The 72,089-nt window shown below is 42.5% G+C and overlaps 1 protein-coding gene and 1 long non-coding RNA gene across 6 annotated transcripts; one reads left to right on the top strand and one right to left on the bottom strand.

Annotated features, from left to right (window-relative positions):
• Nucleotides 1–22,278: 22,278 nt before the first annotated feature.
• On the bottom strand, nt 22,279–22,797 carry LOC118990518 (cellular nucleic acid-binding protein-like). Its single transcript, XM_037051114.1, has one exon. The coding sequence runs from the start codon at nt 22,795–22,797 to the stop codon at nt 22,279–22,281; it is 519 nt and encodes a 172-aa protein (XP_036907009.1).
• Nucleotides 22,798–28,013: 5,216 nt separating this feature from the next.
• Nucleotides 28,014–60,859, top strand: LOC118990514 (uncharacterized). Of its 5 annotated transcripts, none has more exons than XR_005067246.1 (8): nt 28,014–28,196; nt 33,258–33,391; nt 34,439–34,522; nt 37,364–37,499; nt 37,814–37,954; nt 42,024–42,127; nt 46,885–46,979; nt 58,349–60,859. It is a non-coding gene; the product is annotated as an uncharacterized LOC118990514 (long non-coding RNA). The 5 variants fall into 5 exon arrangements; XR_005067247.1 differs by lacking the exon at nt 33,258–33,391 and adding an exon at nt 33,125–33,205; XR_005067248.1 differs by lacking the exon at nt 46,885–46,979.
• The last annotated feature ends 11,230 nt before the right edge of the window (nt 60,860–72,089 follow it).

Genomic DNA, 72,089 nt, shown 5'->3' with positions numbered 1-72,089 from the left:
AGGGACTATGGCATCCTGTCCGCCGCCTGCCGCCACGGCCCTCACCTGTGCCGCAGTTGCTGCCGTCACCTGGCCCACTCGTTTTGTCCCACTGCACGCGAGTGTGCCACCGCCATCAGCCCTTGCCCCTTGGGGCCTGCGTGGTCTGTCTTACTGTGCGCGAATATGCACCCGCGGTCTGCCCCACACCCCAACTGGTTCCCGTCTGCCTGCGTGCCTGGGTGGGGGGCCCTGTCCTGCCCGACCCTGCTTGCTGCTGGCTCCGCCCCTCTTACCCTCCCGTTGAACACTTAGATGTAGTCGGACTTCCGTATAATTCAATTTTCTGTCCTTTGGTTGTGTCTTTGTTTCTCCAAACCTTTGTTGTATTCAAACTTGGTTGTGGGAGAAGGCACAGTGTTTCCACCTATGCCTCCATCTTGGCAGAAGTCCTCCAGCATTGACAACTTTCCAACCACAGGAATCCCACCAAATGACTAAATAGACCTGGAGCAGGTAGCCAAACCATAGTATTTATATGGAAAAAACTGACTTGATCAATCATTAACACTGTCTGCCAACAGATTTTGATCAACAGGAGGAAATGTGAACCCTGGGGGAAAATACATCTGTCAAAATGAACTTCTTGTGAAGTTCGTTGGGACCAAATTCATAACCAGAGTCTAGGGGCAGTTGCTGACAGAGACCTCTCACATACTTTGCATGTCAGGAAAGCCATAGATTGAGCTTTCAACTTCCTGTATTATGCTTCTTCTACCTGAGTCAACCATTATAAGGGAGTTCTTAGATTCATCTTTCAGCCAATGGACTGAGACCTGCCCCATCCAATCAGAGCTACAAAATTATATCCTCATTTGCATCTATTCTGGACAATCAGAATGCATAATGGCAACCAATCAGAACTGCACAGTTTGGACCAATTGGAATTGTATGATTTTGAAACTTCATTTACATAAAATGGACCAAATTGGGAACCTGGGAGGGAACTTTCTGTATAAAAGATGCCACCCCACTTTGTCTCAGAGGAGTGCACTTTCAGTTTTCCACTGAAGGCTGTTTTCCCAGTTTGCAAACAGTTCACCTGAATAAGGTTGCTCATTTCTGTACCTCTTTGGGAATTTTTGTTGATGAAACTGAGTGTACTACTTTATATTCCTACCAGCAGTATATGAATAATCCAATTTTCTTCATTCTTGCCAACATTTGGTTTTATTGTTTCTTATTTTAGCAATTTTTATATCTGTTCTGATATTCTACTGGGTTTAAATTTCCTGATGGGTAATCATGTTCAACACCTTGTTTGTTTATTTAACACTCGTGTATCTTCTTCAGTGAAGGTCTCTTCATGTGTTTTGCCCATTTCCTAATTGGATTGTTTAAACTTTTAACTGCTGATTTTGGAGAAGTTTTAAATATTTTCTAGATACTACTCCTTTGTTGGGTATGTGGCTTTCACATTTTTCCCCTATTCTGAAGCTTATCTTTTCATTATATTTATTGGGTATTTCAGAGTAAAATTTTTGAAATTCAATAATATTTAATTTATCAAATTTTCCTTTTATAGGTTGTGTTTTTGTTGTCATATCTTAGAATTCATTATCCACCCATATATCCCAATATTTTTCTCATTTTTTTCCCTAAAAGTTATTGATTTTCAGTTAATTTTCATGTAAGACTGTGAAACTTGGGTTGAAATTCGTTTTTTGCTTATTGATGTCCAATTGGTCCAGTATCATTTGTTGAAAAGACCTTACCTCTATTAAATTGATTTCATACCTTTTTCACAATTCAGTTACACATATGCATATGGATTTGCTTCTGTGTTTTCTATTCTGTTACATTGATCTATATGTTCATTATCTGCCTATACCACTCAGTCTTGACTCCTATAGCTAATTAATGTCTTGAAAATGGATAAACCAATTCTTCCTACTTTATTCTTCTTTTTCATAATTGATTTAACTACTCTACTTTCTTAAAAGCTTTTTTTTAATTTTATTTATTTATTCTTGGAGGGAGGAGAAGGGAGGGAAAAAGAGGGAGAGAAACAACAATGTGTGATTGCCTCTCATGTGCCCCCTACCAGTCACCTGGGCCACAACCCAGGCATGTGCCCTGACTGGGAATCAAACCAGTGACCCTTTGCTTTGCAGTCTGGCACTTAATCCACTGGGCCATACCAGCCAGGGCTAGCTACTCTACTTTCTTTACCTTTGTCTATAAATGTCTGAATAATCTATATGTACAAAAAATTCTTGCTGAGATTTTGATAGGAATTACATGAAACCTGTATATCAGTTTAGGGATAATCCACATCACTTCTATGTTCACTATATGTAGTATATGAATATATACTATATATATAGTATATGAATACTATATCTATAAATGAATATATATAATCTGTTATTTATTTAGTCTTTGATTTCTTTTTTTTTAAGAAACTTTTTTTAAAATTTATTTATCTTTAGAGGGGAAGGGAAGGAGAAAGGGAGAGAAATATCAATGTATGGTTGCCTCTCATGCGTCCCCTGCTGGGAACTGGCCTGCAACCCAGGCATGTGTCCTGACTGGGAATCGAACTGCAATTGTTTGGTTCACATGCCCATGCTCAATCCACTGAGCTACACTAGCCAGGGATTTTTTAAATTTTCTAAAAGATTTTATTTATTTATCTTTAGAGGGGAAAGGAAGGAGAGAAACATCAATGTATGGTTGCTTCTCGTGAGTCCCCTGCTGGGAACTGGCCTGCAACCCAGGCATGTGCCCTGACTGGGAATCGAATCGCGATCATGTGGTTTACAGGCCCACGCTCAATCCACCGAGCCACATCAGCCGGGGCATAGATCTTTGATTTCTTTCATCAGCATTTTGCACCTTTCAGCATGCAATTATTGTACATGTTTTGTTAAACTTATGCCTATGTATTTTTGAGCAATTATAACTGGTATTGCATTTTTATTTTTCAGTATTCACGTATTCATTGTTAGTTTATGAAAATGTAACAGATTTTTATATGTTTCTCTTATATTCTGCAATCTTGTTGAGATCACTTATTTGTTCTCAGAACTTTATTATGATTATTTGGGATTTTCTATGTATACAATTATGTCACCTACAAATATTAACAGTTTTAGTTCGCCCTGGCTGGCATAGCTCAGTGGATTGAGCACGAGCCTGTGAGCCAGAGGATTGCGGTTTGATTACCAGTCAGGGCACATGCCTGGGTTGCAGGCTGGTTCCCTGCAGGCCAACTCCCAGCAGGGGGCGCATGAAAGGCAACCATACATTGATGTTTCTCTCCCTCTCTCCTTCCCCTCTAAAGATAAATAAATAAATAATCTAAAAAATTAAAAAAAAAAAACAGTTTTAGTTCTTTCTATCCCACCTGTATGCCTTCCAATTACCATTATTAGCATTGTCAGAATGGGTGGGGAAGGACAAAATGGTGGCTGGACTATAATCCAAAATGGCAGCTGACGTCAAACCTGAGAGCCGAAAGGGCGGGCTTTGCCAAAGCAGATATCCACATAGCAACCTGATCCCGAGGAAAACCACCAATGATGTATTGCCACTTTGTTCAAAGGGGACCAATCCCCAGCTTCCATGGGGAGCCAATGAAAATAAAACCACGCCATTTTCCCTGCTCAGATAGCGACTTCTCTGGCCCCACACTTTGCGGACTGTAGAATCTCACCAGGGTGCGCAAACCCCAATAAAGCTCTATATTGCCCGATTTTGTGACTGATTGGCATTTCTTCCTTCTCAGAGCCTGAGAACACCTTTCATTTGGTGCCGAAACCCGGGAGGAGTTGTTGTCTGCTGAAGACCGCACCTCGCCCCACTCCCCGAGGAGGCCTCGCGGCACCGCCACCAGTCTGGACAAAGAACCAGGGTAAGTGCCATTGCCCTTAAGTTTCTGGTCCCCAAACACTGATTCCAGGCCCCCATCTGCTGGGAGAGACTGCTCTCACACCAAAACCACAGCGCTGTATCAGGGTGACCCTTCTAGGAGAGGCTGCTCTCCCCCACTGAGAGGTTCTGGGCCCCAGAGGAGAAGTCCCTGGACCCAGACCCCCATTTTTACCAAACCAGATCAGCAGACTGGGTTGAGGGATGCCAATTCCCATTTGCTGCTCCTGGTGGGACCAGGAATGTGGGGCTGATACAGGGTGCAGCCAGGGGGGGCCCAGAAAAGATTTGGAATGGTGTCCAGAACTCAAAGTGTATAGGAATATTGGAGGAAATATTATTAAGATGTCCTTACCCCACCCAGGTGTCAGTTGGGGGAAGGGACGAATGGCGCAGGGCCATTGAGAGCTGTTTTGCATAGCAACAGTCTTGCAGCTAACCTCTGGAATGGTCATTTAACATATCTATAGCCTTTAACTGGTTTCATAGATATGTTAAATAGCTGTGGCCAAGTTTTGGGTGAGGGAGAAGTGAGTGGCTGCTACCCAGGATGTAACTGGGGGGTGGATGCTCAGAGAGAGTGCCTGTGGGAGAGGCATGTGGCTTTAGCAGAGTGAGGACCCCATCTTGGCCAGATGAGGGGGAGAGCCACGCTGTTTTGGAAAGATGTAGACCCCTGTAGCCATTAGGAGAGAGAGCCACGTGGCTTTAGCAGAGTGCAGACCCCCTCTTGGCCAGGTGAAAGGGAAGACCATGCAGCTTTGCCAGAATGGAGATCCCTGCAGCCAGGTGAAGAAGAAAGACGTGCTTTTGGTGGAGTGTGGCTTTGGTAGAAGAGGCCCACGTGGCTTTGGGGTGCTCCCTTTGGCCGAGTGGCCTGGAAAGCAGGAGAGACTTTGACTGGAACTTGGTACCAAGAACTCTTGGCCAGTGGAAGGTGCCGCATGACTTTGGATTACTTGGAGATCCTGCCTGGACAGGCAGGCGACACAGCTCATGTGCCAGCGACCTGAAAAACGGATGTGTGCTCTTTTCCTGATTTACGGTACCCGGAGTTGGGACAGTGGAAGAAGGGAGTGCTGTGTGTGTGTGTGTGTGTGTGTGTGTAGGTGTATACCCTTAAAGACTTTAATATTTTAATGAAGGCATTAGGCCTGAATAGCATTAAATATTTTGTTTCTTTTTCACAAATCTCTGGCATTGAGAGATGTCTTTCCAATTGGCGGCGGACAGAAGTGCTCAATAGATATTAGTATACTGTCCTTGGGAGGGGCCCCTGTCTTCTGAAGCAGTTTTTGGCATCCCTAGGTGGTCCAAGTATTGCCCCCCCTCCTCGGACCCTTGTTTGGTAACAGGGGCAGGAGTCCAAGATAGATCCTAAGTCACCTCTAGGGTGCCTTGGGAAAAATTTGCCAGCAATTGACCCTGGCCTCAAGCGAAAATGACTGATTTTTCTATCCACTACGGCCTGGCCATTATATCAGCTCAATAATCATGAAACCTGGCCTCCTGAAGGCACTTTCGATTTTGTTTCCCTTACTGACCTAGATAATTTTTGCAGACAGACTGGCAAATGGTCTGAGGTCCCCTACATTCAGGACTTTTGGGCCTTATGTTCTCACCCGGATCTGTGTGCCCAATATTCCACAGCCCAAGTTCTCCTCGCCCGAGGGAACCCTGAGCCCATCCGCCCTCCTAAGCCTGCTGCCCCAGGACCTCCCTCCTCCTTCTCTGGTTCCCCTGAAGATCTCGCTTTCCCTCCTTCTCCCCCTCCTTATCAGCTTCTGCCAAAGGCTACTCCAGCCCTGGCCCTTCCCTCTCAACCAGATTCTCCCCCTCCCTCTGAAGACCTTTCTTTCCCGGTCCGCTCACATACTCACTCCCACCTGAATCTAGAGCCCCCAGACTCCCGTATTTGCCCCCTCCATGGAGTGGCGGGAGCAGAAGTTGTCCTTCGGGTCCATGGCCCTTTTTCACTAGCTGACCTCTCATCAATTGAAAAACACCTAGGCTCATCCTCCCCTAACCCTACCAGTTTTATCAGGGCATTCCAGTACCTAGCCCAGGCTTATGACCTCACATGGCATGACCTGCACGTCATTTTAACTTCCACCATGACCCTGGATGAGCGCGACTGCATCCAGACTGCAGCTAGGGCTCATGCAGACCAAACCCATGACACCAATCCCCTCATGCCAGTAGGGGCAAAAGCCGTGCCAGAGGTGGAACCAGACTGATACTACCAGGTAGGACAGGCCGGTCGGAGGCACTGCAACCAAATGGCCGAGTGCCTGATAGCAGGTATACACCAATCTGCCCAGAGAGCAGTCAATTACGATAAGCTCAGAGAGGTCATCCAAGGCCCCAGAGAAAATCCAGCGCTGTTTCTCAACAGACTAACTGAGGCAATGGTGCTCCATACCCACCTTGACCCAGCTTCTAACACTGGTGCCACTGTCTGGGCTACTCACTTTATCTCCCAGTTGGCCCCAGATGTTAGAAGGAAACTGAAAAAAACCGAGGATGGCCCCCAAACCCCCATCTGAGATCTGGTAAATATGGCATTTAAGGTTTTCAATAACTGGGAAGCAGAGGCTGAGGCTGCCCACCAGGCTTGCCTACAGCAAAAGGTAGCCCTGCAAACCCAGGCCATGCTAGCGGCCCTGTGGCTGGCAAAAAACACCAGCATGGGGGCGAAGTCTAAGTCCAGGCCAAAGAACACCCCACCAGGGGCTTGTTTCAAGTGTGGCAAAGAAGGGCACTGGGCCCGCCAGTGTCCTCAACCTTGGCCACCAATGAAGCCTTGCCCAGATTGCCAACAGCTTGGCCACTGGAGGGATGCCTGTCCCCTTATAGGCTCATCCCCGGCGCCTCCATGCAGGGGACCAGCTGATCAAGGTGAGGACTCTTTTCTCATTGCGCCAGAACTTCTCGCACTCCTAGGTGATTGAAGGGGCCCAGACTCGAAGACCACCCATCACCCTCGCTGAGCCCAGAGTAACACTGCAGGTAGCAGGTAAGTCCATCTCTTTCCTAGTGGAGACGGTGGCTACCTACTCTGTTTTACCATCTTTTTCAGGATCTCTTACTCCTTCCCAGATCTTGGTCATGGGGGCTGACGGGACCCTGTCTTGCCCGTGGTGAACCCCCCTGCTTAGCTGCAGTCTGGGCGACTTTCCCTTTTCCCATTCATTCCTTGTCATACCCTTCTATGCTATTCTGCTTCTAGGGCAGGATGTTCTCCAATTACTAGGCACCACTCTTCAGATCATATAAAACCCGACCCCTTCCTCCCCCCTTATCCTCCTGCTGTTAGAACACCCAACTCCTCCTCCAGCTCCACCCATTTCCCCCTCCCTTGTCAACCCACAGGTGTGGGACACTTCTATCCCAACTGTGGCTTCTCGTCACACCACCGGTCACCATCCGCCTAAAACAGCCCAATGTTTTCCCATCCCAACCCCAATTTCCTATTTCCCCACACGAACTTAAAAGGATTACAGCCTATCATGACCCGCCTCCTAGACCAGAAATTTCTTGTCCCTGTTAATTCTCCCTGCAATACTCCCATTCTCCTGGTCAAAAAACCATCCAGAGCCTACCACCTGGTCCAGGACCTTAGACTCATCAACAAAGCGGCCATCCCTATCCACCCAGTAGTCCCTAACCCCTATACTGTTCTCTCTCACATTCTTCCTAATACAACCCACTTCTCAGTCTTAGACCTCAAAGACACCTTCAGTATCCTACTACACCCAGAGTCCCAGTTTCTTTTTGCCTTCACATGGACAGACCCTGACACTGCTCTGTCACAACAGCTCATGTGGACAGTCTTGCCACAAGGGTTTAGAGATAGCCCCCATTTATTTGGTCAGGCTTTAGCTCGAGACTTAGCTTCCTGTGACCTAGGTTCCAGCAAAGTCCTTCAATATGGCCCTGGCTGGTGTAGCCCAGTGGATTGGGCGCGGGCCTGTGAACCACACGATCGGGGTTCGGTTCCCAGTCGGGGCGCATGCCTGAGTTGCAGGCCAGTTCCCAGCGGGGGACTCACAAGAGGCAACCATACATTGATACTTCTCTCCTTCCCTTACACTCTAAAGGGTAAATAAATAAAATCTTTAAAAAAAAAGTCCTCCAAGATGTAAATGACCTCCTTCTCTGCAGCCCCACTTTGCAAGATTCCAGACAACATACTGCAAATCTCCTTAACTTCCTTGTCCAAAAAGGATACCACGTCTCTCCTGACAAGGCTCAGTTGTCAAACCAGCAAATCACCTAATTAGGTCTCTCTCTCTCTCTCTGTCTCTCTCTCTCTCTCTGTCTCTCTGTCTCTCTCTGTCTCTCTCTGTCTCTCTCTGTCTCTCTCTGTCTCTCTCTGTCTCTCTGTCTCTCTGTCTCTCGCCCGCCTACCTCACACAGCCTTACAGCGGACCACNTTAAATTTTCTAAAAGATTTTATTTATTTATCTTTAGAGGGGAAAGGAAGGAGAGAAACATCAATGTATGGTTGCTTCTCGTGAGTCCCCTGCTGGGAACTGGCCTGCAACCCAGGCATGTGCCCTGACTGGGAATCGAATCGCGATCATGTGGTTTACAGGCCCACGCTCAATCCACCGAGCCACATCAGCCGGGGCATAGATCTTTGATTTCTTTCATCAGCATTTTGCACCTTTCAGCATGCAATTATTGTACATGTTTTGTTAAACTTATGCCTATGTATTTTTGAGCAATTATAACTGGTATTGCATTTTTATTTTTCAGTATTCACGTATTCATTGTTAGTTTATGAAAATGTAACAGATTTTTATATGTTTCTCTTATATTCTGCAATCTTGTTGAGATCACTTATTTGTTCTCAGAACTTTATTATGATTATTTGGGATTTTCTATGTATACAATTATGTCACCTACAAATATTAACAGTTTTAGTTCGCCCTGGCTGGCATAGCTCAGTGGATTGAGCACGAGCCTGTGAGCCAGAGGATTGCGGTTTGATTACCAGTCAGGGCACATGCCTGGGTTGCAGGCTGGTTCCCTGCAGGCCAACTCCCAGCAGGGGGCGCATGAAAGGCAACCATACATTGATGTTTCTCTCCCTCTCTCCTTCCCCTCTAAAGATAAATAAATAAATAATCTAAAAAATTAAAAAAAAAAAACAGTTTTAGTTCTTTCTATCCCACCTGTATGCCTTCCAATTACCATTATTAGCATTGTCAGAATGGGTGGGGAAGGACAAAATGGTGGCTGGACTATAATCCAAAATGGCAGCTGACGTCAAACCTGAGAGCCGAAAGGGCGGGCTTTGCCAAAGCAGATATCCACATAGCAACCTGATCCCGAGGAAAACCACCAATGATGTATTGCCACTTTGTTCAAAGGGGACCAATCCCCAGCTTCCATGGGGAGCCAATGAAAATAAAACCACGCCATTTTCCCTGCTCAGATAGCGACTTCTCTGGCCCCACACTTTGCGGACTGTAGAATCTCACCAGGGTGCGCAAACCCCAATAAAGCTCTATATTGCCCGATTTTGTGACTGATTGGCATTTCTTCCTTCTCAGAGCCTGAGAACACCTTTCATTTGGTGCCGAAACCCGGGAGGAGTTGTTGTCTGCTGAAGACCGCACCTCGCCCCACTCCCCGAGGAGGCCTCGCGGCACCGCCACCAGTCTGGACAAAGAACCAGGGTAAGTGCCATTGCCCTTAAGTTTCTGGTCCCCAAACACTGATTCCAGGCCCCCATCTGCTGGGAGAGACTGCTCTCACACCAAAACCACAGCGCTGTATCAGGGTGACCCTTCTAGGAGAGGCTGCTCTCCCCCACTGAGAGGTTCTGGGCCCCAGAGGAGAAGTCCCTGGACCCAGACCCCCATTTTTACCAAACCAGATCAGCAGACTGGGTTGAGGGATGCCAATTCCCATTTGCTGCTCCTGGTGGGACCAGGAATGTGGGGCTGATACAGGGTGCAGCCAGGGGGGGCCCAGAAAAGATTTGGAATGGTGTCCAGAACTCAAAGTGTGTAGGAATATTGGAGGAAATATTATTAAGATGTCCTTACCCCACCCAGGTGTCAGTTGGGGGAAGGGACGAATGGCGCAGGGCCATTGAGAGCTGTTTTGCATAGCAACAGTCTTGCAGCTAACCTCTGGAATGGTCATTTAACATATCTATAGCCTTTAACTGGTTTCATAGATATGTTAAATAGCTGTGGCCAAGTTTTGGGTGAGGGAGAAGTGAGTGGCTGCTACCCAGGATGTAACTGGGGGGTGGATGCTCAGAGAGAGTGCCTGTGGGAGAGGCATGTGGCTTTAGCAGAGTGAGGACCCCATCTTGGCCAGATGAGGGGGAGAGCCACGCTGTTTTGGAAAGATGTAGACCCCTGTAGCCATTAGGAGAGAGAGCCACGTGGCTTTAGCAGAGTGCAGACCCCCTCTTGGCCAGGTGAAAGGGAAGACCATGCAGCTTTGCCAGAATGGAGATCCCTGCAGCCAGGTGAAGAAGAAAGACGTGCTTTTGGTGGAGTGTGGCTTTGGTAGAAGAGGCCCACGTGGCTTTGGGGTGCTCCCTTTGGCCGAGTGGCCTGGAAAGCAGGAGAGACTTTGACTGGAACTTGGTACCAAGAACTCTTGGCCAGTGGAAGGTGCCGCATGACTTTGGATTACTTGGAGATCCTGCCTGGACAGGCAGGCGACACAGCTCATGTGCCAGCGACCTGAAAAACGGATGTGTGCTCTTTTCCTGATTTACGGTACCCGGAGTTGGGACAGTGGAAGAAGGGAGTGCTGTGTGTGTGTGTGTGTGTGTGTGTGTAGGTGTATACCCTTAAAGACTTTAATATTTTAATGAAGGCATTAGGCCTGAATAGCATTAAATATTTTGTTTCCTTTTCACAAATCTCTGGCATTGAGAGATGTCTTTCCAATTGGCGGCGGACAGAAGTGCTCAATAGATATTAGTATACTGTCCTTGGGAGGGGCCCCTGTCTTCTGAAGCAGTTTTTGGCATCCCTAGGTGGTCCAAGTATTGCCCCCCCTCCTCGGACCCTTGTTTGGTAACAGGGGCAGGAGTCCAAGATAGATCCTAAGTCACCTCTAGGGTGCCTTGGGAAAAATTTGCCAGCAATTGACCCTGGCCTCAAGCGAAAATGACTGATTTTTCTATCCACTACGGCCTGGCCATTATATCAGCTCAATAATCATGAAACCTGGCCTCCTGAAGGCACTTTCGATTTTGTTTCCCTTACTGACCTAGATAATTTTTGCAGACAGACTGGCAAATGGTCTGAGGTCCCCTACATTCAGGACTTTTGGGCCTTATGTTCTCACCCGGATCTGTGTGCCCAATATTCCACAGCCCAAGTTCTCCTCGCCCGAGGGAACCCTGAGCCCATCCGCCCTCCTAAGCCTGCTGCCCCAGGACCTCCCTCCTCCTTCTCTGGTTCCCCTGAAGATCTCGCTTTCCCTCCTTCTCCCCCTCCTTATCAGCTTCTGCCAAAGGCTACTCCAGCCCTGGCCCTTCCCTCTCAACCAGATTCTCCCCCTCCCTCTGAAGACCTTTCTTTCCCGGTCCGCTCACATACTCACTCCCACCTGAATCTAGAGCCCCCAGACTCCCGTATTTGCCCCCTCCATGGAGTGGCGGGAGCAGAAGTTGTCCTTCGGGTCCATGGCCCTTTTTCACTAGCTGACCTCTCATCAATTGAAAAACACCTAGGCTCATCCTCCCCTAACCCTACCAGTTTTATCAGGGCATTCCAGTACCTAGCCCAGGCTTATGACCTCACATGGCATGACCTGCACGTCATTTTAACTTCCACCATGACCCTGGATGAGCGCGACTGCATCCAGACTGCAGCTAGGGCTCATGCAGACCAAACCCATGACACCAATCCCCTCATGCCAGTAGGGGCAAAAGCCGTGCCAGAGGTGGAACCAGACTGATACTACCAGGTAGGACAGGCCGGTCGGAGGCACTGCAACCAAATGGCCGAGTGCCTGATAGCAGGTATACACCAATCTGCCCAGAGAGCAGTCAATTACGATAAGCTCAGAGAGGTCATCCAAGGCCCCAGAGAAAATCCAGCGCTGTTTCTCAACAGACTAACTGAGGCAATGGTGCTCCATACCCACCTTGACCCAGCTTCTAACACTGGTGCCACTGTCTGGGCTACTCACTTTATCTCCCAGTTGGCCCCAGATGTTAGAAGGAAACTGAAAAAAACCGAGGATGGCCCCCAAACCCCCATCTGAGATCTGGTAAATATGGCATTTAAGGTTTTCAATAACTGGGAAGCAGAGGCTGAGGCTGCCCACCAGGCTTGCCTACAGCAAAAGGTAGCCCTGCAAACCCAGGCCATGCTAGCGGCCCTGTGGCTGGCAAAAAACACCAGCATGGGGGCGAAGTCTAAGTCCAGGCCAAAGAACACCCCACCAGGGGCTTGTTTCAAGTGTGGCAAAGAAGGGCACTGGGCCCGCCAGTGTCCTCAACCTTGGCCACCAATGAAGCCTTGCCCAGATTGCCAACAGCTTGGCCACTGGAGGGATGCCTGTCCCCTTATAGGCTCATCCCCGGCGCCTCCATGCAGGGGACCAGCTGATCAAGGTGAGGACTCTTTTCTCATTGCGCCAGAACTTCTCGCACTCCTAGGTGATTGAAGGGGCCCAGACTCGAAGACCACCCATCACCCTCGCTGAGCCCAGAGTAACACTGCAGGTAGCAGGTAAGTCCATCTCTTTCCTAGTGGAGACGGTGGCTACCTACTCTGTTTTACCATCTTTTTCAGGATCTCTTACTCCTTCCCAGATCTTGGTCATGGGGGCTGACGGGACCCTGTCTTGCCCGTGGTGAACCCCCCTGCTTAGCTGCAGTCTGGGCGACTTTCCCTTTTCCCATTCATTCCTTGTCATACCCTTCTATGCTATTCTGCTTCTAGGGCAGGATGTTCTCCAATTACTAGGCACCACTCTTCAGATCATATAAAACCCGACCCCTTCCTCCCCCCTTATCCTCCTGCTGTTAGAACACCCAACTCCTCCTCCAGCTCCACCCATTTCCCCCTCCCTTGTCAACCCACAGGTGTGGGACACTTCTATCCCAACTGTGGCTTCTCGTCACACCACCGGTCACCATCCGCCTAAAACAGCCCAATGTTTTCCCATCCCAACCCCAATTTCCTATTTCCCCACACGAACTTAAAAGGATTACAGCCTATCATGACCCGCCTCCTAGACCAGAAATTTCTTGTCCCTGTTAATTCTCCCTGCAATACTCCCATTCTCCTGGTCAAAAAACCATCCAGAGCCTACCACCTGGTCCAGGACCTTAGACTCATCAACAAAGCGGCCATCCCTATCCACCCAGTAGTCCCTAACCCCTATACTGTTCTCTCTCACATTCTTCCTAATACAACCCACTTCTCAGTCTTAGACCTCAAAGACACCTTCAGTATCCTACTACACCCAGAGTCCCAGTTTCTTTTTGCCTTCACATGGACAGACCCTGACACTGCTCTGTCACAACAGCTCATGTGGACAGTCTTGCCACAAGGGTTTAGAGATAGCCCCCATTTATTTGGTCAGGCTTTAGCTCGAGACTTAGCTTCCTGTGACCTAGGTTCCAGCAAAGTCCTTCAATATGGCCCTGGCTGGTGTAGCCCAGTGGATTGGGCGCGGGCCTGTGAACCACACGATCGGGGTTCGGTTCCCAGTCGGGGCGCATGCCTGAGTTGCAGGCCAGTTCCCAGCGGGGGACTCACAAGAGGCAACCATACATTGATACTTCTCTCCTTCCCTTACACTCTAAAGGGTAAATAAATAAAATCTTTAAAAAAAAAGTCCTCCAAGATGTAAATGACCTCCTTCTCTGCAGCCCCACTTTGCAAGATTCCAGACAACATACTGCAAATCTCCTTAACTTCCTTGTCCAAAAAGGATACCACGTCTCTCCTGACAAGGCTCAGTTGTCAAACCAGCAAATCACCTAATTAGGTCTCTCTCTCTCTCTCTGTCTCTCTCTCTCTCTCTGTCTCTCTGTCTCTCTCTGTCTCTCTCTGTCTCTCTCTGTCTCTCTCTGTCTCTCTCTGTCTCTCTGTCTCTCTGTCTCTCGCCCGCCTACCTCACACAGCCTTACAGCGGACCACACTCTACTCCTCCATAATCTCCAACCACCTATGACAGGAGATCAAATTCTATCTTTATGAAGTGGCCAAAGACACTCCTACAAGGCCCCCTAACATCCCCCAAGCTAGTGCAAAAAGCCTTTACTGTCCTGTGGGACACAATGTTACAGGTCCCCTCCCTGAGTCTTCCCAATCCCTCCCATCCTTTCCATCTGTTTACAGATGAGAGACAGAGACGGGGATTGCGGTTGGAATCTTAGCTCAACCAGGAGGCCCAACATACCCCCAGTTGCCTACTTACCCAAACATCTTGACCCCACCCTACGTGAATGGTAGCTGTGCCTCCAGGTGTTAGGGAGCGTGGCAGAATTCGGGAAGGAAGCCCTCAAACTCACTCTATGCCAACCTGTTACTGTATTTTCCTCTCATCGCCTTACAGACCTTCTGTCCCACCGAGCTCTCTTTCTCTTTTGAGCCCTTCCCATCTACAGGAATTTCACCTTCTGTTCGTCAAGGGGGACAGCCCTGTCTCTTCTGCTCTCACCACGCCTCAATCTGGCTACCCTCCTTCCGACCCCCACTACAGACATAGAGCCGGCCCACTCCTGCCCAGAAGTACTAGACTTTCTGGGTCAGCCTCTATACCATGTATCTGACAAGCCCCTCCCCGAGGTACATCTCACTCTGTAGATGGAAGTTCAGTGCTCAGAGCTGATGGCCAGAGACAAGCAGCCTATGCAGTAGTAACTTTGACTGAAACCCTTGAAGCCAATAAGCTCCCTTAAGGCACTACCTCTCAGAAAGCTGAATTCATAGCCCTTACCTGGGTGCTTACCCTAGCCCAGGGTAAGGTTACTATCTACACAGACTCCAAATATGCTTTCTTGATTGTTCATAGCCATTCGGCTTTGCGGAAGGAAAGGGATTTCATCACTACTAAAGGTTCGCCCATTAATGCCTCCCTCATTGCCAAACTCCTCCAGCCCACAGACCTGCCTACTGCCATAGTGGTGGTCCACTGTAAGGGTCATCAGGCCTCACAGGACCCTGTCTCCTGTGGCAATGCCTGAGTGGATGCTGCAGCTCGAGAACTCACCACACACGCCCTGCCACACCCCATCCTCTTTCTGACCACTGATATTTGCCCCATCTATACCCCCAAGAATACTCCACCCTCCTCCGGCAAGGCGGGCACCCAGGAAATGAGGGGTGGGTCTTCCTTAACAGAAAAATAGCCCTACCCCAAGAACAGGCCACTGCACTTCTCTCCAAAATTCACCAATCTTTACACATTGGTCTGAAAGCTCTGATGAGGTTTCTAGACCCCTTGTTTATTCACCCCACTCTCTTCCAAGCCATCAAGGAAGTCCACTCTAAATGTGCTATTTGCTCCAAGACATCCGCCCGGGGAGGAATGAAGCCTCAGGTCCCGGGCCATCAGCTATGTGGGCACCTCCCGGGACAGAATTGGCAGGTCAACTTTACGCATATGCCTCCCCATAAGAAATTCCACTACTTTTTAACTTTTGTTGACACGTTTTCAGGTTGGATTGAGGCCTATCCCACAACAAGAGAAACAGCAGATACGGTAGCCAACTCCCTCCTCAACCACATCATCCCACAATTTTGGCTGCCCTCCTCATTCCGGTCGGACAACGATCCAGGCTTCATCTTCCAAATCGTCCAACAGGTCTCCACCTCCCTTGGCATCACCTGGAAGCTGCACATTCCTTATCATCCCCTGTCTTCTGGTAAAGTAGAACGGGCTAAGGCATCCTGAAAACTCACCTAACCAAACATACCAAAGAAACCAGAAATTCCTGGCCCTCTCTGTTCCCTCTGGCCCTTGCTCAAATATGGGCAGCCCCACAGGAACCAACAGGACTTACCCCTTTCGAACTACTGTATGGCCACCCTTTATTTATTAACCATAACCTGCCAGTATATATTCCCTCTCTGGCCTCCTATCTGCCCTATCTCTCTCTCCTCCAGCATCTTCTCTGTGAACATGCAGACAGAGTTCTTCCTCGGGGGGCGGGGGGGGGATGTCTAGAGACAGGCCGAGCCACTCTCCACAGCCTGGAGACACCAGGTATTACTCAAAGAGCTCCGACCTGGACCGCTCCAGCCCAAGTGGACGGGACCCCATACTGTTATTCTAACCACCCCCAGAGCAGCGAAATTAGTGGGTCAGCCAGTATGTGTGTCCACCTCTCCCACCTGAAGCTGGACCCTGCCTCAAGAAAGTGGTTGGTGTAGCTCATAGGAGATACCGGAGTCCACTTTACTCAAACACCAGGTTCTCCCAATGAAGTCTCTACAAATCATCCTCCTCCTTCTTGCTTACCCATCATTGTCAAAAACCCCTCCTAAACTACAAACCAAATACATCTGGAGATTCTACTTACGTGAAATATATCGCAAAAACAGACAGGTAAATTCTCACTCTGTCACTTCTGCGGACTGCCCTCCCTCTGGTTGCTCTACATCCATCTATCTCTCTGCTCCCAAAAGTAGCTTTAGAGGGCTAGACAGCTGGACTTCCCTGTACAGATGGCATGCTCTCTGCTTCCTCTGATCAAATGGATGGTAAGTGCAAACTCTGGCTAGACATATGTGGAGGCTGCCCCTACTACTATTGCAAATACCATGAATGGAATATTCTCCAGCCGTGGTGCTTTACCATTTACGACCTATGGGACTCCAAATGGGAGCAGGGAGTGAAGAGAAAAACGATACCAAAGCCTCTTATATTCGCATCCCCAGAGTTCATTCCTTTGAAATATACCAAACTTTTGTTCCAGGACCATGGAATAAAACCCTATTGACTAATACCATATTAACACATGAGCAATCCTTGCAAACACTGATCTGACAAGGAAAACAGGAGAGTGCTCCTTTCTCCTGGCTAAGCCTCATACTCCAAGGAATTCAACTCTTCAATATCACTGACATAGAAAACGTCACCAACTATTTCCTATGTGCTCTTCTTGACCGCTCCCCTATTGCGGCAGTTCCCATACCCACTCCCCTCAAGGTCATGAACTCCCCAACACCTTTTTTCCTAAAAGATGTACCTCTCTTTCAAAACATAATGAACAGTCCCAAAGTGTGTTATACTACTGTGGGTACTTCTCATGCAACCAGACCATGCAGATATCGGAAACCATCACCAGTCCCCCAGGTACATTTTTCTGGTGCAATGGAACGCTGCTGCGGACCATTAACTCCTCCTCGGCCTTCCCCTGCTTCCTGACCGTGCTGACCCCACAGCTTATGCATTATGGAGAAGGAGATCTCAGGGACAAACTAACCAGGCATAAAAAAAATGAGCCGTCTTCCTGCCCATGTTAGTAGGTCTAGCCTTCACCACAACCCTGGCAGCAGCTGGGATAGGCAGCACTGGGCTAACACACAGTCTCCAAGCCACTCGCCAGTTATGGGCTGAGTTGGAGCAGGCCCTTGATGCCTCTGCCACCCCTCTAGCATCTTTGCAGAGACAGATAACCTCGGTAGCCCAGGTTGCCTTCCAGAACCACAGAGCTCTAGACCTACTAACAGCAGAAAAACGGGAACATGTCTCCCTGCAGGAACAGTGCTGCTTCTGTGTGAATGAGAGCGGCACAGTAGAAGAGAATGTTAATACCTTACAAAACCTCAGGGACAAATTACACCGAGACCCCACCACTCTTGAAACAATAACTCCATGGTGACGTTCCCTACTCTTTACCACCCTGGCCCGTCATAATAATCTGCATACTATTAATACTTGGCCCCTATTTCCTGAGATTCCTCCAGGAAAGAATTCACAAAGTCTCCCTGGTTACCTTTAACCAGGTGCTGCTTCAGGCCCAAACCTACTGGCCCCTCCCCCCTATAATCCCCTGACAGCAGGAAGTAGCCGGATCTAACACAATGCCCCTTATCCTATCAAAGGTCGGAATGTCCTGATGAGTAGGGTAGGGCAAAATGGCGGCTGGACTACAATCCAAAATGGCACCTGACATCAAACCAGAGAGCCAAAAGGGCGGGCTTTGCCAATGCGGATATCCGCATAGCAACCAATGATGTGTTGCCACTTTGTTCAAAGGGGACCAATCCCCAGCTCCCATGGAGAGCCAATGGAAATAACAGCCCCCCCCCCCCCACCCTCCCNCCCCTCCCCCCCCCACATTCCCTACTCAGGTGGCGACTTCTCTGGCCCTGCACTCTGCAGACTGTAGAATTTCACCCAGGTGCACAAACCCAAATAAAGCTCTATATTGCCTGACTTTGTGGCTGATTGGCATTTCTTCCTCGGCGGAGCCTGAGAAAACCTTTCAATCGTATTGCAATAAGAGTGGTGAGAACTGGCATCTGTTCCTTTTTCCTGATCTCCAGAGGAAAGCATTATATTTTTCATTATTAAATATGATGTTAACTGTAGGTTTTTATAGATTTTTAAAATCATGTTCTGGAAGTTCCTCTCCATTCCTATTTTTCTCCATTCCTAGTTGGGTTTTGTTTTCAATCATGAATGGGTGTTGGATTTTCTGAAATGTTTTTTTCTACAACAATTTATATGGCCATATGATTTTTCTTATTTGATGTATTAATATGTTGACTTACATTTATTCATTTTTGAGTATTGAACCAGCCTTATGTCCTTGGGGAAAATAATCTCACTTGGTTATGAGTTATAATTCTTTTAATATATTGCTGAATTTTATTTGCTAGTATTTTGTTAAGAATTTTTTTAGAGATCTTATTTATTTATTTTTAGAAAGAGAGGAAGGAAAGGTGAAAGAGAAAGAAAGAAACATCATTGTGTGGTTGCCTTTTGCATGCCTCCAACTAGAGACTTGGCCCACAACCCAGGCATGTGCCCTAACCAGAAATCAAACCTGCAACCTTTTGGTTTGCAGGCAAGCACTCAATCCACTGAGCCACACCAGCCAGGGCTTGTTAAGGATTTTTACATATATATTCATATGGGATACTGGCCTATAGTTCTCTCTTTTTGGATTGGCTTTGTCTAATGTTGCTACCAAGGTAATTTTAGCTTCATTAAATGTATTGGGAAATGTTCTTTCCTCTTTTATTTTTGAGAAGAGATTACATAGATGTGGTGTGAATTCTTCCTTAAAATTTTAGTAGAATTTTCCAGTGAGACTATATGAGCCTGAAGATTTTTTTGAGAGGAAGTATGTAATCACTAATTTAAGTTCTTTAATATTTATTGGGCTATTCACTTTATCCACTTTACATTGGGTGAGTTGTGGTAGTTCATATTTAAAAAATTATTTCATCTAATTTGTCCAATTTATGTGTGCAGGTATGTTCATCATAATCCTTGATTATTTATTATTTTGATGTCTTCAGGATCAGTAGTGATAGCCTCTGTTTTATTCTTAATACTGATAATGTATTTCTTCTTTTTTTTCTTTGTTAGTCTTGCTGGAGGTTTGTCAACTTTTATAATCTTTTCAAAAATCCACTCTGTTACTGCTGGGCCCTTTCTGGACAGTACCCTGACCAGAATACTGGGGTACCTTATTGTGGTTTTATGGGATTGTACCCTCTTTGTACCCTCATAAGCTCCCCACTGGGCCTCTGCTGGTAAGGCTGGGGCTGTAGTTTTACTTGTGATGTTTGGCTCAGGTAGACCAGTTTTGTCTAAAAGCTTTTTGTCTTTCCAGATTACTTCTCATCTGGTGTCTGGCTAATGAGAACAGGCTTTTGTTAAGCCTTTTTGGGTCTGTGATTATTGAAATTTCTGCTTTGCTGGCCTCTTCAACTTTAAGTCAGGGATATATGAAGCAAAAAAGAAAACCCAGGGTATTCACTACCATGTAGTTCCTTTGATCCGGAGACCCCTTGCCTATCTTTTTCTCTCCACTTTTCAGAGTCTTGTTTGTTATATATATATACTCTGTAGGATTTTTACTTGCACTGAACAGGAAAAATAGGTAAAAGTACATCTATTCCATCCCCTTGGAAGCAGATGCCTCGTTAGCCTTATTTTTATTTGTTTTCTAAGATATCATTTTGTTGTTGTTTTTAAATCAGAAAGAAACTTGAATTTTATAAAATGCCTTTTTACTCTCTACTGATAATCTGCTTTCCTGTTTTTATCTATTAATATGAGGATTTTACAAAGAATTTTAACTAAATTTCTGTGGTGAATGTTACATAGTTTTCTACCCCATCCCCAAGCATACAGCAGAGGTTTGCTAATGAGTAAGCAATGATGGCTGGGGCTTTTGCAAGACTATGAGGAATATAGTAGGTGCTAGATAGAGTTAAAGACTTATTTGGGAATTCCTTAAAGGGAATTTGTGACTTATAGGGAGAAATTGCTACTCACCTTCACCTGAAAGTTTCCACACAAAAATGGATGTCTATTGCTTCTTGATCTTTATTTTTTGTCCAGAGAGAGGGACAAAAGATTTTCTATGGGAAATGTTCCAATTGTTAATTGTTGGCATCTAATTCATGAATATTGTTAAACAATGTATAGGTCAAACTAAATATAAGAGGTAATGTAAAGAGCACTTAAGTGCTGAGTGTGTCCTCAGTAAAGGGACATAGCCTCTTCCCCTTCCAACTCTGGGCCAAACTTCTAAGGACAAGGGAAATGAAACTCCAGATGGCTTGGGGAGATTCAAAAGCAGGGTCTCAAAAAAAAAAAAGCAGGGTCTTGTGTTTCTATTTTCCTAAACAAAGTGCAGCATCACAATGAGACTCAAGAATTTATTTGCCTTAGTGTGATATAGGTATTTCATACTGTATCTTCTCAGATTGGACTAAGATTGTCCCACTGAGGAGCTGGCAGTATGCCTGAGATTATCCTGTTGAAATAACACAGAGAGGGACAGAATCAATTTCTAGAAGCCCAGGAGGGTCATAGAAGTCAAAACTTAGCTGAGTTGAAGGGGTCTCCTGGGTGGGAACAAAGGGTTACATATCAACTGTTATGAAGGTTCATAAAAGAATATGACTTTAGTTACAGTTCTTGCACCATTTGAGTTTATGGGCCAAAATTTTACCCTCTACACTATTTTTCTGCTATAAATTCTATTACATTCAAAGTTTGATTGTCATCATTGTTATTTTCTAAACCATTTTTTCATTACAACTTCAATTTTTCTCTTGACACAATAGTTACCTCCCCCCAATCCAGGTTTTAGTTACAATTTAAAAGTGCCTTGCCTGTTTTATAGAACTTTAGTTGTCTTTCAGATACAATTCTTAAAAATGGATTTCAGCATCTAAAACTGAACATTTTCATATTTGTGAGAACACATTTTTCAGAATCTCCTAAATATAAATATAATTGTTATATCTGTGAAAAATGTATATTTTTGAAATTACCAAAGACCCAATCTATGTTTAATCTTAATGTTTATACTTATGTTCTTAGATTTTGAAAACCATGTAAGTTCAAACTTTGCCATCAATATCTTTACGCTCAGAATTTGCTGCTAAGGTGTTTTTGTTTGTTTGTTTAGCTGTTTTTTTTCTCATTGCTCTCTTTAAGCCCTTTAAACACATCATACATATTTTTTCTGGTTTATTTTCATTAAACTATACACTCTATGCAGGGTCAGATAAAGGTGTCTTTTAACGTGATTTAAAAGCTAATGAAGTCAAATGATTCAAAGTAATCAACACATAATAAAGTTACTTTGTCAAGGCCATAGTCATTTCTAGCATCAGCTTTATTTATGCAATGAATCTCTGAGGGAAAGTCACCTCCTCAGGGTACCATGTGTATCTAAAACAATCATGTGTGCCCCACCACCCCACCAACATACACAGTCTCTATCCTTTTACTTGGTGTTCTTTTTCTCTGTAGCAATTTATCTTCATCTGACACAGTACATATTTCATTTGTTAGTGGATTCTAGGCCTGGGTTCTCAAACTTGCTCTGATTTATTTACTGATGTATCCTTAACTCTTCCAGTAGCTGGAACACTTTAGGTCTTAATTGGAGCTTAAATAAAAATACTCCAAAGAACCTAGAAATTGCCTTGGGCTCAGAATGACTGTTTAACAAGCAGATTTGCTAGTGGTACAGAAACACATTGATTATAAAGACATCTATAAGTGAGATATTTTTTTCTAGCCCTTTCCTCCTTTAACATGATAATTAAAGCCAACTAACCTGGGAGTAACCTCTGCCTATCAACCTTCAGTCAGTGAAGATGTTTTAGAGAGAATAATACAATTATCCATGAGCAAAAGGTGGGGCACGAAGGAAAAAAGTTAAGCGGTAGCTTCAGTGGGGCATTCCGCGGCTAAATGACCATACTCCCCGCAGCGGTAGCACTTGACCTCCTTTGTCTCGGTGCAGTTGTTCGCCACATGGCCGTTCTTGCCACAGCGGTAGCACTTGATTTGTGGGCAGTCTTTCTGAATGTGGCCATGTTCACCACAATTGTAGCACTTTTGCTCTTCTGGACGGTCACAGTCACGAGCAAGATGGCCTGATCTGCCACAAGTGTAACAGCACAGTTCTTTCATGTGCTTAGGCTTGACACAGTCTTTGGCGATGTGACCACTTTTCCCACATTTGTAACAAATGTCCTCGCGAAGGTCACAGTCCTTAGCATGATGACCAGACTCACCGCAGCGGTAACAGAAGTCAGATAGGGTGGTGGAACTGCACTGAGAACCTCTGCCGTGGCCTGTAGCTCTGCGACCTTGAGCTTGTTGTCCTCCTCTATGGCATCCCCGGGCCCAGGAGCCAGAGCGTCCAGAGCTGAAGTATTCCTTACCGCTCATGGCTGCAGCGAGATCTTCTAGTGAGCCAATGCGCCACTGCCCCAGAGGCCCGGCCGCAGCTCTCCTCGGTGTGGCTTAGAAAGGAGTAGCTGTTTTTCTCTAGGAACCTCCAGGACGTCACACTAGGTTTGCGTACAGTGCCATTCATGCGTCACCGCGTTCCAGCTGCCGTTCCTTCCTGATTTTCTACCTATCCTTGAAGCCAAAAGAACGGGAGTGGTGTTTTCCACTTTATAAAAATAAAACCTTAGGTCATTAAGTTTGAGTTCAGTTCCTTCCCTGTTCAGAAAACGTGCCCTGTAGGATTTATTATATAATTAAGACTTAGACCTTCTTTGTGGTCTACTTAGTAGATGACCAGTTTTAATGTATGTGCTATGGACATAGGAAAAATATGTGTGAGATGTATCAAATCCAGTAAAAAAAGAAACAAATTATAACAAAATAACCTATTTTTTGTTTTGAAAAATAAAAATACACTAACCCCTGGAAGCCAATAGCCAGAGATAGCTGACATACTCAAGATATCCAAATCAAAGTTATTTATGAAAAAATAAAATAAAATACAAATGTCCATAAAAATATGAGGTACATAAGAAAAAATCTGTAAAAATGCCACTGGAAGAAGATTTACTCATAAGTTAGCCCATATTTTATTGCAGTAATTTTAGTTTTCAACATAATCACCACCATTTAAGTTATAAAACAATACAATTAAAATATTCAGTATAAAGAATACACTGTTACTTGGGAAGTAAATTACAAAAGCATAATTTACATATTGGACATATTTCATCTCTATTTTCCCAATTGTTTATATCTTATATAAACCTCATGAAGGTTTGTGGGCATGTTGTTCATTTGTATAGATAAATAAATGGAATACTAGATACTGAAAAATCAAGACAAGCTATTTGAGACTTATATGATTGAATATGACATTTTTCCTCCTTATTTTCCTTCTCTGTATTTTACAATTTTTGAAATGTTTTCAGGTTGTGTAATTTTAAAAGTTAACAATAAATATCTTTATTTAAGTTATTAGTTAACTATATGATTTGCATATAAAGTTTATTCAGACAGCCAGTACAAAAATATTTGGTAAAATGCAGACATAAGAATAATGCATATAGTAGTTGATTTTTATTTTCAATATTGCTTGATTGGTATGTGGAACTGGTTTCATAAATGCAACCACAAAGAAAAATGTTTTCAAAAATTAAAGTTTAAAGCCAAAGAATATGAGTAGTTGCCACCCATAGAGTGCTGAAATGAGTTTTATTTCTAAACAATTAAATGATGCTTCACAAATAATATCAGATGGCAAAAATTCTCTCTGTGGTTCAAATTTTGATATATGCTTATTAAAATAACATTATTAATTATTATGTTTGAATCTTGTTTTAGGTTTATATTTTTATTCAAGTAATACATGGCTATAACATATAAAGCATTGTTTTTTCAAGCAGCTTTTTAAAAATTTATTTATTTATTTATTTTTAGAGAGAGGGACAGGAAGAGAAGGAGAGAAACATCAGTGTGTGAGCGATACAGCCATAGGTTGCTCTCACACGTCCCCAGCTGGGGACTTGGCTTGCAACCCAGGCATGTGCCCTGAATGGGAATTGAACTGGCAACCTTTTTGGTTTGCAGGCCAGTGCTCAATCCACTGAGCCACACCAGCCAGGGCTCAAGCAGGTTTAATTGAGACATGAAAGCATGTATTTTACATCTGCCTCTCTATATATGTGTATGTGTATACATATATATAAACTCAAATGAGTTTAAGAAAAAATACTTCTGCTTAATGTGTACAATGCATTTTGATGTCCCTATTCCTGTTGTAAAAAATGCTGGCAGTGACCCATTAACTTGATTTCTCAGTTCACTAAATCATTGTAACTCAATTTGAAACACACAGAATGACCATTTAGCCCTCTATCACCTACAAAATGTTTTGGTCCACCTCAAGCATTTTCATAATTTAAGTTCTCCAGTACACCCCCACCTACCCTTTTACCTTTCTCCTAATATTGGTTAGGTCAATATCCAACATTTACATAGCTATAGCTATGTAAATGGTATTCATGTCTAAGCCATGAATACTTTTATCACTTTTCATTACCTGAATAGCTTTTTGTCTCCTGAAGTTAGTTACTGTTAACTGACTGAAGTTAGTTAGTAACTAACTTCATTTATTAGTTTATTTATTCTTCATCTATTAGTTTCTCATATACTTATCTCAATTCTATTTCATAGATCTATATGGCTATCCTTATACCACTACCAGTCTTTGCTACTGTAACTTCATATTTTCTTTTGAAATTAGAAAGAGTGAGGTCTCCAACTTTGCTCTTCTTTTCCGAGATTGTTCTGACTATCCTGAGGCCCTTGCATTTCCACATGAATTTTAGTGTCAGTATGTCAATTTCTGCAACAAAGGCAACTGAGATTTTGATATACAGGATCCAGCACAAATAATGCCCCCTTTTTATTATAAAATCTTTTATTACAAAATCATAAGCATGTAATTCTGTAATAAAACAATATCACACTCAAGCATACCATATGCCTTTTAGGTGAAATGTTCAAATTAAAACTATAAATTATTACAGCTGTATTATTACCCTACCAATCACACTGAAGCAGGAGTTACTTCTGCCAGATCCTGTATAGTGTGGATCAATTTGAGGAGTATTCCTTTAATAATGTATTTCTTAAAGATTTTATTTATTTATTTTCATTTTATTTATTTATTTTTAAAAAGATTTTACTTATTTATTTTTAGAGAAAGAGGAAGGGAAGGAGAAAAAGGGGGAGAGAAACATCAATGTATGGTCACTTCTCATGCTCTCCCTACTGGGGACCTGGCCCACAACCCAGGCATGTGCCCTGACTGGGAATCGAAATAATGACTCTTTGATTCACAGGCCAGCACTTGATCTGCTGAGCTACATCAGCCAGAACAATTCATTTATTTTTACAGAAGGGAAGCAAAGAAGAAAGAGAGGAGTGAAACATCAATATGTGGTTGCCTCTCACACGCCCCCTACCAGGGACCTGGCCTGCAACCCAGTCACGTGCCCTAACTGGGAATCAAACCAGCAACCCTTTGGTTCTCAGGCCAGCACTCCATCTACTGAGCCACACCAGGTAGGGCCCTATACTGTTTTTGATCCACAATTAGGAGTCCGCAGATGCATAGGATTAACTGTATGTATCAATCTATGTCACTTTACATAGATGATTTGAGCATCCATGGATTTTTGTATCCATAGGGATCCTGGAACCAATTCTCCATGGATACTGAGGAACAAATAAGATTTGGGGTTCTCCTAGTGAGAACCATTGCATATTTAAACAAAAATTGAAGTAACACACCTGGCTGATGTAGCTCAGTGGATTGAGCCCGGGCCTGTGAGGCAAAGGGTCACCAGTTCAATTCCTAGTCAGGGTACATGCCTGGGTTGCAGGCCAAGTCCCCAGTAGGGGACACATGAGAGGCAACCACACACTGATGTTTCTCTTCCACTCTTTCTCCTTCCCTTCCCCTCTCTCTAAAAATAAATAAATAAATAGTTTTTTAAAAATTGAAGTAACACAAAGATATGCTGATGGACATCAGGTTTCTTTTTGAGGTAGTGAAAAATTCTAAAATTGTGGTGATGGTTGTACAACTCTGTGAGTATTCTAAAATCCACTGCATTTCACATTTGAATTTGGTGAATTGTATGACATATGAATTATATCTCAATAAAACCATTATAACAAAAAATAACACAAAGTAAAAGCATTTGTTATAATGGTGTTGTATTCTGGGTAAATGTCCTCTCCTTTTAATAAATTATTCTTTTAATTTAGGAGAGATGTTCTTTGTACCACTATAATGTCAGGCATTTCTATTTATCTCTTTTTTCTTTCTGAATTTTTACATTGTTGTATAATTTTTTGTGCACATTATCTGAAAAACATGGGCTTCCATTATTTTTCTGAATAATGCTAATCTGACATTATTAACAAGTTCATTACAGAAGATGACTATGTACATATACTATGGGTCTCCAGATTTATTGATTTGTGGGTCTCAGCTTTTGACATTTGCAAACTGGCTTTCTTAGAAAGGAAGAAGAACTAGCTACCAAAATAAAGCATCATAAAGAGAACCAAATATTACCTTGTATTCTCTCCTTCTCACATCCAAAGAGGAATTCAACATCCTGTTGAATAAGTGATGTCACTCCTCTTAAAATTACTATGTGAATTTCTCAAAGACAGGAATAAGCCTTGTATCTAGCAGTGAAGGACACTGAAGAGTAATTTCAATGTCCAGACAATATCAGGGTTATGAAGAGAAAGAAAAAGGTATTGCATATTGCTACCTGCTCCAAATTGATTGAACTGTTGCCTTTTTTGTTTTGTGCAAGGGGTATTTTGGCGTCCTGTCTGTGGATCTTTTTCATGGGTTCATCATCAAGAGTTCTCTTTGCTTAAATATAACCAGAGGCATTGAAATTAAGAACAAACTGAAAGTAACCAGAGGGGGGATGAGAGTGGGTATTGGAGGGATTGGGGAGAGGGTCATCAAGGAACATGTATAAAGGACACATGGACAAAGCCAAAGATGGGTAGGATAGAGGTGGGGATGGCTGTGTGTGTTGGGGGGGGGGGGCGTGGTGAAGGGGAAATGGAGACAACTGTATTTGGACAACAATTTTAAAAAATAAAAAAGAGTTCTCTTTGCCTGACACTAGCCAGTGAGGCCCAGTTGAGAGCTGCTTTGGGAAAGATTATGATATAATATCTTTTTATTTATTTATTTATTTTACAGTTTGCAACAGCAAGCACTCAAGAGAGCAATAAGAGGTCCCGTTGGCCTGCGGACTGACAGGGAAAACCAAGAATGGAAGGGTAAGGCAGTAAGGATATCAACGAATAATAGTAGCCAACAAGGAGACTGGGCAATGAAACAGTGGGCTAAGAAGAACGGGAGAGGAACTTATGAAGGAAGGATGGGCTAAAGGAGAAATGTTGGTGCTGATCAGTGTGACCAAAAGGAGGAAAGGTGAAAGAAGCAGGATGGGCTAGGGACCTGGGCACTGAGGAAGAGGCAAAGGAGGCCTGAAGGTTAACCTGGAAGAGCCGTTTGGGGGGGGGGGGGGAGAAGAGGGCGTGCTCGGCGCATGCGCAGGAAGCACACCGCAGCGATTCTGCAGAGGTGGCGGTTTTCTGCCAGCAGCGGTGCGGTCGGGGGATCTGCGGCTGGTCTCTGCCTGCAGTCCGCTACCACCTTGGCCTGCTGCTGCCACTCTGGTGCTGCGAAGTCTGAACGCTGCTCTTTCTTCCCCGTCTTGGGATGGCCGGTACCAAAAATTCATTCTACGATTCGATTCAGCCACTAGGTAAAGGATCAACGGGAGGGAAGAACGTGGAGGGCGGAGGGAACTCGGGTCAGGGAGATCTTTAATTTTATGTGTTCTCCCTGTTCATGAGAGGGAACAAATTGGAGACAGTATGGGCCTTAGACTACAAAAGGGTATTGAGCATGTACTTACCATTGTGAAAGGAATACAGACTCCTTTCCTCTAACCAGGATCGAGGCACCTGAGCATCGGTGTTTTTCGTAACGTTCTCTGTTTAAAAATCTTGGAGTTCCTCATATGTAGCAGATGTATTTAAAGGACTGGGCTTTAGGACTAAGCTCATCTGATTATGAGAGCTTTCTTTGCCTGTGTTGAGGGTGGTGGGTCTTATTTCGCAGTCCGAGAGTATTCTAGCCTCTCCCTTGGGATCTTGGCGGATTCCATTTTAGATGTGTCATATGCTCAAGTCACCTGGAACGCCGTCTTTTCCTCATTCCACTTCCCTAGTTTAACTCACCTATTCCCATTAGGGAAGAATGGCTCTCCTTGAGCTCTGAAGTACAACCGTGGCGAGAAACACATCCAGATAATCATCAGGCATATGTATATAGGCATATATGTATACACAGTATAAAGCGGAGGTGGGAAGGTGAATATGAAAAGCTGGGGATGTTGCGCATGTATTTGACAGGCTCGAGGAGGTGCGGCAGCAGACTGGGATATTTGAGGAGGGCTGACAAGAGAGGGGACGCATACACAAGACTTAGAGCAGCAGAGAGTCAAAGGCGTGTTTAAGAAAGCAAAGTTGGTAGTAGTTGGCAGTCACTTTTTGGAGGGAGCGTGAGGGTGTGCATGCCTACGTGAGAGAACATGGACAGTTGCCTTTAACGGTAACAGAGAGGCGTGCAAGCATATTTCTGAACAAATGAGGGATGGGAGGCGTGCTGCGTTCGTGTAATTAAGAGTGCAGCCCTGGCTGGTTGGTGTAGCTCAGTGGAATGAACGCGGGCCTGCGAACCACACAATTGCGGTTCGATTCCCAGTCAGGGCACATGCCTGGGTTGCAGGCCAGTTCCCAGCAGGGAACTCACGAGAGGCAACCATGCATTGATATTTCTCTCCTTCTTTCCTTCTCTTCCTCTCTAAAGACAAATAAATAAAATCTTTTTTTTTAAAAGTGCAAAACGGCGAGCTGGGAAGTAAGTTATCTTTGGCCATCATGGGGCAGCAGGACTTTCAGAGAAGCAGATGTACATTTATAGTTGAATGAAGAGAGTTCCCCTGGGCTGTGGCTACTCCACCAAAAATTAACCCAGAATGTTAGCCTGTCACTGGCCTATTAATAGTGTGGGTTTAAAAATGAGGAGGCAGTGATGACTCTAGAGGGTTGCAGCAGCTGTCTGTGTGTGTAGGAAATGAGGAAAACCAGAGTATTTTCAGGAGACCAGCCACTTGCAGGCAGTACCCATATGGAGGTGCTTTCTGTCGGCCTTGCAAATCTTGGGCTGCTGTACTTGTCTCTGGGCACTTTTACTGTGTTCAAAGTAATAGAATACAGTAGTTGCAGTACAGTGAGAATCTACTGTTATGTTGTCAGCAGCCCGATTATGTACCCTTTGATGCTCTTGGGGTGAGGATTTTGGCTGTGCTTCAAATGCTTCTTGCACTTTGCTTTAAACCTAGGACTTGGGCAAATGGTAACAGGGATATGAGGGTGACCTGGGCTCACACCCTTTTCTCCAAATCCTTTTTTTCTGTAGAACTTTGAGCATGGTTTCATCTGGGGGGATGTTTGTTTGTTTGTTTGTTTTTTAAGTCAGCTGTACCATCATATCTCTCGGAAGGCTGTCATTGAGGACCTATTGTTAATTGCTAAAAAATGCATTTAGAGCCCTGGCTGGTGTAGCTCAGTGGATTGAGCGCAGGCCTGGGAACTGAATGATCACAGTTCGATTCCCAGTCAGGGCACATGCCTGGACTGCAGGCCAGTTCCTAGCAGGGGCCAGTTCCCAGCACGGGGCACACAAGAAGCAACCATACATTGATATTTCTCTCCCTCTCTCCTTCCCTTCCCTTCTAAAGATAAATCAATAAAATTTAAAAAATAAAATAAAAGATGCACTTAGATATGTAGTAGAAAAGGTGCAGGATTCAAAATTGAGGAGACAGGTTTTTCCAATGATCCTAGCTGTGATCTCATGCTTTTCCTTTTCCTTCTCTGGTCCCATTTCCCTATCTATAATTACACTTAAATTTCTATAGCACTTAGACTATGTCAGATTACTGGTCTGTGGGCTTTCACACATTCCTTAACTCAAGTAGTACTCTCAATGATCTTAGGAAGTTGCAGCACCATTGTCCATCTTTTATAAATGACAGATTTGAGTGACATGGATTAAGTAATTTGTCCAAGGCTTTACATAAAGGAAAGAATTGTTGATTTGGAGCCTGGTGGGGTGCCCATTCTTATCTACCCTTGTCATCTGTGATTTTTTGGTCGCAGAAGGTTTAAAATGGCCGACTGTGGCAGGCTAGACACACCCTTCTTGTTTTGTCTGATTTGACAGCTGGTCTAATGCTTTGAGACAACCAGTGATTTGCTGCAGTAGAGATTTTTCTTACCCCATTATTAATATTTTGGCATGTTAATACAAATGTCTAATAATAAAGAAAAGGTTGTTGCTTCTTTTCATATACTAAAAGACTGAAAATAACCTGCATTTCTTTTATTATTTGGTTAGGACAGATACCAAAGTGGAATTACTACATCAAAGGGTGTGGACATTTTTAGCACTCAGCATGTATTGCCACATTTCTTCCACAAAAGATTGTACCAATTTTTACTCACTCACACAAACATTGAGTAGTATTTGTTTTTTTTTTTTAAATATTTTATGGGTAAAAACAGTATTATTTTAGTTTTGCATTTCTCTTATTAATGAGTTTGTATTCTTTTTCCCTGTATATATTTCTTAACAGTTTCATTTTCTTTCATGTGATGGTAGCTCATGTCTGATTTTTATGTAGGAGTTTTAGTTTAGCATTTGTTGTTATTATCTATTTGAATGTATTCTGTAAACAAAGGCTATTTACTCAGATTTCTGTAATGTTATAAATATATACAATAGGTTACTTGCTGCCTTTAAATCATGAAGTTAAATTTCTCTGTCTTTCGTGACTTTTCTTCCATTTATGTTTAAATAATTCACTCAATCTAGAAACTTGGTAAATATTCATTATTGGTAAATATTCATTACAGCTCTCTGAGAGTAACCATTAAGTATGGGGAAAAATCCATAATTTCATTACCCAGAGATAACAAGTGTTAACAAATGTATTCACTTCTTTTCATTCTCTCTTCATTTTTTACAGTTGCTCATATATTTGTACTATTTATATTGTATTTTGTGTTTAACATTATAACATTCATTTCTTCATATTAAACATTCTTCATAATTGTCATTTAATGGTTTTATATTTTATTGTATGGAAGTATTTCAAGAGTTTCAGAACTTTGAATTATGTAATGAATGTCTTTTCATTTAGTTTTTGTTTATCTATTTCAAGTTATTTATAGAATATAGTTTGAGATTTAGAATTATTCATCAAAATGTTTGAACATTATAAGGATTTGCCATAGTAGTGTTCCAAAAAATTACATCCACTTTTTGTACTCAGTAATTTAGGTACTTAAGAAAATTTCTTTGCTAATTTATATGTATAAGAATGGTGTGTATATTTTATAATACATTTCTCTTATTAGTTATTGGTGAGGCTGGACTCACAAGTGTTAATTATTAGCTCATTTCCTTTTGTGAACTATTCAATTTGAGTCTGAATGTTATCTGTTTGTAAAAGCTCTATATTATGTGCTCTGTATAAGGATCTATTACCCCTTCTCATTTGTTGCAAATGACAAATGTCATTTGTTGCACATATGCTCCTGGGTATAATTGAGTCTGGAGAAAGATTTGTGATTCCAAAGACAACTGCTGAGTGGAATACATGTCAGATTCTTGGTAGCCAACTGAGGTAACATTTGTCTGTTATTTAAGTAGATAGCCATTTTTTAAATTTTTATTTTAATTGTTGTTCAAGTACAGTTTTCTGCCTTTTACCCCCATCCCAGCCTACCCCACTCCCTGGCTATGGCGGGGGGAAGATATGGCAATATTTTGTCCCTAATAAAAACAAAATTACACAAGACACAAAACAGTAGTGCTGTCTTCCCCATCCATTCAGGAACTGATCTTATTTTGAATGTTTATGAGTGATATGGGGGAAGATATGGGTGTAGTGTAGTATCCACTTTTATAGATAACACTAAGGTCTTTGGCAATATAAACTGCTAACAGGAACAAACTGCAACACCCAAGAAAGCATTGCCAGTGTGAGGTGACAATTGGCAGAATGGAACAGTGCAGGCAAGACCAGTGTAATGACTTTATTGGGAATCTGTTTAATTATATTTATTAAGTAACTTTTAAAATTATTATTCCCATGCCATATGCTGTATTTTACTATCTCTTTTATTCTTAATAACATTCTAATTAAAAAAAATTTTTTTTTCAGTGAAGAGATTATTGGATTTAAATGTACCAGGCAAGCTGTTACTGCTTTTTTACTATCCACTTACACTGGGTTAATCCAGCAGGTTGTAAACTCCCATTTTCAGCATTTTGTTACTTACAGATGTTGAATCAGGCTTAAGTGTGTGGTAAGGTGGTTGGCAGATGTATATTAAGCAAAACGAGATGGAACAATAAAGTAAAGCTTGTATTGTAGTGGAAGCACTGAAGTCTGTTCCCATCTTAAGTATGGGAGTCCCTTATTACATCATGCCAGTGTCTAGTTCCCAAATTCATCTATAATCAGCAGTTAGGAAGAACCTGGATTTTTGAAGTAGCCTAAAAGCATATAATCTTTGATTTCTACAATTTGTTCCTCCCTTCTCCCTTATGTTATAGCCAGCAGCAGCGTGGAGCAGCACCCCCTGGAAAGAAATTTTCTATTGGCCATTGTAATACAACTGTTACAGCACTTACCAGGTTGTATTGTAATTGTTTGTGTATTTTCCTCTTCCCCTTCCTACATTAGCAGACTGTGAGGTCCTTGAGGGGCAATAGTGTCTTCATCTCCAAAACCCAGCCTGGCATATTAGTAGGCCTCAGAAATGTTCATTGGATGAATAAATAAATAACTCATCAACAAACATTTATTGTGTGCCCACTAAGGTGATCTCCACAAGCTCTGCATTGCCAACTCATTTTTCAAAATGCATATGGACAGAAACTCGCTATTTCTTTGTAGTTATGTATATATATTCTCAAGAGTTTCTCCTGAGATAAAGCTATTCTTATGGTTGGAATTTAGACCTTGGCATTTACATATGTTGCTACTGTTGTTACTGCTGACAGTCTCTTCCTTGGTGGGATTTGAGTGATAGCTGGCAGATTGGGAGCCTCATCCTCACTGCCCAGTGTTTGCTAAATGGTTCCTAGTTGTAGGTTCATCCCCTTTTCACTTCTCCTCAAGTCATCTTCCAAATGGTGTTCCTAGGTGGGGCTCCACATTCTAGATCAGGGGTGGGTAAATACAGCCCATGGGCTGCTTGGTTTTGCAATAAAATTCTATTGGAACACAACCATGCTCATTTGTTGATATTTTGTCTGTGGCCTCATTGGTTAACAACAGCAGAGTTGAATAGCTACATCAGACATGCTGTCCCATGAGGCCTGGCCCTTTGCAGAAAAAGATTGCCTACCTTGTTTTTGATAACCACTCTACAGTGATGGTTTCATTCCCCTCTCCATTCACCATGATATTTTTAGCATCTTAGAAACTCATTTATAAAAAAAAAAAAAGAAAGAAAGAAACTCATTTATCTACCTCACTCATTATTGCTATGACAAGTCTTTTTCTTATTTTACAGAGGGTCCAGCTAGTAAACACTTCAAAGTAGGAGATTGTAAGGCCTCACCCCAGGGTTGTATGGTCAGTCAGGGTTGTATGGTCAGGGTTGTACTGTGTACTTCAAGTTTTAAGGCTCAACTATGGAAATCCCTTTTGTTATACCCTAACTTGAAGCACATGCCTTGGTGCTTTATCCCTTACTCTCCTTCTTAAACAGCTCTTTGCAATGAGAATATATTGTAGAAAATAAGGAGTTAATATGATAATACAGAAAAGTAGGATGAGGCAAATATTTAGAGAATCTGAATGTTAATTTTTAAATGAATAAATAGGGTTTCTGAAATAATCACTTATTCATACTTACACAGGTAGTGAGCCTGGACTTCCAAGAGTTTGGGGTTCTCCCCTCTAGCCCTCCCTAACTTACTACACATTGTCTTAGTAACCTGCCTGTGAATATATTGTGATTTATTTCACTTCATTAAAAAGTTGGAGAGCTCCAAGTCCAATGCAAGAAAGTTAGATCTGAAAAACAAAATGGAGAAAATATCAGATAGTCTTATTCTAGAAGTAAAATGGAGGGAAAGGCCTTATAGCATTATTTTTGAAGCTGCTTACTCAATTTCTCCCAGCCTTTCAATATGCAAAATTTCAAACATGCATACAAATATTTTGAGATAATCATACAGTTAAAACCCACATACCGACCACCTAGATGACATAATAACATTTTGCTACATTTGCATTGTTGCATACTCACTCATCTTTGTTGTCTGTTTTTGAAATAGTTGTTTTGTCATCCACTTGGATCTTATCTGTATCTGACCCATCGTGGTGCTGAAAAAATAGTTCCTTTTGATTTTTATCTGTATTTTCCAAGTTGGCATGGAAATGCCACTGTAACATAATTATGACACTGTAACATAATTATGTATAAGCAGATCTGCTTGGAAATGAGAGTCCCACAGTCAGAAACCATTTTGTTTCTGAGAGATAATGGTTGCAGCTCATTGTTGTTGTCTGGAAATAATAGGAGAAGAAAAGATGGAAGAACTGGTACAGTGTCAATGAATCTTTCCAACAATGTACTGCCCTATACTTCATTCACTTCATTGGCTTATGGAGCAGGTGGTTTTCTGAGTGGCTTCCATGTGGTTCTTTACAATGAATTCACATCAAATGCCAACTGAGGTGATACTCAGCATTAGCACAGCTCCTTGGACTTTTAGCAAATGCATTTTTAAAAAAGATTTTATTTATTTATTTTCAGAAAGAAGAAAGGAGGGAGAAGGAGGGAGAGAAACATCATGTGTGGTTGCCTCTTGCATGCCCCTCACCAGGGACCTGGCCCACAACCTAGGCATGTGCCCTAACTGGGATTCGAACCGGTGACCCTTGGTTTGCAGGCTGGCACTCACTCCACTGAGCCACACCAGCCATGGCAGCAAATAGGTTTTTAATTTAAACTATTATGTAATAATATTCTTTTGGACCTTTTCTATTAAAAGTAACTGTACAGTTAATTAGGAAGCACCACAAACTGAAATGTTATTTATCTTTATAATAATGGTGAATGTTACCTTTTTGTTTCTATATCCCTTCATTTAAGCTCAAGGGCAAAAGACATATTTTACTCATCTTTGTAGTCCTCCTAGTAATAAATGCTTACATTCATAAAATACATTACTACATTTAAAACATATCACATGAGCAAAGACATAGACAGTATATTAATTGAAAAAAGGCTACAGAACAGCAGTATGGTTTCATCTAAGTTTTGTGGAAAAAATTCATATTTGTATATGCACATGAAAGTAATTAGGAGAAAATGTCCTAAGTGTTACACTTTCTGGGATTCTGGGATTTTTACTTTCTCTCTTTTAATGTATTTCTGGAATTTTTTTAAAAAGGTGCCTTTATGGCTCAGTGTATTGAGTGCTGGCTGGCCTGTGAACCAAAATGTGCTTTTATGACTTGCAAAATTAGGCAAACATTGAAATTATTTTCATTTTCAACTTTGTTGACCTGAATAAAAGTGGAATAAATGGAGTGGTGAGGGGGCTAGAAACTGGGGCAATTTAGTTTGGAAAAGAGCTAGGTAGTCTAGAAGGGAGTGGTGGAAATAAGATTTCTGTCTTGAGAGGAATGTACTAAGTATCAACTACTCTATTCTTGGTTCTTAGTGTAGGCATTTTCACATATCAGAGTTTACACTTACCATTTATTTCCCAGTTAGACCCTCTACACATTTCTTTAATTGCTAATCGCAGCAGATGCTTGTGGGCATGCAGATCTTGCTCTAGTAATGGCTGCTTTACTTTATCCAATGAGGAGATGGCTTGCCTGACTTGTATATCTCAGTGGATTGAGTGTGGGCCTGCAAAGCAAAGGGTCACAGGTTCAATTCCCAGTTGGGGTACATACCTGGGTTGTGGGCCAGGTCCCCAGTAGGGGGCGTGCGAGAGGTAACCACACATTGACGTTTCTCGCCCTCTTTCCTTTCCTTCCCTTCCCCTCTCTCTAAAAATAAAATAAATAAAATCTTTAATAAAAAAAGAGATGGCTCAAATCCATCAAGGCTCCTGTCCCTGATAACCTGCCCCTCCCCCCACATACACACACACTCACACACATTTTTGGCAGCACAGATCTGTACTGGGAGAGCTTTTTGCTGGGGTCTCCTGATCATGAGTAAACAAAAGAACATACTTTTTTTGCTGGTGGTGGGTAAAATAGTTAAAAATAAGCCCTGAGAAATTTTTTTCTAGGATTTGAGGGTTGCCTGCCTCACACTGAGTACAGGAAACCTAGATGTACTAGCTGATGCTGCCAGCATCTAATGATAATAATTAATAGCCTGGGCTTTTGGCTATTGCTGAATTGCCAGAATCCTGGGTTGGTATTTATGCTAAGCAGCTAGGAACTGGGAAACCTAGAGGCAATAGTAGGTGCTTCTTTAGAAAGAAGCACCCTTTGGGGTTGTCTTTGACTTATCCTGTGTTAACTCTCATGTCTCAGAGCAGTATTCCTCCTAGTGTTTGAGTCTTGGAGAAAAAGGACTAGCCAAGGGCCTGTATAGCTCCTTGTCTGTGATTCATTTTGTAATGCAGGCAGCTAATAGGGGGAAAGATACGTTCAATTCCTTTCCATATATGGGTAAGGTGAGTCCTAGCGGGAGTTGAGATTGTAGATAACAGGCATTGGTACAGAGCCGGGGGTTTTATTACCTTTTTTCATCAGTGTGAACCGAATGCCATCTGATTATTACATGGAAGTTTCATTCATTTTTACAGGGCTCTTTTATTCATGAACAAAAGGTCATAATTACCTGACATACATAGAAGGACCTCTAAGAAATCAAGTATACCTGCATTCAAATACAAGAATATTGAGATCTAAAGAGGAAAGGACTTGTAGGCAGCTAAAAAGGTCACCATCAGAGTTCACAATTGCATTCTAACACTTTTATACAGTTCCTTGGTGACTCTGTACCCAAGTTATGAAAGTTTTATCTTTTTTAAAATGGAGACAAAATCCTTATTAAATAATTGTACACAGTGTAGCAACCTTTGTCAGATAAAGAACATACTTGTGATGCCAATAATAATGCTTAGCACAGGTGAAATCTGAGGTTCGTGGTGTGGGTTGGATGACTTGACTAATGTAGTAGAAGTAAAATTAAAATAAGGTTTCAAACCTTAACTGTCTTACATGTTTTCTTCTTCCTTCTCCCAATCTTACAGGTACCAATAAATGCAGTCAAAACCCATGCCACTGGTAAAGAAGTATATTGAACCCTGCCTGCCCCAGTGAGATCACTAGAGAATTAGGAGAGACTCAAATCAGCATCTTGCATGTGGTTGTCAAACCATTCTGAAGTCTTGGTAAGTGGTCAGTGGCTTTGGCGGGCTTGCCAACTTAGTTGGAAAGGGCAGGAAAGGTAGTCTTAATAACCACTAGGTGTTTAAACACCTGGCATTTTTCTATTATATGAAAAAAGGTCTTAAAATATTCAAATTACGCCTGACAGTAATCAGCCTAATCTCTCCTGTTCTCATTCTCCCATTTTTTACATATAGGAGAATTGGATATCTTTCCCAACATTATAGCTACTTGGTGTAGAAAAGGGATTTGAATCTAAACCAGTACTGTACTTCCGCTAGACTTCATCTAAGTCCAGGAAGGCCATGTGAGACAGAAACGTTTTTATTCCACACTAAAAGATTTTTATAATAGCCTCTGAAATTGTGCTCCTCTGATGAAGGAAATTTCCATGGTATAAAGCTTTATTGTGCATAAAATCCCCTGGGGTGTTTGTTAAAAATGCGGATTCCTAGGCAGCCAGAACTTGTCATTGGTCAAGAGCAACACTAAAGCCTACCTGTCACTAATACTGAGGCTTTCTGTTCAGTGAGTTCTAGCAAGCCACAGTGAATCACCATTGCTTTGGATGTTCTTCTGAGGCAGTTGGGAAGCCTTTGGTAAGTTGGTGGTCTGGGCGGGATTGTCCAGGTACTGGTAGAGAAGAGATGATTGTAATATAACACTTGCCCCCTCCTTCAGCAAACAGTTATTAAGTGCTTACTAAGTGTCAGAGATTGTTCTAGATATTAACAAATTTCTACCATCATGGAACTTTCATTCTTGTGAGAGTAGACAAAGAAATAAATAACAAGTAAATGCATAACATATTATAACTGTTAGGAGAGATTTTTTCATTCTGGTGTGAAAGTTGCATTAAAAATAGTACTGGGGGGTGGGCTGGGATGGGAGTAAAAGAAAACTGTACTTGAACAATAATTAAATAAAAAAATAGTTGGGGTAGGCTATGTAACACCTTGCATTTCCCCCCACTCCCCATTGCCCCCCTTTTTATTGTTACTCTATTACACTTGTCCTGGTTTTTCTCCCTTTAACCTCCTCTGCCCAGCATACCCACTATTCTCACAGTCCATGTCCATGGGTTGTTCATACATGTTCTTTGACTAATCCCTTCCCCTTTTTTCCACCATTATACCCCTCCCCTGCTCTCATCTGGCTGCTGTCAGTCTGTTTCATGCTTCTATGTCTCTGGTTCTGTTTTGGTCATTAGTTTACTTTATTAGATTCCTCTTGTAAGTGAGATCATATGGTATTCATCTTTCACCAAATAGCTTATTTCAGTTAGCATAATGCTCTCTAGTTCCATCTATGCTGTTGTAAAAGGGAGGAGTTCTTTCTTTCTGCTGCATAGTACTCCATTGTGTAAATGTACCACTCTTTTTGATCCACTCATGTACTGGTGGTCACTTAGTCTGTTTCCAGCACTTTCCTATTGTAAATTGTGCTGCTATGAACTTTGGGGTGCATAGGTTCTTCTGAACTGGTGTTTTGGGATTCATAGGGTATAATCATTTTTAATTTTTTGAGGAAAATCAATATTGTTTTCCACAGTGGCTGCACTAGTTTACATTCCCACCAACACTGTGCTAGGGTTCCCTTTTCTCCACATCCTCACCAGCACTTGTTTGTTGATTTTATTAAATGACAGCCATTCTGATAGGTGTGAGGTGATAGCTCATTGTGGTTTTAATTTATATCTGATGGCTAGTGATGAATATCTTTTCATATGTCTGTATGCTGCCTGTATGTCCTCCTTAGAGAAGTGTCTATTCAGGTCCTTTGCCCATTTCTTACTTAGATTTTTTGTCTTCCTGGTATTCAGTTGTATGAGTTCTTTATATATTTTGGAGATTAAAACCTTGTCTGATGAATCATTGGCAAATGTGTTCTTCCATAGAGTTGGCTCCCTTTTCATTTTGTTTTTTTTTATTTATTATTTATTTATCTATTTATTTATTTATTTCTTGAGAGGGGAAGGGAGGGAGAAACAAAGGGAGAGAAACATCAGTGTGTGGTTGCCTCTCGTGCACCCCCGACTGGGGACCTGGCTCATAACCCAGGCATGTGCCCTGACTGGGAATCAAACCAGCAAGCAATCCTTTGGTTCACAGGCCAGCACTCAGTCCACTGAGCCACTCCAGCCAGGGCTCCTTTTCATTTTGGTGATGGTTTCTTTAGCCATGCAGAACCTTTTTAGTTTGATGCAGTCCCATTTGGTAGGGTTTTTTTTTTTGCATTTATTTTCCTTGCTGTAGGAGATACGTTGACAAAAATATTGCTATGTGGGATATCTGAAATTTTATTGCCTATGTTTTCCTCTAGGACTTTTATGGCATGACACTTATATATAAGTCTTTTATCCATTTTCAGTTTATTCTGGTGTGTGGTGTAAGTTGGTGGTCCAGTTTCTTTCTTTCTTTTTTTTTTTTTGACATGTACCAGTCCAGTGCTCCCCAGAACATTTATTTATTTATTTATTTATTTATTTATTAATACATTTTATTGATTATACCAGTTGCAGTTGTTCTATTGCACCTTTATTGCAGTTGTTCTATTCCCCCCCTTCATTCACCTCTACCCGCACACTCCCTCCCCCACCACTCTCCCCCTTAGTTTATAACCACCTGTCTCAAGTTCTTTAGATTCTATATTTCCCCCACTATTCTCGCCCTCCCCCCTATCTATTTTCTACCTACCATCTATGCTATTTTCTGTGCCTTCTCCCCCCTTCTCCTCCTCCCACTCCCCTGTTGCTAACCCTCCATGTGTTCTTCATTTCTATGGTTCCACTCCTGATCTAGCTGTCCTCTTGGTTTGCTTTTGTTTTAGGTGTGGTTGTTAATAACTGTGAGTTTGCTGTCCTTTCACTGTTAACATTTTTCATCTTCTTTTTCTTAGAAAAGTCCCTTTAGCATTTCATATAATAAGGGGTTGGTGATGATGAACTCCTTGAACTTGACCTTATCTGAGAAGCACTTTATCTGTCCTTCCATTCTAAATGAAAGTTTTGCTGGATAAAGCAATCTTGGCTGTAGGTCTTTGGATTTCATGACTTGGAATACTTCTTTCCAGACCCTTCTTGCCTGTAAGGTCTCTTTTGAGAAATCCGCTGACAGTCTGATGGGTACTCCTTTATAGGTGACTGTCCCCTTATCTTGTGCGACCGCGGTCAGTCTGCCCCGACCCCGACTGGGTCCACACTGCCTGCGTGCCTGGGTTGGGGGATCTTTCCTGCCCGACCCTGCTCCGCTGCTGGCTCTGCCCTTCTTACCGTCCCCATTGAATGGTTAGTGGTTGTTGGACTTCCGTATAATTCAATTTTCTGTTTTTTTGCTGTGTCTTTGTTCTCCAAACTTTTGTTGTATTCAAACTTGGTTGTGGGAGAAGGCACAGTGTTTCCACCTATGCCTCCATCTTGGCGGAGGCCCCAGAACATTTATTGAAGAGGCTATATTTACTCCATTTTATGCTTCTGCTCCCTTTGTCAAGTATTAATTGACCATAGAGACATGGATTTATTTCTGGGTTCTCTATTCTATTCCATTAATCTATGTGTCTGTTCTTATGACAGTACCAGGCTGTTTGGATTACAGTGGACTTGTAATACAGTTTGAGGTCAAGTATTGTGATCCCTCCACATTTGTTCTTCTTTCTCAAGATTGCTGATGCTATTCAGGGTCATTTATGGTTCCATATAAATTTTTGGAGTATATGTTCTAGATTAGTGAATATGCCATTGGTACTTTAATAGGGACTGAGTTGAATCTATAGATTCTTTGGGTAGTATGGACATTTTAATGATGTTAATTATGCCAATCCAAGAAGAGGGTATATATGCTTCCATTTATATGTGTCTTCCATGATTTATTTCTTCAGTGTTCTGTAGTTTTCTGAGTACAGGTTTTTTACCTCCTTGTTTAAATTTATTCCTAGGTACTTTATTTTTGTTGTTGCAATAGTAAATGAAATTTTCTCCTAGTTTCTCCATTTTCCATTTTACTACCAGCACTGAGTATAGGATGGTCATAGATGATCAAAGTAATCTTTTTTCTTTTTGTAACCCTTCACTAGGCTAAATTGTAAAGGATATCTTTGAAAAGCATTTTCAGAGAATTCACCAGATCTTCCATGTAAATGAACATGCAGCGGGAGAGGGGGTCCTCTCAGTGATTGAGGTAACTAGGAGAAGAAAGCCTGACTTTGCCCTGAATTCTGTTAGGGAGGCTCTTAAAAATATCACTTCTGGGGCCCAACACTTTTAAAGCCTGCAATTTACAATACATTTTTCTCAAAATAACTGGAGTAGATTATATTCTTTTCAAGTTTGTGATCACCCCTGCTGAGTACCAGAAAAACTGAAATGGTTCCCACTAAACTAGGAGGCATAAGCTGCATGTCACAAATAATGTCAGCATAACACTAATTACACTTCCCTTGAAGAGAGGGTTTCTTTTTTCAAAGCAGGCTTATTGAGAGTTTTTCTTTATCAGACTATGGAGCTGCATATATTTTGTTAAAAGTCAGCTCATAGCAAGAGGCTGATGGTTTCAGTGGCAGCCATGTATATGGTACTTTGGCTTAGTAATTTCAGAGGCAGCAGGGTCTTCTGAATTACACTCCTGTTAAACCAATTGAACTAGCTGTTGCAGACACCGCTCCGTAGTGTCCGTGGCGTTATGGATGAGAAACAAGACATTCACACAGACTACTGAGTCCTGTGGAGGAAAAGGGACAGCACAGCTACTCCCTCAAGTGGGGAGTGCCTAGGAGAGGCCTAGCCACTCTCTTAAGGGAGAGAGTGTCCTGACCCTTGCCTTGACAGGCTGTTATTGGGTTTGTTTTGCACAAGAATACAGGTAAAGCTCATTAATCACTATCAGGCAGTGAGAATCAAACATACAAAGAACTCTGAGGGTCTATTTTGAGTCAGGATCAGATAGCTGAAGAGCCATAAAACTTTGAGGAACAAACTCACTTCTCGCTTGGACCCTTATCATTTAATTGAGAGCATTCTAAACAAAGCAGGATTTTACATATTCTTTCTTAGATTTGATCACCCTAGGGAACCCACCCTTTCAGCACAGGGCGGCACCCACCACTGGCATTGTTTCAGGCTTAAGTCAGGCAGGGGGTGTAAGGCAGCCAAGAGATTAGGAGACTTCTTGCAAACCAAATGAGAACTCAGGCTATGTCCCCCAAGTCCTTCCCTGGGGCTTCCACATGATCATGCCTGTCTTAGGTCATTTCTCCCTTGGGGAATCTTACCTGTCATTGGCTAACTAACCAAGCATTGGGGGCCAGTTATGGAAAAAGGAGCAGAAGTGTCGCTCCTGCCAGGGAGATAAGCTTTGTCTCCTTAGTGGCTTATGGTCCAAAGGTCACTCACTCAGCCTTAGCCATGAGGGGGTTATGGTGTCCGAAACCAGGCAGGGCGGTTTCCAACAACTAGTATTCTTTTTCTGGCTCCTCAGGGAACCTCCTTTTAACCCCTAATAGGCCTCAGAGAGTACTGAAATGTCCCATCATTAAAGTAGGCAGCATCTATAAAATGGCCCTTCTTGGGAACAGAGGCCACCCACTCCTATCTTAAGCTCATAGTGCCTCCATCCAGAGTTAATACCTGAAGGCCAGATCACTCCATGCCATTTTTCATGGAAGTAATAAAGTTCACTTTTTCTCATGAGAATGGTCTTGAGATAGTATCTTCTGAGCATAATGTTCTTGTTATAGACTCTGGAGTACTTGGCTAATTCCTACTGATGGAATTAGGTAGATTAGCCCACAGAGGGAACTCAAATGATAGAAAAATTGGCTTTTACCTAAGGAGAAGCCTGGAATACAAAGGGAGTTGATACAAAGGTAATCCTTGTATTCCCTGTCCTCCAGCACAATGTATTTTATTTTTATTTTTTTTAAAGATTTTATTTATTTATGTATCTTTAGAGGGGAAGGAGAGAGGGAGAGAAACATCAATGTATGGTTGCCTTTTGTGGATCCCCTGCTGGGAGTTGGCCTGCAGGGAACCAGCCTGCAACCCAGGCATGTGCCCTGACTGGGAATCGAACTTCGATCCTCTGGTTCACAGGCCTGTGCTCAATCCACTGAGCTACACCAGCCAAGGCACAGCACAATGTATTTTAAAATGATAATGCTCACGTATACAGATATGAGTGTTAGCATGCTGTTTACAAAAAGTCCTCTTGTCTCTTTCTCTGTATGGGGCAAAATGGGTTGTATAAATGTGGCTTTTGCTCACTGAACCCAGTTTTTTTTTCCTAGGACTTTGCTATACTTGTTATCCATCCTCCTTTTGTGACAGCAGATCTGTTGAATTTTTTCCTTATCTTTCTCCTTAGGTTAGTCATCTAGCAGCCACACACAACTTTTGAAAATTTCCTTTTTAAAGTCACATTAATAGTAGCACTTATCACTTAGAAGTGCCTTTTATGTTCTAGGTGAGTGCTTTACACATATTTGTTACCTCATTTTAACTTAACAGTAACTCTGAGAAGTAAAATTGTTTGTACTTTATAGATAATAAAACTGAGGACCAGAGAAGTTATGTCACTCACATAACAAAGGGAGCCAGGGGTGGTGCTATATATGCCATACTTCAGAGATCTTTGAAAAAAATTTTTTTTAATTTTTAAAGTGAGGGGAAGAGAGGGAGAAAGGCAAGGAGAGAAACATCAATCAGTTGCCTCTCACATGCCCCCAACCAGGGACCAAACTGGCAACCCAGGTATGTGCCCCAACTAGAAATTGAGCCAGTGACCCTTTGGTTCGCTGGCCAGCATTCAATCCACTAAGCCACACCAGCCAGGGTCATACTTCAGAGATCTTAATTACTTCACTATACTCAAAGCACTAGAATGTGGCAGGTGAATTCTAAGTTGTTGGGACTTACTGCCTCCTTGTGGGATCCTCGTCGGTGTATTCTTTCAGACCATAGGTGCACATGTAAAGAGTTCATTCTCAAAGGGAGAATTAGTTGTGCAAGACAGATGGTGCAAGGGATGTGTAGGTCCCTCTAACTTTTAGAGATGACCACTTAGCATGGACTAGCATTTATTTCTATTCCACACAGCCATTCACCATTTGTTTATCTTTTTTCTCACCTTTCATAATATTATTACCCCACTCTCCTTCGTGATGTTTATGTTAGACAGTTTCTATCAGGTTATGCTTTTTTCTACACCAAAGAAAGAGAAATCATAAGAATTAGAGTTACAACTGAAAATCCCATCACTTGCAGAATGTTAATTCAGGTGCAGGTACATCAGGTGCTGAGGTAGCCTGCTGTGCAGATAAGCATATCCTTGCTAGAATTCCACATAAACATTGCATTCTGTTAGCAGACAATACTGATAAAATTACTCTTTGTTTGTATCATGTGGAAAACAACAAAACCTATCAATGAATACTTTCATAAATGTTATTGCTAGTAAGGTAGCAGTGTCCAGACAATTAGCATAGATGAGGGATTGGCAAGCTATGCCCCACATGCCAGCTGCTTGTTTTTATAAGTAAATGTCTAAAAGATTTTATTTATTTATTTTTTCTAAAGAGTGGGAAGGGAGGGAGGGAAAAAGGGAGAAACGTCAATGTGTGGTTGCCTCTTGCACACCCCCTACTGGGGACCTGGCCCACAACCCAGGTATGTATCCTAGACTGAGAATGGAACCAGCAATCATTTGGTTCACAGGCTAGCACTCAATCCATTAAACCACACCAGCCAAGGCTATAAATAAACTTTCATTGGAACCACCATGCTCATTCTTTATTATCAACCACTACCTTTTGTGCTATAGTATAGTTGAGTAGTTGCAATAAAGACCAGATGACCTATAGAACCTGAAGTATTATCATCTGCCCCTACACAGAAAGTTTGCCAACTCCTGGCATAGCTTAAATGTACTATGTCTACAAATCCTTGCCCCTCTCCAACCCATTTTCTTTTCTGTAGGACTTGGATTTATAACTAATTTTAGAAAGTATGGAACTCAGAGTAGACAATTTGTCCTTTGAATTTTTTCCTACTCAGATTAAGCTCACCAAGAAAGCATATTCACAAATTGGGCTTATGTGTACAGAAATAACTATGTTTTATATGCTTCATTGTAGTTTATTCATACATCATATATGATTCTCCCAATTTATTCCTTTTCTGATTAACCATTTTAACATTTAGCTATTCTCAAGTATCCAAAAAGTTACAACTGATGTTTCCTAATTATGACTCTACCCTAATTCTAATACATTGCCCTGCTCTGTAGCATGAAAGGAGTCATAGACAATATGGAAACAAGTTGGCAGGACTGTATTCCAGTAAAACTTTATTTACCAAAACAGGCAGCAGCCTGGATTCAGCCCATGGGACTTAGCATGTGATCCCCACTCTACGGTATACATATACAAAGACTTCAGAACAAAAATATTTGAGATGATACATTAAAGCAAACATTCAAGGTGTTTTACTCACACTACAATAACCATAACACAGCTATACTTGAATCTAATACAATAACCATATACAGATAACTAATACAATAACCATAACACAGCTATACTTGAATCAGGACAGGAAAGTGTCCTGTGATTGGTGTTTTATGTGTATGACCTAATAGTTATGTAGATATTGGCTGGAGTTCTTGAAGGAGGGAGAGAATCTTTATGGCCATGTTATTACCATCCCATGAGGTTCCTCTTCCTTAACATAGTGACTTTGTCTTTATACTTCTGTTGTTTGTTCTTATACTTACATTATTAGCTCTAGTGTTTACTTTCTTTACCAGCAAATATCTTCTACCTGTAAGTGAGTCTAATACAAAAGTTACTTTGGATATAAATCACTATTTTAACAGTTAAGGTATGGGGGGGGGGTGCTCCAGTTTTTATCATTTGCATGTCAAACCCTAAATTTATCTTTCAGGTTTAAAAAGAATTAATCCTTCCGTTGAAATTTCAAAATGTGATCTGGATAAAGGAATGGGTATCTTAGTCAAGGAAGTGATTGTTGATATGGAGGTAAATTTTTTTCTTTGAGCTTTTTCTTGTATTTGTTATATTTAACAGATTTCCTAATAATGAACCTACTTCACATTCCTAGAATAAAATTTTCTACTTTTCAAGGATTTGAATTAGGTTAGCTAAATTTGCTGGTTTAAATTTTATTTTTCTGTTCCATTTGATTTATAAAAATATATTTTATTGATTATGCTATTACAGTTGACCCATTTCCCCCCCTTCATTCCCCTCCACCCTCCACACCTCCTCCCACCCACGTTCCTTCCCTTTATTTCATGTCCATGTGTCTTAAGATCTTTAACTTTTACATTTCCCATACTGTTCTTACCCTCCCCCTGTCTAGTTTCTCCCCACCATCTATGCTACTTATTTCCTGTACCTTTTCCCCCTCTCTCCTCCTCCCATTCCCCTGTTGCCAACCCTCCACATGATCTCCATTTCTGTGGTTCTGTTCCTGTTATTAGTTGTTTCTTTAGTTTGTTTTTGTTTTAGGTGTGATTGTTAATAATTGTGAGTTTGCTGTCATTTTACTATCATGTTTTTTATCTTCTTTTTCTTAGATAAGTCCCTTTAACATTTCATATAATAAAGGCTTGGTGATGATGAACTCCTTCAACTAGACCTTGTCTGAGAAGCACTTTAAGGCCTCTTTTTGTTACAGAAAAATGAAGCGACCAGACACCGAGGGGTTCAGTAGCACGATCTTTATTACGTTCACGGGCCCAGAGGACAGTGGTCTCCAAATTCTGAGCCCTGAACAAAGGGTTCTTGGGGTTTATATAGCCTGCAGGACCTTCCTGTCTACGTGGCAAAGTGAGTTACAGAAGCGGAATGCGGAAGTTATGTCTATTTCCTTATTTGGGAATATCTGAGGTGCTGTGCCTCTCTTTGGCTGCACGGCAGAAGCAGGTTACAGAAGCGGAATGCGGAAGTTAGACTCTCCTACGGGGCGTTCTTAGGCTAGTGGAAAAGGGGCTTTTCTCTATCATTCCCCTCTGTGGGTGCTTAGACAGTGCTTTCCTCCGTCTCAGCATCCAATAATGGGACTCTCTGCTCTTGTTGTTGCTGGAGCATGAGAATGTGGCTAGTGGTCTTCTGTACTAGTGCTCCTTCTAACTGGCTGACTACTGTTCTGATGGCCCAGGGTCCTACGGTAATGACTAGGATGAGGATGATCAGGGGTCCTGGGACAGGGGCTAGGAAGGACAGAAGAGTGCCCTGCCACCAGGAGGATGCACCCGTCCCGGCCCTGGGCCACAGTCTGTCTTTAAGTCCATTTATGCATTGTAAGTTTTCTTCAACTAAGCCAGTTTCATTAACAAAATAGCAACACTCTTCTCCTAGGAATATACAGGTCCCCCCACCCTTTTCCTGGATTCAGAGCATTAATGAGGTTTCTTTACTCATCATTTTTCTCCTCCTGTGATTAACTATTAGGAGGGGTTCTGAGATTCCTTTCTCCTTCTGGAATCATATAAAGACAATGGACGAACGTCTCATCTTCTTATAACTACTTCCGGCTGGGCATGGACGTCGTTCTACCTACCCTTGGGTCAGGGGTACCCTGAAAGAGGAGGAGGGGGGTGCAGCACGGAGGGAGTCCTTCCTGCAAGGGGAAGGACCTTACAAGGTCCTGGTCAGTTGGCTGTCACCAGGAAGTTGCAGGCTTGGTGTCCAAAGGCTGGCATTACTGGATCGTTGGCCTTCTGGTCAGGTCATATTCTGGAGGTGACAGATTAGGCAAGAAATTGGAAGCACAATTAAATTATAACTATTAAATGACAAAGGCAGGGACTTCAGTAAAGAATGGCTTATCTGGAGGAAGGTGTACAAGGCATGCTACACCTATCCAAGACTCTTGTGGCCTGCTATACTTCACTCGGGCTGAGGGGAATACATTAAGATTTCCCTCCTTTCAGATTTCTGAGCCCTTTCTGTCCAAGTTATCAAGACAGAAAAGGGAAAATCAGTTCTAAAGGGAAGCCCACAGACCACCCCAACTGTTATCAACCTAACTACTTAGTTCAATCAAACCGTTGAGTCTCAAGGGGGGTGATGATGAAGATGGGCTCCTTAAGTAAGGCCTATATTGCAACTAATCATCTATAGGCATAGGCAGGCCACAGGCATACGCACTATGAAAACAAAAGAACACACGGGTTAATTCACACAATAATCCCCAAACCAGTTGCTGTGCCTATGAGACTGTCTTTTGGGATGACATTCCATTTCAAGGTCCTTCCTACAATGACATTTAACAGTGGCTATTTGACAGATCCTTTGCACCTGTAAATTGTATGTCTTTGGTGACATCACAAACCTGGTTTCAAGTCTTAAATGAAAATAAGACAGTTTTAAGACAGCTGTGCCATTCTGATATCCAATACTGAGCATAGTGATTTTCCTTGAACTATAATTTTTCTCCTTAAGATCACCCTTACTGTTATTACAGGGACTACTTTGGGTCCCACTTTTGATTGTGACTGTTCATTTGCATAAACACACCAAGAGTAGCCTGGATCACTTAGGATCCTTAAGTCCCCTTTGCTGGAACTCACACAGAGAACCTTCAGATTGACTTCTCAGTCCGCCCCTTGGGGCACAGAAGCAGAGCCACACATCTGCCAGCTGGCTTTGCCTGTACCAGTCATTTCACTCAAATCCTTGAGCCTTTGTTGTGCCTACAGTTTCCTTTTAGCCATCTTTCAGGAAAGCAACCTTTGTTCCTTCCCTGAAAAGGCTGGCTGGAACCGCACAACCAACCAAAGTACCAGGCTTTTCTCGTGGGCTTTTGCTAGCTTCACAGGTCAATCCCAGTTCCTCTGAGCTCTCTGGTAACGACCAGAACCCATACATGCCTCCTTCAGGTGTGACATTCCAGTCAAAGTCCTGGTTAACAAAACCACTATTAATGACTGGTCTTACTGGTTTTATGCAAAGAAACCTTACGTCATCATTCATTCCTTCAGAATGCCAAATTCTGGAGGGATCAGGTAGGGAGAAAAACACAAAGCTTGAAGGAAAATCTTTCTCCTTCTAATACCCATCAAGATGCATCTCCATGCCTTATACCTTCTATTACTAACACCACATAATTTCTTTCCAAAACTTTCACATTTCCATTTATTTTTATAACTTCCCACAGACTTTCTGCAATATTCATAAACCTTCTATAGCCTTTTTACCTATCCAGATTTATCCATAATTCACTTTTAATCCCTGTTCCTTTCCCACACTGGGAAGGACTGTACTTAAACTCAGTATCTGGCAGCTAAAAGTCCCTAGATTTGCAGGGACATTTTTCACCTTTCTGAAGCTTAGACCTTGCAAACACCCTATAAATCAGATGGTCAGCCTTGGACCTCAGTTCATGACCTTCAAAACCAGAGCCATTCCTATCAGAACTAGTTACACAGAGAATCTGACTGCTGTAGTGTCCACACAGCAGCAGCATACAGCTAAGCAGGTTTACAGAAGCAAGAAAGCAGGGCTGCTGATAGGGTCATATAATGTTCTTTTGTTCTTCTTAGTTACTTAGTTGTTTACCCCTCCTTATCTTAGTGGCTCAGGAAACGGACTGAGTCCCTCTGACTTGTCTGGGCTTGTCTAAACAGGTCTCCTGCTACATCTCCCCTATTTATCTATTCTGAGGATGGGAGGAGGTCTCCTAAAGACTTTGGGGGCATTCCTAATTCCAAGTAGTGCCAGCGGCAGCAAATCAGTCCAAAGTCGTCCAGTCTCCTTCTCGGTGAATGATTTTAGATCTCTGGCCAGGGCCTCTCCGAGGGGAGTGGGAGTTTCTGAAGCTCTGTGCCAGTCTCGTCCAAGTTAGCTGGGACTTTTCCCCAGATACCGGGTCCTCCCACTCGAAGGCAAATATGGCCTGCGACTGTGGGGCCTGAGGGATGCAGAAGAAGGCATCTTTCAGGTCTAGGGAGAAAAGTGAGTGGCTGTCAATGGCAACTGTCCCAACAGGGTATATGGATTTGGGACTAGAGGGTGCAGCGTAACCGTGGCTTGACTGACTACCCGTAAGTCCTGTACCGGCCTATAGCCAGACCCATCTGGTTTCTTTACAGGGAGCAATGGTGTGTTCCATGGCAACTGGCAAGGGACTAGGAACCCCGCTTCTAGATGCCTATTGATTATTGGAGCTATGCCATGCCGGGCATCTCTAGGTATCGGCTACTGTTTGAGGCATCTCAGAGTTGCTCCGGGCATGAGCTCTACTAACACGGGCTCTTGCCCTTTTGCCAGTCCTGGTGGATTGTCCTCTGCCCAGACTCTGGAGTAGGCTGCCCAAAGGGGATCCTGGGCTGGCCCTTCGTCTTTCTGGTGGAGTCTATATTCTTCTTCTCTAGGTATTACTAGGGCGATGGTCCGCAGTGCAGGCACGTCTAGGGAGGCCTCCCCAGGTCAGAAAGTGACCCGTGCCACCAGCTCGGTTAGAATGTCCCTGCCCAACAGGGGGATTGGGCAGTCTGGCAGATACAGGAACTCATGGGTGATCTGCTGGCTGCCAAGTTCGACCTTCTGCGACTGGCAAAACCTTTGCGGGCTGGCCAAGAGGCCGGTGGCCCCTTGTACTAGAACCTCCTTTCCAGTTGGGGGTCCTACTGGGACGGTGACTACTGAATGTTCCACCCCGGTGTCTACCATAAAGTCAATGTCTTGGCCCCCAACTTTTACTCTAACCATGGGCTCCTGGGGACCAAGCGCCATGGAGCCCGGTCCTCCTCAGTCTTGGCTGAATCTGGCGAGGGCTAATACAGTGGGGGCTGGTGCCAGTGGGACTGCCTGGCTGTTAGATGACTCCTCTCGCCGATTGTGGGCTGGGCAGTCCCGCTTCCAATGTCCTCGCTCTTTGCGAGTAAGCACACTGATCTTTTTCTACATTGAAGTGCCCCTTTTTATTGCCTGGACCTGCCTTTGGGGTTGCGGGTGTTGGTTTTCTTAGTGCGGCGGCTAGGAGGGTGGCCTGCAATTTTTGGTCTTCTAAGCGGGCGGCCGCCGCGGCTTTGTCTCGGTTTTCATATACTTTGTTGGCTACTGCCAAGAGTTGGTTCAAAGTCATGCCTGCAAAGCCTTCTAATTTCTGAGGCTTTTTCCTAATGTCTGAGGCCGACTGGGAGACGAAGGTCATGGCGACCATACACGGGTTCTCGGTCGCCTCTGGGTCAAAAGGGGTATAAACCCGATAGGCCTCCATTAGGCACTCTAGGAAGTCCCCGGGGCACTCGTCTGCTTTCTGAATTATGGTGGCTACCTTGGCCATATTGGTGGGTTTCCTAGCCACTGCTTTTACCCCCTGTAGTGAGGAGTGGCAATACTGATCAAGGGCCGCTCGTCCCTGTTCTGTGTTTGGGTCCCAGACCGGCTGTTGCTCAGGGGCGGCCGTGCGAGCATAGTCAGAGGGGTCGAGGGTCCCAGCTGATGGGGCCTGATATGGAGGCGGCTGGGGGACAGCTAATTCATCTTCCTGCATCTGATCTTGGTGGATGGGGGGCCTGGCTCTGGCAACTAGGGCGGTCGAGGTCCTCTGTCCCCGGGACTGTGCACAACGCGTCCTCGGATGCATACCACCCGAGGTCCCTTCAGGGCGGTTCGGAGTCCCTGCACACTGGCTCAGCCATCTGGGCATGTCCTGGGCCAGTTCTTGCCACCTGTCTATATAGGCATACTGGTCAGGGTGACCTGGCTTTCCCGTAACTATGAGGTGAATTGCTCTAATGGTGGACAATTTTAAAGTTCCCTCGGAGGGGGGCCTGCCAACTCCGAAGGTCGGCCATTCTGATGTGCAAAAAGTCTCAAGTTGTTCTGCATTCAGAGATGGGTCTTGCCCTCTAAATCTACTGAAGTTCTTGAGCATACAATCTAAGACTGTGGAAGGTCCGCCTCCCGCTCAGCACAGACACACAAAGGGTGGGGTTCACTTGCTTGCCCGCCTGGCCTTCCCCCTCTCGGAGCAAAGTCGGTCTTAGCTAAGGCTGCCCCAGCAGAATTCGGGGTTAACTGACAACCATTATGCCGTATGACCTGACACAGGAACCACAGGTTGGGGCCCAATCTTGCTCCGTAGGTTTTTCACCCATGGAGCCACAAACACAATCACTCTCACTTTCACTCTCAGACACTCAGAAGTTAAACATTCCCTCCCTGAGTGAGGGTCTGATGATCGGACTCAGTCTAAGTTCCTGACTCTGGTCAAATTTTCTGGCTATGAGAGGTGATCAGTCTCTCCCTGGTCTCGGGTCTGGTCCCTGGGGCACTTACCGATCCGGCACCTTCAGATTTCCGATAGATCGTGGTCCAAAACCCTCACTTCCCATTTGGAGTCGCGGGTCGGAGTCCAGTGCCCTGACCAGTCGGGTCCTAAGAAAACTTAGGGCACGTGCTCCCCCGGTCCCCAGTCGGGCCACTGGCTGCCCGGCCCGCCCTGTCCAGCTGGGTGGCAAATCGGCCCAAATTTATGTAAGGTCGCTTCCCAGTCAGGGAACCAAATGTTACAGAAAAATTAAGCGACCAGACACCGAGGGGTTCAGGAGCACAATCTTTATTATGTGCACGGGCCCAGAGGAGAGTGATCTCCAAATTCTCAGCCCTGAACAAAGGGTTCTTGGGGTTTATATAGCCTGCAGGACCTTCCTGTCTACGTGGCAAAGCAAGTTACAGAAGCACAATGCGGAAGTTATGTCTATTTCCTTATTTGGGGATATCTGAGGTGCTGTGCCTCTCTTTGGCTACGTGGCGGAAGCAGGTTACAGAAGCGGAATGCAGAAGTTAGACTCTCCTACGGGGCATTCTTAGGCTAGTGGAAAAGGGGGTTTTCTCTATCATTTTGAGAAATTAGCTGACAGTCTGATGGGAACTTCTTTGTAGGTAACTGTCTCCTTTTCTCTTGCTGCTTCTAGGATTCTCTCCTTCATTTTAATCTTAGGTAGTGTAATTATGGCGTGCCTTGGTGTGTTCCTCCTTGGGTTCAACTTCTTTGGGACTCTGTGAGCTTTCTGGACTTCCCGGAAGTCCATTGCCTTTGCCAGATTGGGGAAGTTGTCCTGTATTATTTGTTCAAATAACTTGTCCACTTGTTGCTCTTAGTCTTCCCCTTCTGGTACCCCTATAATTCGGATGTTGGAATGTTTAAAGATGTCCTGGAGGTTCCTAAGCCTCTCCTCATTTTTTTTTGGATTCTTGTTTCTTCATTCTTTTCTGTTTGGTTGTTTCTTTCTTCCTTCTAGTCCACTCCATTGATTTGAGTCCCAATTTCATTCCCATCACTATTGGTTGCCTGTACATTTTCCTTTATTTCACTCAGTGTAGCCTTCATGTGTTCATCTAATTTGTGACTAAATTCAACCAATTCTGTGAGCATCCTGATCACCAGTGTTTTGAACTGTGCATCTGATAGGTTGCCTATGTCTTTGCTGCTTAATTGTATTTGCTGTGGAGCTTTGATCTGTTCTTACATTTGGGCCATTTTTTTGTCTTGTCACGCCTGTTACATAATGAGGGGCAGAGCCTTTAGTGTTCCTAAGGGCAGGGCAACCCATGTTGCTGGATTGTGACTCTATATGTGGGGGCGGGGTCATAGAGGGAATAATGGCACTGGCTCCACTCTGCCAGATTTCAGTCACTTCTGCTACTTCCCCCAAGCAAACTCAGCCTTCCAGGTGGGTGGGCGGGCTTGTGTACATTTTAGGACCCTGTGGGTCTCTCCAAGGAGCTCTCTTGTGAGGCTGGGAGTCTCTCCCTGTGCCTCAACCCACACAGGTATTTTCAATTGGTGTTTTAAGGCTTTATTACCTGGCACTGGGACCATGGGTTGTGCAGTCTGTCTTGCTCCTCAGTTTCACCTGGTTTATCTGCACACGAATGTGGGACGGACCTCCATGTCAGCCAGCTGCCTTGCATGCAGTGCCTCACTTCACAATCACTGCCTCACTGGGTATTGCCATTGCCACCCCTTGCCCAGAGTCTGCCAGCCACCACCAGCATGCCCAGGGTCCACCTGCTGCCATCTTATGTGCCTGGGGTGCCTTGTGTGCCCAGTACCACCACTTTTTGTGCCACAACCCCTCTCCGCTCAGCCCCCTGACTTCGCTGCACCTACCAGTCTGGATGAATGTTTCTATTTTACCTCCTTGGTTGTCTGACTTCCATACAGTTCAATTTTCTGTCAGTTCTGGTTGTTGTTTTGTTTCTAAATTGTTTTTATCCTTATTTCGGTTGTGCGAGGAGGCACAGTGTGTCCACCTACACCTCCATCTTGCCGAAGTCGTGATTTTTTTTTTGTACTATTTTTTTCGCTGTTCAAAAGTGAGTTTTTGGGTTGGGGGCAATCTTTGTCAGTTTTGTGGGCCATATGACTTCTGCCATTGTAGCATGAAAGCAGCCATAGATAATACATAAATGAAAAATGTGTCTGTTTCAATAATACTCTGGTTATAAAAAACATGGTGGCTGGATTTGGCCCACAGGCTGTTGTTTGCCAGTACCTAATCTGTGACATTTTACTCTTAGAACCTTTGCTCTCATAGTTTCTGCTTAGTCGTTCTGGGCTTCCTCATGTTTGTGCCTCTCATCTCCCTTTGTAACTTCTTAGAGCAGTTTTTCACCTATATTCCTTTTCAAGAGTGTCTTCCTTGCAAATTTTATTGCAAGAAATGGGCTCATTTGGATCAGTTTAAGAAGTTTACAGGAGGGGAAGGGAGTATAAGGAGTATAAATGGTAAATGGGAAAAATACAATAAAAAATAATAACAATCTAATTAAAAAAGAAGTTTACAGAATTTGACTGTTGTGGTATCATTAATGTGATTCAGCCCTTTTCCTCTGGTTTTCTGCCTGATATGTTGCGTCTGCTACCAACTAATTTTCTTATACCTTGACTTCCTCTACCTCCTAGCTACTGAATCCTTACATTTTTTTCTTATTCATAACTTTACTGTTTGCAAGCTGTGTGGACATGGCATTTATTCTACCTCATGTCTCTGTCTGCAGATTAAGTGCTTTAGCTCTTGTTCTTCATGCTGCCCAGTAGTCATTAAATTGAGAATCCAATTGCCTTGGGTTGTTAAGTTTCCTGAGAATGTAGAGGTTGCAGTTGCTGTTTAGCTGATCTAGGACATTTTCTCCTATTGAGTGCTAAATGCAAATGTCTTTCTTCCCCTTTGTATGATCCCAAACTGCTTTAGACTAATACAATGCAGCTATCATAGGTATATCCAGAATCATTTAACTTCTCTAAAACTAGAAGGTAACCAGAAGAATCATACCTGACCATTTTGGGAAGTAACAGTTTCACAGATAACTACACAATCCTACTTTCCTCATATCCATGAGTCTTTTCCTGGTACTAACTGGCTTCCTTATTTTCTGTTCTTTATCCTATTGCTGATGGATTGTTTCTGCTTGTTTTTAGCTTCTGATTCCTGTGCTTATTACTAACATATTGATCTTAATTAAATTGTTCCTGGTATGTTCTTTCATTATGTATGCATTCATTTATTTCAGATGCTGAATTTCTGTTCCTCTGTTTTCCCCAATTTTAAGCTGAATCTAATTTCTTACCTCATACTTGTTTGGGAACAGCTTTCATGTCATGACATGTCATAGGCTATTGACCAGTTTGTGGATGTCTATCCTCTGATCCTTACTTACCTTTGATCTGACCAACCATAGATTCGGAGGAGGGATAGTTGGACATAAGAATGCTTTCTTAGTCAAGCCTGTTTGCAGTAGTTTCCTTTAGAAGAATTTTGGGCACAGGCAACACTATGATGTGTCTACTTTATTCTCTCTGGTTTAGCTCTCTACAGCTGAACATCTTGTAGTTCTGTACAGCTTGACTCCAGCATCTACCAAGTCTCTCAAAGTGTTACCTTCTAGTGAACATAAAATCTAAATTTTGCTCTAGCTAGGTGGCTCAGTTGGTTGTAGTGTCATCTCATGCACTGAGAGGTTTCAGGTTCCATCCCTGGTTGGGGCATCTATGGGAGGTAACCAGTCAATGTCCCTCCCTTCCTCTGTCTCTCAAAATCAGCAAACATCCTTGGGTGAGAATTAAATAAATAAATAAATGTAAAGAAATCTAAATTTCATGATACCACAATTGTGTTTGTACAATATCTTTTATTTTTTTAAGATTTTATTTATTCATCTTTAGAGAGGAAGAGAAGGAGAGAAATATCAATGTATGGTTGCCTCTCATGAATCCCCTGCTGGGAACTGGCCTGCAACCCAGGCATGTGCCCTGACTGGGAATCGAACCGCACTTGTGTGGTTCGCAGGCCCACGCTCAATCCACTGAGCTACACCAGCCAGGAGGGCACTTAAGTTTTTTAAAAAATATTTTACTTACTTATTTTCATTTTTTAAAAAGATTGTATTATTTTTAGAGAGAGGAGAAGGGAGGGAGAAAGAGAAAGAAACATGAATGTGTATTTGCCTCTCGTGCACTCCCTGCTGGGGACCTGGCTCATAACCCAAGCATGTGCCCTGACTGGGAATCCAACCAGCAAGCCCTTGGTTCACAGGCCTGCACTCAATCCACTGAACCACACCAGCCAGAGCTTGGCTAGGCACTTCTGATTGCTAGAAACAAATTCAGTGAGATAATGACAGGTTATTGGCTAGCCACTTGGGAATAATGGTGTCTGAGATGACATGAAATTCCAAATATAGGGGACCTTAATATGGTTATACTCTTAAAGGATGGTACCTGGCTCTGGAGAAGCTGTGGGAAACTCAGTTGCAGGAGTTTATGGATATTTATTTTAGGATAGTGCCATTTGCATAACTGTGCTACTCTTGTCTTTCTGCGTATCTTTTGTGTTTTATTTCTCTGATTAATTATTGGCTTGCCTGTCTACTTTATCTTAATTTCCTACCTCATGTTTTTATTTTATAAGTCTCTGCTTACTTAGGGCTTCACCTTTATCATAAGTTTTGCTTGCTTGTGGCTCTCGTGGCCTCATTTCTTTCTTTTTTTTTAACCAAGGCATGTGCCCTGACTGGGAAATGACCTGGCGACCCTTTGATTTGCAGGCCCGCACTCAATCCACTGATCCCAGCCTCATTTCTGCATTGTGTTAGCTTCCTGTGTGTCTGTTCAGCCTCAGTTCCTTTTGCTAATATGATTACTTTTGGTAGCCCAATTCTAATTCCTGAGAACATAAATTTACTAGCCTCAACTTATCCCAATTTAGTTAGATACTCATATACCAACAGCAGCAGTTTGTGAGACTTCACTTTCATGTTCTGCAATTAATACGATTATTATACCCAGTCTCTGCTTCTTTCACTCTACTTTGCTTCTTCTAGCTTCTAATGTATCCATTAATCACAGGCTTTTCCATCCTTTATTTCAGGAGTTGCAATTTACAAATGCCTACAGAGTCCAGATGGGGTATGTCAACGTAAGAAACATTCAAAACTGTGGAGAATTTTTGTGAATTTATTTGAGCCAAACTGATGACAACTGCTGAGAAGCAAAACCAGAAGGAATTGAAAAAATGCTCCGGAGAATGGCAGTTTTGCACCTTATTTTATACATCGCAATCAAAAGGGGAGGTGTAAGGGGGTTACATGAAGTCCACTGGTAATAGATTAGGGAGGGGGAGAAAGCAAAGTGGGGAAACCTCTGGGATCGGATAAAAGATAAAATGATAGACACATATTTCTTACACTGGTGGATACAACATAGTTAACAGTCAATAATTAACACGATAAGAGTAGCAAGGGGATTTGTGATCTCCCCATGATGCTGTGCCTGTGCTTTGAGGGCCTGGTAAAAGGAAATTTGACATTCCAAAGGTCTGTTAGCATAGATGCAAAGTCAACAGACAGGCTCAGTTAAGGTAAAGATTAACCTTTGTTAGAAAAAATACCCGCTAGGACACGACTACCCACCATGAACTGCTTTTAGTTAGAAAGTTTTCATTTCAGACCATCTTACATGGTTACTTTAAGTCTCTGAGTTTGAAAGGCCACTACGCAGGCCTCCCCTGAGCTAGTCAGGTTTAGTGTGGCCCCTTTTCTTCCACAGGTAGATGTGTAAAATGGTTCTGATATTTATTTCCTTCCTTTTTCTTGAAACACTGCTTTGGGTTTCTTTTTTATTGTTGGTTTTGTTTTGTTTTGTGTTGGGCTTTTCTTTTGTTTATCTACTTTTGATAGAGACACTGGAAAACAGATTACTCTTAAAATGAAAGTAAGAGTGCCAATGTAATGGTAAAGAGAAGCTGACGCTTTTAAGAGAAATACAGTAGGCAGTGTTTGGGATTGTGGTCCACTGGAACATGAACCTTTCATCCAAAGGAGGCTTTTTACTCCTTGGCTTCTGCTGCTAGTTGCCAGTGGAAATAGAGCCCAATATTCACAGGATTTCCATCTTTCTACAATGAACCTGATTATGAGCTATTAGCTTAATTTTTTTAATGCCACAGGCCCACAAGGTGTGTTTATAAATGCTTTTATAAACTCATAGCTTTTGCTTCTTTGTAATTTTGGCATATTTGTAGTGTTACCTTTTTCCAATGTGGTATGAAACATGGCTGTTTCATACTCTGCCTGGACAGTATTTAAAACTAGGTCACAGTTTTGAATGGAGTTGTATAGACTAGAATAGAATAGATTAGGGAAAAATAGATTAATATAGAATGTAAATAAGAAAACACTAGCCTCTACCAGGCAAAGGGTAAGTACTTTGTGAAAGTTTTGTCCCAGCTACATGTTTGTATGTATGTGTATCTTCGGCCCAATCTAATTGTATTTCTTACTATGGATTAAACGATTTTATAAGACTTTGTGAAACACTGTGAGCAAAATGGCATCCTGTGGAGTAAACCCCTTCTATAGATAGGTCTCCTTTGGCCCACACAGTCTCAGAAATTTGATGGTTGCCAGAGAGTGGGGAGAAGGGGGAAATGGGAAGTTCTTTAATGGGTACAGAGTTTCAGTTTTGCAAGATGAAAAAGCTTTGGAGAATGTTTACTGAACAATGTGAATATATTTAACACTGTTGCACTGTACATTTAAAATGATTAAGATGGTAAAAAACAGAGTAAGAATAGCTCATTAAACAGCAAATTCACACAAGTCATCAGAGTATCCTTGGACATATTAAACATAACATCTTCAAATTTAAAAGAAGTTGTATGACCATCTTTGTTGCAATCTTCCATTTCTGTATTTGAAGGGGCAGCAAACTATAGCCCATAGGCCAAGTGTGGCCCACTGCTTGTTTTTTTTTTTTTAAGATCCTATGAACAAATAATAGTGTTCAAATTTCTTAATGGTTGAAAATAACCAAAAAGAGAATAATAGTTCATGATATGCAAAAATTACACAAGATTCAGATTTCAGTTTCATTGGAACACAGCCAAACATTCATTTATGTATTGTCTCTGGCTGCTTTTATGGTACTGGTGGCAAAATAGGGTGGTTGTGACAGAGACCAAATGGTCTGCAAAACCTCAAATATTTACTAACTGGCCATTAACAGAAAAACTTTGAAGTTGCTGTATTGCAGCAGTTGCCAGATTCCTCACAATATCATCTTTGACGACTTTAAATGCCCAATTAGCATGGACAACTAGTGACTATTATCATTCTATTCTAACATGTTGGGAGATTCTTACTTCCTTATTCCCTGCTGTGACAACCTAACCAATTCTGGAAAACTCACATTCTCAGTTTCAGTTGTGGCTAGAATTCTGTTAACAATTTCTGTTATTTATTTTCAAGAAACGGACTTCTGTTGAGCCAGCCAGGCAGTTGGGATCGCCCATGGCTGTGTATGGCCAGCCTTTAAGGTAGACTAAGATCCCACAGAGTCCAAATAAAGAAAAATTTGTATTTCAATAGAGACAATTAAAAAATGAGGAAAATAGCCCTAACTGGTGTGGCTCAGTTGGTTGGGTGCAGGTCCACAGAGCAAAAGGTGTCTGGTTCAATCCCTGGTCACGGCACATGCCTGGGTTATAGGTTCTGTCCCTGGTCCGGGCACATGTGAGAGGCAACCAGTCAATGTTTCTCTCTCACATCAGTGTTTCTCTTTCTCTGTCCCTTCCCCTCTGTCTAAAAATAAATAAAATCTTTTTTAAATAAATAAAAATATAATAAAGAATTCTGTTACCTTTCTGAAGAGAATGGTTTGAGGATTGGAAATGGTTCCAAGACAGATCTGGAAATATTTGCAACCAGGCTTTGTGTCATTCATGCAGTATGCCACGTTTAACATCATTTTTTTAAATAAAAAAGTATACATTTTGACTATACAACATGATAATTTGATCTTCATAGTGAAATAATTAGTTAAATGTTATCATCTTGTGTACTTACCATTTTTTGTGTGTGATGAGAGCACCTGAAACCTATGCTCTTAGGAAATTTTCAGTATTCAATACAGTATTAACTGTAGACATCCTGCTATACATCACATGTCTAAATTCCTCTTTGTCTCTGCTTCTTTTTACCTTCCTTATTCCTTAGTCAAGGTTTAGTTTACCTTCTAGCTTTGTATTCTACTTCCTCATAAACTTTCCAGTACTCATCACTGAAAGGTTTTCTTAGGCTCCGCCAAGGAAGAAATGCCAATCAGCCACAATGTTAGGCAATATAGAGCTTTATTGGGGTTTGCGCACCCAGGTGAGGTTCTACGGTCCACAGAGTGGGGCCAGGGAAGTCACACCCAAGCAGGGAATATGGCAGGGTTTTATTTTGGTTGGCTCTCTTCGTGGGAGCTGGGGATTGGTCCCCTTTGAACAAAGCGGCAATATATCATTGGTGGCTTTCCTCCGGCTCAGGTTGCTATGCGGATATCGGTTTTGGCAAAGCCTGCCGTTTGGGCTCCCTGGTTTCACATCAGCCATCTTTTCTGGGTTGTAGTCTGGGCGCCACTTTATCCTACCCCGCCCATCCTGACAATCACTAAACCTTGCTTATTGCTACAATATCCTTGGATATATCTCCTAACTCTGTCCTTTAAGATTCAACTCTTTTGGGCCTCTTTTCGCATTTCAGAAACTATTTCTCAGTTCAAGAATTTTAGTGGCTTTGCTCACTCACCTCTGCTTTGGTAGTCATTTTCTGAGTCATTCAGTGACACCACACTTGGGTATAGTGTGTCCCACTGCTGGTACATTCTGCTCTGAATGACAGGAGAAGTCACATTTTAAAATCCATTGCTTTCTAGGACTGCCTCTTTACTAGAACTGTGGATGGGACAGTTTGCCTTAGATAGGACTGTAAGTGGCTATCACTTGATTCTCATGTGTTTGTATTGCATTTCTACATCTTGACCACTAAGCACATATGCCCATCATCTCATATATTGGTTTCTAAATATGCATCTATCTATACTTTTTAAGCTCTTAGTTAAGCAGAAATGTAGGAAAGTAACTAAGCACAGCCAGATGCTATAATCTGAACTTATGTTATGACATCACTTTGGAAATTTACCTGCCAATTGCAGAAGCACCCACCTATCTGTGACCTTCCTTGACCACTTGAGTGTTTTCTGTTTTCTGCTTTTGTAATTGTACCAAAACACCTTCACTGGATGTGTGGTTCCATGATGATAACTTTGCCACAGTTCCTATAGGCTCTTAACATTTTGGCCTAGGTTATGATGCAGTGTATCTGTTCACTACCCCACCCCCAAATAACAACCAGGTCTAAATATTTCACAGTCCTACTGAAGGTTTGTTTTTGTAGCACAGTTCTATACAATTTTCTAAATTACATAGGATTCTGGTTTCAAGAGGTAAGACACAGGCTTAGCTCAAGAAATAAATGTTTACATATAGAGACACATAGTAAGTGTGGAGGAAGAACACTTTCCTCTACACCGGAGGTTCTAATAGCCAAAAGACATGGGACGTTATCAAGAGAAAAGAACCAAATTTAAGGCATACATATGTATGGAAACGCCGCATACGTGAGAGAGTCAGAGACTCAAGAGACTCATCACACAGGAGAGATTCAGAGATAGAAAGGGGAATGCAGATACAAGACATCCTGAGCTAGGAAAGAGGTTAAATGCCTTGGGGTCTTTGAAGGGTCATTGCAGGATGCTAAGGAGAGCAGATGTTTAATAAATAGACGTTTGCTCTGCCATATGGGTGCATCAAAAAGACTGGCTGATGACGCCTTCTTATGGGCAAGGCCTCTAATTCAAGTTCTAGGTAGTTAAAGGGACAGACACAGGTTTCTCTTGAGCTTGAAGATAAAATTGTCTTCAGTTAAAGACAATTTGTAGCCGTGGCTCAGTGGATCGAGCACGGGCCTGCAAACCAAAGGATCACGGTTCGATTCCCAGTCAGGGCACATGCCTGGGTTGCTGGCCAGTTCCCAGAGGAGGACTCATGACAGGCAACCGTACATTGATATTTCTCTCCCTTTCTCCTTCCCTTCCCCTCTAAAGATAAATAAATAAAATATTTTTAAAAAAACAATTTGTACACCAGAAAGGCACTTCTTGGGGTAGTTCGTTCTGGACCCCCAACATAATGTACCTACAGTAAGAAATCAGAATTTCATAAGAATCTTAATAGTGTGGCATGGAATTGCATCTGTGGCAATTCTATGAACAAACAAGTGGAGTTTGTGGATCTTTTCTGCTGTTTCATTGACTTGATTCAGCTCTTCTTCCTATTCACCTTCTGTATAATTTAGGGTTTTCTCACTCATCTTCTTCCTTATGACTGGCTTTGCTATTAACCTATATCTTTGGTGAGGCTTTTAGTTTCAGCTTTTAACTGCTAACAACTTAGTTCTCATTGTTCTATTAAAATTCCAAAGATTGAGAACCTAATTGTGCTGATTCATCTTTATTTGTGCCCCCACTTTTTCATGCTTAGACATGTCATAAGCTGCTGGCAATGTATGGCTTGGTCCCATCAACTGTGCTCAGTGGAAAGGATGTACTACTGGATAGTGTGAAGAAGAAAAAATCTGGTCATGAAGAGCTGTGCTATAGCTGGGACAATGGATAAGGGTGGTAATCTTTAGAAAGAAGTGGGTGTATTTTTGGTAGGGATCTGAACTGACACATTTAGTTCAATGGTTCTCAAACCTTAAGACCTATGGTCTAATCCATGGTATTCCATACTTGTTGAATGATAACTGAGCACCATGTCTGACTATAATCATGCATTCCAGGTTTACCACCTCATGGCTATATCAGAATTTGCACATCCCTGCAAGAGAAACAACTCTCAAACCCTGCATTACTTATTTCTTTGGAGGTGCTATAATACAGCCACTACCAGTTGCCTCAGAGTTTCACCCTAAATGGGTGCATGTATTAGTCACAAAGGCAATTGTATAATTAGTAGATTTTCCACAACATAACCTGGAATTCTAAAAACAAAATATTTCATCCTGGTATATGGAATAAATTGTGTGTGATTTTTCACTCTATAATCACACCCTAACAATTCCAAATGTTTCATATTTCTGCTGAGGGTCTACTTCATACTAGTATATATCTGATACAAATTTCTAAACTCAGTTGGTTCTTTTGGTCTGAAGAAATGAATCACTTATCCTACCTCATTAATAGTGGTCTATTATGTGTATACATGTAGAACAAGGAGGAAGATGAGGATCTAATGGGAATCTAAATATAAGAATGATATTGAATATGGGAACTGGATTCAAGCAGCTCTGGGCACCTTAACAGTAGGTATTTTTGGATCAACACTCATGTTGCTACACTACTGACATCACTCAGCCACTCTGTATTTGCTTCCCTCCTAGCTCAGTGGTTCTCTATTAGAGCTGTATATTAGAATCTAGGTGACAACTTTAAAAATAAATCAGAGCACTTCCAGCCAAAGTGGACGCATAAGTAGACACACTGTGCCTCCTCGCACAACCAAAAGAAGTACAATAAAAATTTAAAAAACAACCAAAACTGACATAAAATTGAACTATATGGAAGTCCGACAACCAAGGAGTTAAAGAAGACACATTTATCCAGACCAGTAAGAGGGGGAGAGGGGACTACCAGCAAAGCAGCAGCTGGAAGACCAGGACTCGCAAGGCTGTAGCTGGTGAACCCAGCGAGGTGGCATATTGTGAAACAGGGCTCAGCCCACAAGGCTGCAGCTGACCTACAAGGCGGCGGCTGGCGGACCGGGTGGTCCCACATTCGCACGCAGATAAACCAGGTGAAACTGGGAAGCGGGACACCACACAACACAGGATCCCAGTGCGGGGAAATAAAGCCTCAAACCGCCGATTGAAAACACCTGTGGGGGTTGAGCAGGCAGCAGGAGAAACTTTCAGCCTCACAGGAGAGTTCGTTGGAGCGACCTGCAAGGTCCTAGAACATACATAAGCATGCCCACCCAGGAATCAGCACCAGAAGGGCCCAATTTGCTTGTGGGAAGTGGTGAAAGACGCGGCGGAAGTGACTGAAATCTGGCAGAGAACGGAGCAAGCGCAATTGTTCCCTCTATGACCCCTCCCCCACATTTAGCGTCACAAAGCAGCGACACAGATTATCCCGCCCGGGTGAACACATAAGGCTCCACCCCTCATACATAACAGGCACACCGAGACCAAAAAATGGACCAAGCAACAAAAACAGATCAAAGCTCCAGAGAAAATACAACTACACAAGCAACAAAGACATAGCCAACCTATCAGATGCACAGTTAAAAACACTGGTAATCAGGGTGCTGCCAAATTGGTTGAATTTGGTTGCAAATTAAATGAATAAATGAAGGCTATGCTGAGTGAAATAAAGAAAAATGCACAGGGAACCAATAGTGATGGAAAGAAAACTGGGACTCAAATCAATGGAGTGGACCAGAAGGAAGAAAGAAACATCCAAACAGAAAAGAAGGAAGAAACAAGAATTCAAAAACAATAAGGAGAGGCTTAGGAACCTCCAGGATATCTTTAAACGTTCCAACATCCGAATTATAGGGGTACCAGAAGGGGAAGAGTAAGAGCAACAAGTAGACAAGTTATTTGAACAAATAATACAGGAGAACTTCCCCAATCTGGCAAAGGCAATAGACTTCCAGGAAGTCAGGAAGCTCACAGAGTTCCAAAGAAGGTGGACCCAAGGAAGAACACACCAAGGCACGTCATAATTACATTACCCAAGATTAAAATCAAGGAGAGAATCCTAGAAGCAGCAAGAGAAAAGAAGACAGTTACCTACAAAGAAGTTCCCACCAGACTGTCAGCTGATTTCTCAAAAGAGACTTTGCAGGCAGGAAGGGGCTGGAAAGAAGTATTCCAAGTCATGAAATCCAAAGACCTACATCCAAGAGTGCTCTATCCAGCAAGACTTTCATTTAGAATGGAAGGACAGATAAAGTGCTTCTCAGAGAAGGTCAAGTTCAAGATCATCATCACCAAGCCCTTATTATATGAAATGTTAAAGGGATTTATCTAAGAAAAAGAAGATTAAAAAACATGTATAGTAAAATGACAGCAAACTCACACAATTCTTAACGACCACACCTAAAAGAAAAACAAAAAACTAAGCAAACAACTAGAACAGGAACAGAACCACAGAAATAGAGATTACATGGAGGGTTATCAACAGGGTAGTTGGGGAGAGAGGGGAAGAGAGGAGGAAAAGGTACAGAGAATAAGTAGCATAGATGGTAGGTAGAAAATAGAGAGGAGGAGGGTAAGAATAGTATGGGAAATGTAGAAGGCAAAGAACTTATATGTATGATACATGGACATGAACTAAAGGAGGAGAATGTGGGTGGGAGGGGGTGTGCAGGGTGGAGGGGAGTGAAGAGGGAAAATAGGACAATTGTAATACCATAATCAATAAAATATATTTTAAAAATAAATAGAGCAACACATTGTGATTTAATTGGTCTAGAGTGGCTCTGGGCATCAGTATTTTTAAAGCTCCTTTCCACTCTTCATGCTTTTCCTATTAATTGGTTTCTCCAACCTTTATTTCTCTACTTGTAGATTTTCTGTAAGCAGAAAGTAGAGAAAATAGATTTCTCTACTTTCTGCTTACTTGTATTCATGGGTTGTAGTACCTTGTACACTTGCCTTCTCTTAACCTTCATGAACTCCTTTAGAGAAGAAACTATGGGCATGACAGCGTAATTGAAATGTGTGTTACAATGGTTGACAAACATTTTCTTTAAAAAAAAAACAAGATTTCATTTATTTATTTTTAGAAAGAGGGGAAGGGAGGGGGAAAGAAAGGGAGAGAAACAACGTGTGGTTGCATCTCTCACACCCCCTACTGGGAACCTGGCCTACAACTCAGGCATGTGCCCTGACTGGGAATCAAACTGGCGACCCTTTGGTTTGCACTCAGGCCATTCCTCAATCCACTGAGCCACACCAGCCAGGGCAACATTTTCTATTAGTCCAGATAGTACATACTTTAGCCTTGTGGGCCACACAGTTGTTATTGAAATTATTGTTGTAATTATTCATTTGGAGTATCAACCATAGGTAATGAATGCAAAATCTGCCCAGTTGAGCCAGATTTGACCCAGTTGAGCCAAAATCTGCCCAAATCTGAGCCAGATTTGACCCATTGGCTGTAGTTGTTGACCCCTGGCCTATTTCCTCCTTGTTTATAGTAATATTTCTTATTCTTTCTCAGTATTTGCTTAGCTACTATTCTCCAATTCATCATTAACTTGAATTTAAGAATTACTTTGTAAAATTCTGCTTTATAAGAGGACTCTAATGAACAAAAATAAAATTAACAAACAAAATAGAACCACAGGCATGGAAACAGTTAAAGTTACCAGAGGGAGGGGGGAGATAATGGTGGAAAGGAGGAAAAAAGACTAGACAGAGTATGTATGAATGACCCATGGACATTTGGGAATTGTGGAAGTTGACTGTGGGGGTGGGGTGGGCAGAGGAGGGCAAAAGGGGAAAAAATTGGGACAACTGTAATAAAATAACAATGAAAAATGATTTAAAAATTCACTTGGTATTGTAATAGCATTTCATTTGTAAATACATTTGGTCAGAATTAACATGTTTACAACATTTATTCCTCTCTTCTAGAGACATTTATTCAAGTCTTATGTCCTAATCATAATTTTCATTATGTGGATCCCTAATATTTCTTATGGTATTCTTTATTTTATGTTGTATGTAGTAATAATTAGATCTTTCTTTTAATAACTGGTTTTATTTGTAGTTAATTTAAAAAGTGCTATTTGTTCTGCTAATAAAGAGGTACTTATAACCAATTCAGGTATCACAAGGATATAAAGAATACAGTTAAGATAAATTATAATCCCATCATTCAGGTAAAGCCATAATTAAATTTTTGGTATATACACTTCTTGAATGTCAGGCTATCTTTATTATTAAGAATTTGTTTTATTTAATTATGCCACCCATTCAGACTTTGTGCTGATTAAGCAATTTTATGGTTATAATTTGGCTACAGAAAAAGAAAAGAATATGTTCTGCATGTGAAAACAAGTGTTCTGGTTTTTACAGAAACAATCCCCCTCCCCTGGGGTCTTTTTTTACTATGGTTGTTTGCCTGCCACTGTGTTAGGAACTGTGGCTCTTAATACCAGCGTTCGGTAAAAAGGAACTATTTATTCATAGTTACACAAGTTTACAGTAATGGTGGAATGTCGCCCTTAAACCCTGAAGTCCCTTTAAAACACCCACAAACACAAACACAGTTCTGCCTCTCCCTTTTGCCCAACCAAGCCAGTCAGGAGTACTGCATCTTAGGAAAAGAAATAGAAGTCCATAGCTCAGCTAGACTACTGTTCTTAATCCAAAACCTTATCCTCATGGTGGGCAGTGAGCCTTCCACATTCTTTTCCTAAACTAGTGGTAAATGTCCGCTCCCGTGATTAAGCCCCAGCAAGACTTCCGAGCCTTGATTTAAATGCCAACAGGGATCTTCTTCTGTAATCCCATTTCCGACTCCTCCCACAATCAGCTACATCTGCCAGTAGTCTGGTTTCTTCTGCCTTTCTCGGTTGCCATCATTAGTCTGGGCAAGCCTGGCCCCTGGTGTGGAGCAAACCATTTCCAAGCTCTCGAAGGAGCGCTGTAACTGGGAGAGCTGCCTCCCGGGGTCAAAGTCACACCCATCTCCCAGGCTACCCTGTTGTTATTGATATGCAAAATCCTAGGGTAGCTACTTTTCCCAGCCCCCCAACCTAGGCTTGTGGGTTCGCCTCTCAGCCTACACCCCATTAAGCCTATACCCTGTTACATGGTTACATTGATGGGTATGTTTCTTGTAGCAAATGCAAAACTTGAAAAAAGATTACCTCTCATATGTCAGCTATAGTGAATGCCCTTGTAACTTATCTTTGCATAGTTCACTTATCATTTCCTTACCAACTCTAATTTTTAGTCACAGAAGCTGCGATGAATTCTCTTCAGGCCCTTGTTAGAGGAAATTGGCAGCCATTTTAAGAAAAGATACATAGCACAGCACCCAGGGAATGATTTGGCTTTTTTTTTTCTTTTTTTGCTTCCTGCTTCTGTAAACTGCTTGCTGCTTTCACGCCAGAAGTAAAGCTCTGCCCCTTACTTTCGCACCAGAAGTAACAGTTTGGCTTCTTATCCTATAAAAGCAACTGCTTCCCACAATTCGGGGCCCAGAATTTGGAGACTGCCTCCTCTGGGTCCGCATGCGTAAATAAAGGTACCACTTTGCTTCCTCCAGTGTTCTGCCTGAGTTCCCATAACATCCTGAAGCATGGTTTGTTCTCATAAAAAGAGCCTAACAAAAGATTGTTGGTGTGGACATGTTCCTGACACCAGGCATAAGTGGAAGTATGCATTTGGAAGTATTTAGAGAGGAGATTGTGATAATAAAAAATCAGTGATTATGGTTTGTTAGGATAAAATACCTCATTTTCTAAATAGTATTTTTTTAAAGATTGCATTTATTTATTTTTAGAAAGAGGGGAAGGGGGGAGAAAGAGGCAGAGAAACATCAGTGTGTGGTTGTCTCTTGCGTGCCCCTCACTGAGGACCTGGCCAGCAGCCCAGGCATGTGCCCTGACCAGGAATTGAACCCGTGACCCTTTGGTTCGCAGGCCGGCACTCAAGCCGCTGAGCCACACCAGCTGGGGCTGGTGTACCTAATTGTACCTACAGAATTGATTTAGTTAGTTTAGAGCAGGGGTATCAAACTCATTCTAACCTGGGGCCAAATCAGCCTCGCAGTTGCCTTCAAAGGGCCGAAATAATTTTAGGGCTGTATAAATGTAACTACTCCTTAACTGTTAAGGAGTTGAAATTACATTCGGTCCTTTGAAGGCAACCACAAGGCTGATGTGGCCGCCCCCCCATGAAAATGAGTTTGACAGCCCTGGTTTAGAGGGTAGCAGCATCTTTTGCTTTGTCTTGATCCTGAGGTACAGTGGCTGGAAGTTAGCTCCAAAGGGCCACCAAAGGATTTTTATACTCCTTGAAGTTGTCCAAGTAGAGAGAGAATTGTGTGAAGTATTTATAGTTGAAAAATATGAGTACATGCTTTTAGTAGCCTAGAACTTGATAGTAACACCGTTAAAAATAAAATATAAGATATTTTAACTGGTAATAACAGGTTAATATATAAAAAGGACTTCTGCATCACTAAAGAAGAAAAATGTCTCACTGGGAACAATTTTAGGAAACAAATGTACTTTTTCTTTTCTTTCTTTTTTTCTTTTTTAGAGAAAGGTAACCTCCCCCCAAAAATGAATTGTTTTTGTTTAAAAAATCAGGTTGACGTTTTGTTCTAAGTCAGAAGTACTTACTAAGCTATGAGTTATGTTCTATAGATGTAACCTCATTCACTGATAGTTCTAATGCAGTAATTAAAAAACATGACAATTATCACCAAAACATCTAATAGTTATAATGTAAATATGTATTATATTTAATCACGGTTGTGAAAATCCTATTTGAATCCAGGAAGAAAATAAATATTGCCTATATAATTTGGCATCTTTTTAAAAAAAGATTTCATTTTATTTATCTTTAGAGGGGAAGGGAAGAAGAGAGGGAAAGAAACATCAATGTATGGTTGCTTCTCATGCGTCCCCTGCTGGGAACTGGCCTGCAACCCAGGCATGTGCCCCGACTGGGAATCGAACCGTGATTGTGTGGTTCGCAGGCCCGCACTCAATCCACTGAGCTACACCAGCCAGGGCTAATTTGGCATCTTAATATTAAAAAATCAGATGGTGCATTGGGGGTCGCTAGATCATAAGAATCAGCATATACATTTCGTACAGCAACGTAGTAAGGATACAAAGCCTTTCTAAGATTAGCATAACAGAAGGGGAAGGGTCCTCAAGGAACATGTATAAAGGACCCATGGACAAAGACAATGTGAAGGCATGGGGGGAGGACTGAATGGGAAAGATGGGGTGGGTAGGGTGGGGGAGAATAATGGGGGAAAATGGGGACAAATTTTTTAATTGAACAACAATCAAAAATTTTATAGAAAAATAATGTCAAAAGAAAAGATGAGCATAACAGAAAAAGGTATAGATGGAATCTGGAGGAATCCCTATGCAGGCTTCCTTATCCTATCTCCCTTCCATGAGTGGTCACACAGAACACAATAAACATGCAGCACCACGTGTGCAATATTTCCCCCAGGAAGCCTGTTAAGAGACTCGACGGAGAAGGTTTTTAATTATAGGATGGTCACATGGGTACACAGCAAAATTACAGACTTCCAGAAGGAAAGTAGGTGTTCAGCATGATTCACATTATGCATACAAGCAGTCTAGGTACAGTGAGCCAGCCTTATAAGCTAGGAAGTTTTCTTTTTCTTATCAGATTTTATTTTTTATTTTTTAGAGAGAGGGAAAGGAAGAGAGAGAGAGAGAGAAACATCATTGTAAGAAAGAAACATAGATCAGTTGCTTCACTTCCTCTCAAACGCCCCAACTGAGGATCCTGAGGATCCTGAGGATCGGGCCTACAACCAAGGCATGTGTCCTGACCTAGATTTGAACCAGTGACCTTTAGCTTCGTGGTAGGACACCCAACCAGCTGAGCCACACCAGTTAGGGCAGAAAATTTTCTTTCATTGTAGGGAACTGTTTACCAGGAAACTTTCCAGACACCAACCACGGGCCAAACTTGGAAGTAAGCTTTTCTGAG

The sequence above is a fragment of the Sturnira hondurensis genome, unplaced genomic scaffold (genome assembly GCF_014824575.4).
Source record: "Sturnira hondurensis isolate 20B ecotype Veracruz unplaced genomic scaffold, ASM1482457v3 Scaffold0007187, whole genome shotgun sequence".
In the NCBI taxonomy this organism is placed as follows: Eukaryota; Metazoa; Chordata; class Mammalia; order Chiroptera; family Phyllostomidae; genus Sturnira; species Sturnira hondurensis.
This window is presented reverse-complemented; position numbering and strand designations above follow the sequence as displayed.

What these genes read in the sequence shown, in the direction of transcription:
- LOC118990518 (XM_037051114.1), bottom strand. Translation starts at nt 22,797, where the DNA reads ATGAGCGGTAAGGAATACTTCAGCTCTGGACGCTCTGGCTCCTGGGCC.